The sequence below is a fragment of the Triturus cristatus genome, chromosome 5_1 (assembly GCF_964204655.1).
Source record: "Triturus cristatus chromosome 5_1, aTriCri1.1, whole genome shotgun sequence".
NCBI classification, from domain to species: domain Eukaryota; kingdom Metazoa; phylum Chordata; class Amphibia; order Caudata; family Salamandridae; genus Triturus; species Triturus cristatus.
Window position 1 is genome coordinate 185,790,227 of NC_140587.1, and position 72,089 is coordinate 185,862,315.

At 45.2% G+C, this 72,089-nt stretch overlaps 1 long non-coding RNA gene across 1 annotated transcript; it reads right to left on the reverse strand.

Annotated features, from left to right (window-relative positions):
• Window positions 1–20,938: 20,938 nt before the first annotated feature.
• On the reverse strand, window positions 20,939–50,674 carry LOC146830620 (uncharacterized). The gene is made up of 2 exons (XR_014961175.1): window positions 50,598–50,674; window positions 20,939–22,018 (listed from the first exon to the last, which is right to left on the reverse strand). It is a non-coding gene; the product is annotated as an uncharacterized LOC146830620 (long non-coding RNA).
• Between the last annotated feature and the right edge of the window lie 21,415 nt (window positions 50,675–72,089).

The following is a 72,089-nucleotide window of genomic DNA, read 5'->3' on the forward strand; positions in this document are numbered from 1 at the left end:
CCGTGCAGTTTGCAGTCACACGTCAGTCTAATTGGCTCAGAATGTATTATTAGGGAAAAGAGCCACCAGCTATGTGTTTTGTTTCATTCCCATGAGCATGAATTAGAATTGGGTGCATTTAATGTATCCATAGGGGGCATTTATTTTTGTAGCTTCCAGAAACTGGAAAGTCAAATGTAAGGACGGAGGGGAAAAAATAGCAATATTTTAAAATACTTTGTACTGCACAGGCAAAAATATGATAGCTGCTGTCGACAGGATTGATAGGCCTCAACACAGAAACATTATAAGCCATATAGAGCTGCAAACACAAAGAATAAATAATTGAGACATGTCATGCAAGACAAGTTTACATTTGGTTAATGCATCAGTAACTTTAACTGTGGAAGATGCATCTAACCTTTTTCTGAGCTCAGAATGCTTCATTTACCTGCTTTTTAATCTCATAAGGTCTGCCCTCGAAACAACTTTTTTGTTTCTTAACAGCCACATGTAGTCAAAAATATTCATAAATAAAAAATATATACATTTTTGTGCACAGAGGAGCCTTGAGTCTATTAGATTCGAACATTTTCTCTGGCACAGTGATAATGGCCATAAAACTGCATAAAATAATAAAAAATAAATAGTAAAGCTTATAAAATCAATAGACAGTTTACAAAGTTAAAAGAATACAATTAAAATCCCCGGTGGACCACTCATACTAACTGATAAAATATAATCGTGTTCCTCAGTCAAATCGCACCCCATATATAAAGTGCAGTGCCAGGGCATAAAGAGGGAGTCTCCGTTGCACATTGGCATTGCAAAGCAGCATTGGGGTCCCTAAGATTCTGTGCAAGGAATATGGGCTTTACATTATGTTTGCAGGGAGCATCCTAGGAGCTACAGATTAAGATAGCGTGCTGTGTGCTTTGTATCGAAGTGCCATCTCAAGGACAAAGCGTCACGTCCATCGGCTTCATGATGAGCAAGGCAACTAACAAGGGTGCTGTGCCCGGCTGCAACCTGGTTAAAAGAAAGCAATGCTGAATGTTGGCCACCCAAGACAAATAAGGGTATTTTCCTTCCTGAAAATAGTTTGATATGTAGGAAACAACCATAGATTTCTTTGATTCCACAATTGCTCTTAAGTTTAGTGCTTAGAACTAAAGCCTTCAATTCGCTCTTGTCAAGAGCTTGAGGGTCATGTGGTACAGGCAAATTAAACAGTAGTTCGAAAGTTTAGTTGATGTAGGAGAGCCTGGTGATTTTAAAAGCGTGGTCTAAGGCTAAACAGTCTAAAATAATTGATTTGGTAAAGCGTGTTTCATCTTTTGCCAGATGGAATACCAGAGTACAGGCTTCAGCAGGAGTGGTCTTCCAGGTAAGTTAGCCCGGCTTCCTTATAGACAGTAAAAGCCGGGCTACACAACAAACACCTGAAGGGGGCTTCTGGGTGTATAAACCTAGAGGCCTCCACCTAACATGGCAGATGACAGCGCTCTCGCCTTGTACATAGTGATCATTTCTTTAACTGTCCTGCTGCCGAGTTTGTGGGAGAACCTAAAAACTGCTTCACATAAATGGCTAATTTTTTAATGGGCATTTTGTATCTGGTAAGACCATGTGCCATTATTAAAGAATACAATTCCCAAATAAAAAAAGTTAGATTGGGGAGCCTCCAATATAAAAGGTCCTACACTTTTGCATTTTTTTCCCACAGACCTTCGTATATGTTTTTAATTTATTAATCTTCATTTTCCTAGCCTCAGTCTCATCAGGCCGACAGGAGTCCTTGACGTAGAGCAGCACAGGGACCGAATGGTCAGTGATGGGCGCGCCGGCATGCAGAGCCTGAAGGACATCATCGACCATATTATTCAAAATGGAAAACAGAAAAGGTGGCAAAACGCACCCTGTCTTATTCCACTCTTGTTTTTAAATAAACAGGAACATTCTCCATTGGAGCCGTAGAGAACCTTGGCAGACAAGTTGTCATAGAACCATGATAGCCCTGAGACTAAATGAACAGGGCCACCAAGAGAAATCAGAGTGGACCAAAGAATCGAATGCCAATCGAAATGACCAAAAGTCAACTAAATCGAAGGCACTGCTAAGGTCAGCAAAACATAGATAAAGAGACCCTGACTTGACTTTAGTGTATTTCCCGGTGAGCAGTTCAAGGTTCATACAATGCTCCACTGTTCCTAGCCCATTCCTCAATCCGATTTATCTGCTGCCCACTCCTCAAGTCTCTGCAGAAGACCTTAACCATCAATTTCCAGGAGGGAGATGGGGCAGTAACATTTTGGATCAGATGTGTCCCCCTTCTTGAAGATAGGCACTATGATTGAATCTGCCCAGCGAGAAGTGAACTTGCCCTCAGCAGCCTCATTAAACACTCGGGTCAGATTGGGACCCTATACTTCCCCTATTGTCCTGAACGCATCGACCAGGAATCCATCAGTACCTTACCCCCAGCACTATTTTCTAGGGCAGGGAGAACCTCATCCAATGAAATATCTAAGATACTACAACATAGGTGGTTTGCACTCTCGCCCACAACCGGGAAGAGTATTATCCTTAAGGGAATCAAAAGTACCCGAAAAGTGATCGATCCACGCTTGCTGGGAAACAAATTATGTAATTTCAGGTACTGTATTACTTTTTTGAAATTGGGCATTAACTGTTCTCCAAAACAGGATGACATCATTCGTCTTGGCTGCCTGGGCCAAATTTGACCAGGCCTCTTCTCTAAGCACCTTTTCCTAGAAGCCAGCACCAGATTGTACTTCTTTCTTAATTGCTTAATGACTAAGGGGTCCCTGGGGGAGTTATGTAGGGCAGTCAATAGAAGCTTTGATGCCTGGGGACAAGGGTGATCAAACCAACCATGCTTCTTCATAGTTCTAGGTCTGGAAGGTTATGTAAGTAGTGCAATAAGAGACCTGATGATGTGTCCAAAAGCTTGCAACAACCTGTTATGGTCCACCTCAGTGCCCATACAATAGTTGAACTCAGGTGAGCTCATAGAGAATAACTTCTGTAGAATGCATTGGGGGTCAATCTCTGCTCATTTAATATGAACACTGTTGGGCCTAACTGGTGTTACGTTGGCAATACAAGACATTTCTATGGAGCCTTTTGCCAAGAAAAGCATAGATACAACTAGTGGGGTATGATCGCTCACAGCAGACGGAATAACTCTAAAATGGAGGACCAGGTCGCTTGCAGTAGAAGATATCAGAACATGGTCAATGGTGGTATGGGCATCTCTACAAATAAAGGAGGAACCTGTACATTACTCATCATATTTCTACTCTCTAATAATAAAAAATCATATTTAAAAATTAAGGAATTCAGTTATTTCCCATTAATATTGTGTGGGAAGTGTAGGATTTCTGTACCTGCTACATCAGTTAGACCACACACACGTTTTGCTGAGAGAGGGCATTTTTGGATTTTGAAATCATCAGCCCTAAAAATAAAACATTTAGAATGAACTGGGTGCAAAAATGCTTCCATACCAGCATCAAGGGCTAGGACAACATCACTGTGTGAAGAATGAGGAGAAACAGAAACAGACTTCCTAATAGTGAGATTTGGCTCGGCCTGCTGGGGACGGAATTGCTGCTGTGAAGAGGGAAGAAAACCCTTCTACACGACTTGGGTCCCGACGCCAAGTTTCAAGGAGGCAGATTATGTCCGGAACTGTAATAATATAGTGCCAGTTCAGGGAACCTAGTTTGCTTTGAAGCACAGAAAACATTCCACGAAGTAAGATGGCAGATGCGTTCGTGCCCTAGGTGTTTTAATTTTGAAGATTGGGTTGGGACCTGGAGGCCGAATGGCCTAGTCAATCAACCAATCCACGCAGCACTTGACGAGGGAGATTCCTCAGTAGTGTAAAGTCAATCGATCTCTTGCAAAGTACTCACAGCCTGGAACCTATTGACCAGGTGGAAACTAGGTGGAAGTCAGCAGGGAATGACAGGTTGTTAGATGGATCATTGGACACTTTTGGGGTACGATGCAGATGCGATAGGAATAGCCCAAAGGGAGAAGCGTAATGTTCCCACCAGCTGGTAACGGGGATGAGGACTTAGATACTTGTTCTCCTGCAAACTAGGGTTGTTTAAAACTAATAATAATGCAGGCCCTCTTTAAGGATTTTTTTGATGGACCAATCCACCCAACCCTTCTTGTCTGGAGGATGTGATTGGCTTTAGAAATTGGAAATTGGAAACACAATCTTGGAGTGAAGCCATTGGAACACATCATTCCTGAACTAGATGAGTATTTCAGTTATACCAGGGAGCAAAGGAGGAAAGTTAGTCATAACTGCCACAAAAGGGCAGCACGATGGGGTAAATGGACAAATGGTCACTAAACACCAGGGTTCCTTGCCATGCTGTTGGAGTCAATTGGTTGGGGATGGTTAGGCTGAATTAGCTCCCACACTGAAGTAGAAGGCCCTTCCCCACCATGATTCCCAAAGGCTATTGGATTTTGATGAAATGGGAGGGGGCAATGTTGCAATGCAGAGGGGCAGCTACATGAGCGATTATCTTCAGACCAGGTAAGGGAAGGGGTTTGGTTTAGATTAATTCATGGCATATTGAAAGTCGGATGGTGAACCATTGAGTGTGTGAATTGAACTCTATCCCTAGCTGAGCTAGCAGTAGACATGATCGTAATGGTAAGTAAGAGGTCTTCAATCTGTCCCAACCAATTAGTAATAGGTAACATAAGCTTTCCATCAACCCCTTTACACTGTACAAAAGTCTTGCCTGAAACAAGTACAAGTCCCCAGCAGAAGACGCAGTTGGAAGTGCTGAACCGCAGGCAATGGTAGAGCTGGATTGAGAGTCTGAAGGAAAATATGGTTTCCTTTTCCCCTGGCATCTTTTGCTTTTAGCCGTAGGTGCACTATTATGAGATGAGGATGAAAACAAGCTCTTATCCTGGCCACGGTCGATAAACTCAATCGGAAGCACGGTATGTGGAGAATGTGGTACTGTCTCTAGAAATGTGTCCTGGGTAGATGTGGAAGTAAACCCCTTTCAATCTGGGGCACTGTTGAGGGAGTACTGTGAACCCGGGGGCTGTTGCTATGATGGTAGATAGGTGACGCCCTTCCAATATAACCATTGAAGGTAGTTGAATTGGAGTCAGGCTTTGCTACAGTGGGTTGCTTTGTGCTTTACCATCGTGAAGTGAATCAATTAAAATTGCTGGAGAAAAGTGAGAGCAACAGTACCTTAAAATCCTCAGAAAGATGAATCAAGGGGAGGGTGGCTCTGCCCTGCCTCTTCCTGGTGCTGACGGGGCACAGGACGGATCCGCCCTTGGCCCTTCACTTTTATAGCGCTTGCAGGTGCAGCAGGGTCCTCCCCTGCCAAGGGTTATGGAACTCGCAGTCCCTGATGATGATAACGGATCCCAATAGCAGCATTTAGCCTCCTTTAGCCTTGAGTCTGTCTTCTTTATTCATTGGCCTGTTCACCTGTCATTCATGATTTGCTCATACCCATCACAGCAACCAGCAAGTCGCTGTGGGTCAGCCCACTTAAGCCATTGCCTCCATAAGCCCCTTCTTACTCCTACCTAAACCTCTGCCATTCAGCAGTGTTTGCTTCTTTTTTTCCAACCACTGCCCCATTCCCTCTCACCTTCCCTACTAAGAAGTGAACATACATGTATGAGGATATCTCCATAGGAAAGTAAGGCGAGGTACAGATTTACACCCTTGGTTTTATGAATAGCATTTTTTAGTAGTTTTTTAGTACTGCTAAAATTACTACAAAATGCAATTTGTGATAGGTCCTTGCGTATCAAGAATAGAGATATTCAGTTTCTGGACTTTGTGTGATTTGTGGATTATTAGATGGCTTGAAGCTCTCTCAGTAAGAATCATGCACAGTTTATAGACTTATGCTCTTAATCAAGGAACATATTTATCTGAGTGCTTTCCTCAAGAAAGAGCCATTTCAGTGCCCCTTTCTGGACTCTGCTGTTTTCTTTTAGTGTCTCATGTGTTTTGTGCCATACATATGACATTACTTGTAGTATGGGATTTGTCTTCTCTGATCTGGAGGGCTTTTGTATACACAGATCTGGTTGCCTCTAATAATATTTTCTATTTTCACCCATTACAGTGTTTCAAGAAAAGAAGGCAAGTGGAACCTAATTTGGACCAGTTGGAAGGACAATTAGTGTGATGTGACTCTAAGTGTGGTACCCCATGTTCTGTGGATGCATGTAATGGTGCCAATTAGAGTCGGGATTCCTGTCTTGCCATAGTTATGTTTTCCACATTTTAATAATTGTCTGAAGCTGGTTCGCTGGGATCTGCAATGTTACCATAGCAAATACATAGCTAAGGTTAGGCGCAGCATTACTGTTTAGGTCTGGTTAGAGAGGGCTTTAGCTGTCTCTCACAACCTCTTGTAAATAATACACAATATATGCATTGAGATAGGCTTTGGCTGAGCCTACTTCTGCTATTGCTTGCTGGAACTGTCAGTCGCACAGCCCACTTCAGATAGGCAACTGATCAGCCCTCTTCATTCATTACTGTGCTGACAGCGTCACTCACATTTTGGTTCAGTCCCCAGGCAATGCAAATGAGCTGAGTTAGGGTCCCATTCTGCTAGTGGTGGGGTGTCACAAGGATGTACAAAAGAGCATTTTTCCCTGCATATATTCTGATTTTTACTTTTATGCCCAGGATTTTTCTTTCCTCGTGTGCAGATGCATAATATTTTATTATGTCCCTGATCCTGCTTTCTACCTGCATACTGAGAATAGTGTTTGCTGCTGTATAAATGCTTTCCGGAAAACGGACATATGTGATAAATAGGAGACATCTATCTGAAGGTGCTGCATTCCACTCGGTAGGGGGAGGTTTGGAAGAGGGTATTCACCTCAAGTTTTACAGCTAGGATTGCAGAGTGGAGAACAACCATTACAACGCAGTCATTGCAACGTACTACCTTTACAACACAGCTGTTACAACGCAACTACCTTTACATCGCATGCCATTACAACGCATGTCACTACAACTCATGCCAGTACAACACATACCATTCCAACGCATACCATTCCAACGCATTATAAAGTAAGTAATGGGGATTATTTTGTTTTAGCGTGGGTATGGGATTTGGGGAACATGGGGATAGTATTTTACCCCTACACTATCCAACACTTACCCTACTGTTGCACTCACTGGACTGGGAATAGTAATTTTTACCCCTACACTATCCAACACAACCTACTATTGCACTCACTGGAGTGAGAATAGTAATTTTTACCCCTACACTATCCAACACTTACCCCACTGTTGCCCCAAAAGTATTATGCGTGTAATGGTATGCGTTGTAATGGTATGCTTTGTACTGGTATGCACTGTAATGGCAGTTTTTAAAAATGCATTGTAGTGGCATGCATTGTAAAATCATGCGTTGCAGTGGTAGTTGCGATGTAAAAACCGCGTTGTAAAGGCGTGCATTGTAATTGTTTTCATTGAAATGTCATATATTCTTGCAGAGTATATGGTGTCTTGTAAAGTGCTCCATCATCAAACGTTTGCAAGATGTGCTCTCAACGGCTTGAGCAATATAAACTTTGGACCTCATTTACAACATTTCGGCGTGGGGCAGCGCCGCAAGGCTTCTTGCGCCGCTGTCCTGCATCAGAAGAAACAGGCAGGAATGCAACCATGGTGCAATAGTATCTGCGTTGTAAATGTAAATGTAAATGTCCAGTATCTGTAAAGCACGAACAATTACCCGAAGGTGTCAAGGCGCTGGGGGCCGTCAGGAAGATTAAGCAAGCTATTGCCCATAGTCACATGGTGCTGGGCTAATCTGCCGCCGGGGATTAAACCGTGAGCTCTCGTGTTCCGGAGTCAGTCACCCTGGCCACTGCGCCCCACCTCTTTCACAATGATAAAATGCAATGAAAATGCCCCTTGGTGGGGGGGGGGGGGGGAGTTAGGCGGTATACAATGGATTTGTTCTAGGAATGATTGTTTTTGTGCAGGGACACCGTCCTGCACACATCATACAATGGAGGTGTTTCCCTATTTCTATGTGTGCTGCAGGATGCTGCACACCTAGAAAGAGGAAAAAGTGAGGAGAAATAAAGTCATTTCTCCTTGTTACGCCACCCCTGGGAGGTGCACATTTTTGACGCATTCCCAGATTTACGTTATGTTATAAATCTGGGGATGTGTCAAAATCCATGGGCGTTGCGTTGGAACACCCACTGCAATGCCCATGGCAGGGCTCCCTAACGCAGTGTGAGGCAACAAAGCAACTTGCGCTGCGCTGCCTTACAGCATATCTATGGGGCCATGAAAAGCCACGCACGGAGGCCTTGCAGGGTCTAGTAGATATGGGACTGCACTCTATGTCGCCAGCGAGGCACGAACCTTGTATATAAGCGCCTTTGTTCTCAATGACTTGCAATATCATGAATCCTTGACACTGAAATAAAAGCACTGAATAAAATGTTATTTCTTATATTATACACTGATGTGCATTTCCAGGAATATCTTAACCACAGGCTCTGTAGGAGGATGGCTTCAGATCTGTAAAGGTGTGCCACCAACCAACTGAAAGTAGCACACTAGTAACAGTCATCTCCTAGGGGACCTGGAAAAGGGGATCAAGTCAACGAAGGTAACTCCCATCTCCCGGTTCTCTTTGAACTTTCTGTGGCCTTTAACACTGTTCACCAGGAAATCTTTTTTAAAATACCAAACGCAGGAATGGGTACTGAATGAAAAGTGCTCAACTGGTTCAGGTATTAACATTCAGAAAGATCATAGGGGCATATTTACAAGGGCTTTATCTCCGTTTTTTGGCTTACAAAAGCCAAAAAAGCGGAGATAAAACTATCACGTATTTACAAGAGGGTGCTAACATGCTAATTATGTTGAGAGAACACAAACTCTTAGAGCATGAGGCTGTTTTCTCAGAACAAAAAATAAATTTCCCAATGCACAATGAGTCTTCTACCTGCACTGAGGACCTTTCTGTATTTTTCCTTATCAATAACGTTCGTCCCTCCCTAAATTTAGCGGAACGACTGCCACTGTGACCTGGCTGTGCCCTGGCAGATTGCCTCCCAGGTCAGACGTTTACCTGAGTTGAGCTAACAGAGGCTCCACTGGTGAAATGCCGGCACTTCCCATGACTCTAAATAGAGTAGGCCAGTTAGTGACACCACTGGTTTCAGAGAGTCTTCTCACTTTGCTAAACACTAAGGAGTACATTTAACAATCTTCCAGGCAACGTAGGGCAGCTAGCAAAGTTGCTGCACAGCATTGTGTGAATGGCAGAGCGCAGACAGTTCCATAGTTACAAACGTGTGGCATTTCTGCTCTCTGCTTGCGCTGGCAGATTGGGTGCGGCCTAGCACCAACGCAAGCATGCCTGCACCATGGTGCAAGGGTGCCTGTGTTAGAGGATTGTTTTGCCTTGTGTGGCTTTATCATTTCCAAATAAGTTGTTGAGTTGCCCTGTCTCGCCTGGACCGATGCATGAGTGACCCAAAAGCGTAGCTAAGCCTAGGTCATTGGTGTCTTTCATAACACTGTCAACCTGATGCTGATGTCATTATTCCCGAATGATAACTACATGTATTAAGTAACTTACTAGAGAGCCAGAAGTTTCTGAAAAATACAGTAATCCAAGAAGATCAAAGTACGCCAGACCATCAGCAGCTTTCATGCATAATGACTCCCACATCACCCTGCGAGGCAGGGAAGCGTCGCCTTCACCCCCTCACAAGGATCCATGGCGATCACTCTGGAGTGGTGAGGCTCTCAAATTCAGACTGAAATTTTCACCTTTCATTGGAGGCATTTTAAATTATCTTTGCCTCCTGGATTTGGCCCTTTTTCCATATAGAAGCCCATGGGAGAGAATCTGCATCCAGTTAGCTATAGACAGAAACTGGGAACCATCTGAGGTTAGGAGTGAGGGCATGAGGACCCTGATATTGTGGGGCAGGGAGCCCAAATACATGTTGTAAGAGATCATTTTGTCAGTTCCGGTGCTGAGTAAACGTGGCAACAGATGTATTTAAACCGACAAAATAAGTAGTATGGAAAATGAGGATCTCCACAAATGGCAAGGCATCGAAATTACAAATAGTGTGGTAATTGTAGCACTCACACAATTTTCCCTGGGCTGCTTTTGCCAGGAAAACCCTGGCAAAATGTATAGAAGGACACAGATTTAAATAAGCATTGACAATGCCAATATGTCTGGCTTCAAATGAATGTTGTATGGTAATGTGAAGCATTAAAGGTAAATAGCATGGGAATGAATATGTATTTGTGTGGAAGTAAAGAACTGTAGAGTGGTATTGGTGTGGATTAGAAGGTCAGGTGTCAGTGGCAATCTCAAACTAGACCTAAAAATCCATGTAGATTAATGACTGCCCTCCTCCTATCTGTGCTGCTGCTAAAGAAAAGCAACATACATTATTCAGTTATCTGAGGCACGTTAATAGCATTACAATGTCATGTGTATGTCCCTGAAAGTTCAAGCTCAGGCAGCAGAATAAATAAACAAAATGATCACAGCTGTGTGGAGGGCGGGCTCTCTTTTGTGGAAGCACACAACTTCTACCCAATGAAAACATGTACTCCTGGCTCCCAGCATGTGGGCTCAGGCCAAAGTCCCTCACCAGGTGATGCTCACGTAATTGTCTGGTGGCAGCTGTGCTGTCATGCCAGAGCATAAAAATACAAAAATATAATAATACTTGTCATAAACTTTAAGTCCCACATGAAAAACTCAAGAATTTGCTGCCTGCTCTAAACTCCCGACCACAAAATATTAATATGTGCTGGGCAGTGTACATAGCACGTGCTATTTTGCAGCACTTATCATCGCGGCCTGCATCGAACATGAATTTAAAGCGTGTATAAGCTCATTTGTCAAATGCAACAGCATGTCTTGGAAAGACAAAGGCACAAACACGTTTTGATGCCCTAAAAATGGGACAGGAACTACTTGTGAATTAACAGGGAAAACAAAAACTCCGATTATAGACTGAAGAGGGCAAGTGGTCAGCAGCTTCCGCATGTTCCATAGGAAGGTTCCCACGATTCTCTTGCCAGAGAAATCCGGCTTTAATAAGCACCTTGTAAGACCCTTGTGTAGCAAAGGCCGAGTACAGGGCATACTCTGAGGGGGACACAGTGAAATGCAAGTATCAACAATTCCAAAGGGCATAGAACAAAAGACAGAATATTCAAACCAAATCACAGAAAGTGCACATTAATTAGATAACTCCCACGAAAGGTTTGTGGAACATGTATAGAAGAAAACAGGCGTGAATGTGAAAGTTATCCAAGAGGGTAAACTGTATAGGGGCAGTGGCAAGTTCAATAAAACTTTAAAGTGTCGAAATGTTTTTTTGCAAAGAGAGACTGTCGGGAGTTCTAGCTGGATTGGTAGTTCTCCCCCACACAGCTGATTAAGGTCACCCACTCGTGGAGAAGTTTAGCTCACTGGTTAGAGGAGGCATACCCTGAAGCAGAGGTCAGACCCGGGACCAGGGTTTGATTCCTGACGCAGCAGGGTCTGGAGCCCAATTGTCCACGGACTCGATAATTCTCGCTTCGGTGCCTCCTCTAAGCACGAGTTCACACTATGCAGCTCTGGGCAACAAGCTTGCTTAATCTCCACAATGGCCCACCGTGGCGGGATGCCTGGCTTTCACCTTGGGGATGCCCAGTACAGGTTATCTCACAGGGAAAAACCAGGACGGGTTCCCAATGCAAGCGCCGAGATGCCCAAGGGTAATTTGAGTGCTATATAAGACTGCACATACATACATACATACATACACTCTTCAAACCCTTCCTCACCCTCCAAAAATTCGTTCGAACCCACTGACTCCAATCAGGCCATTCGCCATAAAACTCTGACTCCAAACTCCTTCCACAGTCAATACGTTTACAAGTCTTAAAGCACCCGCGCACCAAAGGAAAGGCAGCACAAATGTGGGCACTTTCAACACAAAGTTACCAAAATGTGCATGCTTTACCAGAAGGTAAACATATTTTGGAAAATTCCTGTTCTCTACCCTTTTTGACATAAATGCCCTTGCTTTGCAGCCTCTCCTGATCACCCACCCCTCCCCCTCAGGGAACTCCCTTTATGTCTGACTGCATTTGCTTTACAGTTGCATTAATGTGGAGAAGAGAGATGACAGCAAACCTGCAGGATGCTACCTGGGAGCAGAACAACAACAATGATAAAGAGTGACTATTCCCCCCCACCACCCCTCCCCACCATCGCTTACCTTTTGATTTACAGCTATATTATTAAAAACAAATAAGAGCCCACAATTACTATTTCAATGGCATATTGATCTCTTCAGTGTTGCTGGCGCAACATTGTTTATGGCTTGTTTGATGTATATATCCTTAAAGGCATGCTCTGGTCTTGTGTGAATCACTGGCTTGACAACAGTATTATTAAACTATAAAGCATGGGCGGATGTGGAGAGGGACGGATGGGCTGCTGGTGCAATCAATTACACTTCCGGTGCCCCTGTCAGAGAGTGATGGATGGATTCCTTTCAGGGATGGTTGTGCTGCACCATGCGTGGAGAGCTCGCGCAGAGGTCAAGCCGGAAGATGCACATTTTGCAGAGAATTCTGAGATGTCTTCTGCAGTTGTTGAGCTGATGACTTTTTTCATTATTGGCGTTGATAAGAATGCTATGCTGGTGTAAAGTGGTTTCCCCACCCTACCTTATGCCACATTGATTGTGCTGCAGTGATTACTCACATCGGTTTTCATTGTCATTTAACAACAAACATTGGGAAAGCCAATAGGGTTGACGTGTACATTAAAATGATTCTTCTTCAGTTGACGAGTGTGTGTGGGTGTGTGGTTGTAAGAATGAGTAGGTGGGTGAATGTAGGAATGGGCCAAATGGTTTGATGGCTGGATGGATGATGAGTGCATTGACGGGGGAGTGATTAAGTGTATGGCTGCATGGATCAGAGCATGGATAAACGAATGGGAGAGTGTTTGCACTGATTGATGAATGAGTAAATAGATGTATGAATGGTTAAGTTAATCACTGATTGTATGGATGTATGGATGCATAGGACTTCCTGAAACAAGTAATATAGCCTGTGGTTGTAGTCTGCCATCAGCAGAGTATAATGCAAGGGTGGTCTGGTCCCCAACCATTCAATGTTTTTCAAGCTTCCATCCACATCTTCTCTTGAATGCAACTGTATTTAATGTAAGCCCACAATATACGTTGAACTGGGTTGACACGATGATGGCAGGAGCATCATTCAGCCCTCAGATGGATATAGACTTTTCTGGAGGGCCGCTCGCAATCAGTCCGTCTATTTGACTTCACTGTGCCGAAAAAGAGTGTAACCTGCGGAGTACCCCAGGGTTCGTCACTATCCCCCCCACCTATTCAATCTTTACCTCCTTCCAACTGATTCAGTCCTTAAAAAACAGGATGGTGTGCACTTTTAACTATGCGAATGACTTACTGCTTATAGTTACCATCAATAATACCCTTTACTTGGCATCAGAATTTCAAGCCACCATGCTGCATATCCGGGATTGCATGAATAGCAATCAGCTGAAACTCAACCCGGATGAAACAGAACTGGTCCTGCTAGGTGGCACCAAGAACCTTTGGAGTCCTCGGTTCTGGGCACCCCACCTTCCCCATTCCATATTCCTCAGCAAAAAGTCTTGGGGTGATAATAAACAACGACCTATCAATGAAAACCCAAATCACATCAGTAATTTTGACCTGCCATCACCAATTTAGGAAAATTGGGAAAATCTGCAGACTGCTCACAAGAGAAGCCCTAATACAGGCTGTTCTAGCCATGGTGATCTCCCACTTAGACTATGCCAATTCACTATACTTTAGCATACCACTGTATCTCATTAAGAGACTGCAGTTGGTTCAAAATCTGGCAGCTAGGCTGGTCTTTCAGCAACCCAGGTGGGAACACGTCTCCCCCTTATGAGGAAGTTGCATTGGCTACCCATTCTACAACGCTCTGCTTTCAAAGTGGGCTGCTTGATTTTTAAGTCCCTACATGGCCCAAGTTCCAAATTCATCTCCAACCTCATTCAAAGGCACGTACCCACGCGCAACTTGCGCTCATCTTACATGAACCTTGTTAGACTTGGGGGTCTTTAGTTGGCACAGGTATGCACTTGTGACAAATAGGGACCCTCTCCTCTAGTCAGGGCAAGGGGGTACACTCCTAAAATAACCCCTGCTCACCCCCTTAGTAGCTTGGCACGAGCAGACAGGCTTATCTCAGAGGCAGTGTGTAAAGCATTTGTGAACACATACAGTAATCAAATGACAACACTACAAATGGACACCACACAGGTTTTATATCAAAAATAAGTATTCTTTATATAGATTTACCACAAGACCATTAAACGACAAAAATACACAATACTGTTACTTTAGATGGTAGAATTTTGCTTAGTTCTCTTAAGTTCTTAGATGCGACACTTTAAGTCAATGTACCTTTTAGATGCGACACGCAGGGCAACAAAAGTGTTGCAACGATGTTGATGCGATGAAGTTTTTGGTGCAAAGAAATAAAGACGTGAAGATCTTCCAGATGCGGTACGCTTCTCCGATGTTGCAAGAAGACTCGAGTCGATGCTTCAGCTGCTGCGGCGACACCCTTTACGCGATGCGACGACAGCGGCCTTGGCAGCGGCACTCTTCTCCGAAGTTGCGAGACGCTTCCGCTCGATGCGATGCTGCAGCGGCGATACACGAGATGCAACAACAACAGCTCCGACGGCGGCACGCTTCTCCTTCTTGAGTCGCCCTTCCAGCTCCTTGTGACACACAGTCCCTCAGAAGGCCCAACAACAGCAGCAGGCACTTCCAAAGAACTCTGGGGAGCTGGGGGGTGAAGTCTGTTGTTCCTGAGACTTCAGCAGGAGGCAAGCTCTTTTCCAAGCCCTTGGAGATCCTTCACAAGTTGAGCAAAAGTACACACAAAGTTCCTTTCTCCTCTCTTTGGCAGTAGGCAACCACTGCAGGCCACTCCCACAGGGATAGTCTCTCCTCAGTTTCTTCTTGGTTCTTCTCCTCAGCAGAGTTTCTTCTTGTTTCCCAAAGTGATCTCAATTCTTAGGATCAGGGTCCCAATACTTATACCCCAAAATCCTTTGTCCTCTGAGGGCAGAGGGGCCTTTGCCCAGTCCAAACCAGTTCCTGAGCACTCTGTTTACCCGACTTCTCCTTTCCTTTCACAGTGTAGGGCAGAAACATTAGACGCCCCACAGGGGGTGGAGCTAGCATTGTGGAAGGCAAGGACAGCCCTGGAGCACTTTGTTGACAGGATTCCTTCTCTTCATTCACTGTGCAGGGCAGAGACATCAGCCGCTCCACAGGAGGTGGACCCAGCATTGTGGAAGGCAGGCAAAGCCCTATTCAGGTCCCAGGTGCAACTCCTCCCACCCATCTGGATGTAGATCTCTCTATTCACCACTGGGACACCTCACCCTGTCTCCTGGAATTCCCCAGCCCTGTCACTCAAACTCCAGACAGGGAATACACAGCCTAGCAGAGGCAGGTTTGAATGGTTAGACAAGAAAATGCCTACTTTCTAAAAGTGGTATTTTCAAACACAGAATGTTAAAACCAACTTCACTAAAAGATGTATTTTATCATTCTGAGTTCAGGCATACTAAATTCGAATTTCTACCATGTTCCCTGAGTCAATTAGGATTCTAAGATGTAATACCCAAACTGCCCATTCTGGCCTATGGAGAACAGGTAGCCTTGCAATAGTGAAAAACGAAAATGGCTGTAATTCACCATTAGAACATGCCACACACACCAGGGCATGTCCTACCTTATACTTACAATGCACCCTGCCCTTGGGCCTACCACAGGGCTGTCTGATATGAAGAAAAGGGAAGGTTTAGAGACTGGCAAGTGGGTGCACTTGCCCAGTCAGCATGACAGTACCAGACTATACGCAGGCTCTGCAATGGCAGACCTTAGACACATTTTTACAGGTTGCTTCTGTGGGTGGCACAACCAGTGCTGCAAGGCCACCAGCAGTATTTGGATTTACAAGCCCTGGGCATTCAGGGTGCACTGTACTAGGGTCTGGCAGGTAAACCAAACCAACCAATCATGGAATCAAAAATCATACATCAATTTATAATAGGAAGCACTTGCACGGTGGCACTGGACAGCAGTGGCACAGTGCCCTGAGCAACTAACACCAGCAAAAACACATGAGGCAACAGCGAAAAAATGGAAGGGAGACCCACGCCAAGGTGCCAGGTCTAACAAACCTGCTAACGATACCCACCTACAAACTTAAGCGACAAGGTGGTTGGAGATTTGCAGTGTTGGCACCTGGCTTCTGGAATTCCCTGCCATTTAACATTAGAGCATGCACGGAACTCATGAAATTCAGGAAGCTTCTTAAGACCTGGCTATTTGCTCAATCCTACGATTAATTCAAGTGCAGGACAGATTAACACGGCCTCAGCTTATCCTAGACCAAGCACCAACAAACCAATCGGTGAACGCGCGCTCTATAAATAATTGTTACCATAACATAACATTCTGTCATAACCCGGGACCCTCATTATTGCTTAGGTCAGCATTTTCTGAAGCCTATTTACCTCCATGCCAAGGATGGTCAGAACATGCCAAGACTTACCACCATTATACAATAGCATTATTATACAGAAATAGTTTCATCATGCATCAGATAACCACATTATATAGATGTTTACACCCATTAAGCATATGCCTGTCCCATTAAGCATATGACCCATCATGATGTGCTTGACCACAGTATGGGAAGAATTGCCATCATTTTGCCAGGCCCAGCATAAATCAAAAGGTTTGTGTTAGGCATAATTGAAAAAAAAGGAAAATTCTCCAAAACAGCAGTGAAGCAGAGTGTACAAAGAAAGTGTCAACAATCGTACAGAGAGGTAAGGAAGGGGGGACACAGCCAGAACTAGGAGACAGTTGGGAAAAACCTTAATCTGTTCATTTGAAACATAAAAAACTCTGAAGCAAAACCCATTCTTGGAAGATTTATTTACTAGGTGTTAGTTGCTAGGCCATGACAGTGGTAAGGTGTTAATGGCTCTATCATAGGCTCTGGGGAATCTTGCACCAGTGCTGACACAAAGTCCTATGAGGTCCCAGCATCCGTTAAACAGTCCTTGTAGGGAAGTCAAGCGCTGCCCGATATAAGAGAACTTGTGCCATGAACCACTGAGGTTCAGAACCTGTTCCACAGTCACCTGTAATATGGGCACTGTAAGATAGGTAGGTACACGTGTGATATACGCCAAGGTGTGAACCATGGCTCTGTGAGGTGTTTCCTGCAGTAGGGCCTCTATCAGAAAAGCTAGTATTCCAGAGAGTGTCTGCCTCTAAATCATACCCCAGCTGTAAGATATTCATCTAAGTAACATTGACCTAGATAGGCATCAATGCCTACAACGTAGCTCATGAGATACGTCAGAACCTGTAGTATTGCTTTATTTAGGGGTCCATACCTTTTTCATGGGCCTTGTTTGTCGTGACAGTTTAGTGAATGACTTCATTCTATAACTCATGACTCTTATCTGTCGTCACTTTTTATAGAATGACTTCCATCAAATGTTAGACCCAGCGCTATGGACCCTGTAAGACATCATTGCCTTTACCATGTCCCTCCAGACCAGTTTAAAGCTCTCAGCCTACAAATATGAGTAGATAAACTAGGACAGGCTTTTCTTTGTATTCTGAATTTTGCACTCCTATAGAGCTCCTTGTAAAATCTGGAGTACACTTACAGAATGCGAAGAAATAATATGGACTGAATGAGATATTTATTAATTGACCTGGGGAAATGGAGAGCTCTGCCCATGTGGCCACGGTCATTGATGCTTGTGCCATGGCCCCGTGTCCAACACCAGAGCCTCTTTAAGGCTTCAGTACCTGAAGGCCAGCATTGAGCACTCCATACGTATGCTGAAGGAAACTTTGATGGACAAGCGTCAGGAGCCGGCCATGCTGAAGGTGTAAAAGATAGGCCTACTTGTTAGCAATGTGAAACCGTAGCTATTAATGAGCGGGAGCTTATTCTGCTTCAAGGATACTAGAAAGTATCTTCTGCATACATGCCAACATTTTACAACTCAAAAGTGGAGTCATTCTTTGCTTAATAAATCAGGAGTCTCCCGTCTGAATTGGTTCTGTTGGAGTGAATGCTTCTGTAGATAATGCGCACCTTGAAGTCATCGCTGAGCCCCTGCTTGACATAACTAGAACATGGTAGTGCTGGTTGCAATGAACTGGCAGTAGCAAGCACCTCTTGCCAGCATTCCTCTGCATTTATCCCCTTAAAGGAACATTTATTCTCCTAGTGAAAGGGAGAGGCAGTGTCAGCCCTTTGGATGTCGTGTGCAAACTCCATTTTACTGTGTAAGCAGTCAACAGACACATGCATGGCTTGACATTTCACTGCCATTTAAGCTTGCAGCTATCTCAAAATCTTAAAGAAACAGCTGATTTCAAAGTCCTGTGACTGGACACATCTGAGAGGTCTGCAACACCTCAATTACCGCAACTGATCCAGAATAAGGTGACCATCATGGAACAGTAATGCTCCTAATGCATCTATATATCTATAGGGATATTACCATTTCAAAATGGTTGTCTCATTCAGGGCTCATGGACGTCTTTCACCAGAATGGTAAGGGTAGCGAAATTGACTTCACAAGCCCCTTGACCTTCACTTTCACTCACACATACATATGCTTACATATACACATGCATTCACACATACATACACTCACACATACACACTCTGCCCACACATGCCCACACATTCACACATACACACACTCTCTCTTACATAAACACACTCAAAACTGCAAGCATGAACACAGCATACATACATTTAAAAGCATTTTTTAATTTACCTCAGCTGCCAGGGAAAGTCATATTCCAGCTATTTGTACTCCATTGTTTGTTAAACAAATAGCGAATAATATAATATTATTCACTGTTAGTATAATAAAAAGTTGTTAAAAAGCAAGGAGAGTGAAGCCTCCACCAACACCCATAAGGAAGAGTTGCTTCAGTTCTTGCTACTTCTTTTGCCACTGCTGACCCTAGGGGTCACAAAGAACGTGCCACAGGTCATAAGGGGCATGCCAGGGGTCGCAGCAGCGACCCCTGGCGATCTCTAACTAATGTCCATGTCAGGACCAGTAGGTAAGTGTGATGTATTTAAGCTCTGTTTTGGGGAAAGTGAGATTATTACGTGTCCTAACATGCAGCCATTCTATCTATCTCCCATCTAGAAGACTCGGGGTATCCCGATTCCCAACCGCCCACGGTTGTTGGTCCAACTGAGGAATCCTACAACAGCAGGTGAAGTCTGCTTCAATAAGGAAGAACACAGCGACCAGTGCAGCAGACTTTTGGGCTCCTGAATACCAGATTAATTTGCCTGGAAACAACTGGAGGAGCCCTCCTCTACTCTCCTGGTAAGTCTGTAAGATCACTGTTGCCTGCTGCATCCTCTACAACATTGCCCTGCCACGAAACATCCCTTACATCGCAGAGGATGTAGGCCATGAAGTCCCACTGAGTGGGGACCCTGGAATGCCAAATGAAGATGATGATAGTGGTGAAGTGGATTGAGCAGATTTGCTTCACGATCTCATCCAGACCTACTTCCCCTGAGTATAAGTATGGTGTGAGATGTGATGTATGAACAATCTAGGCAATCTTGTAGTGGTGTTCTGAGGCTGATTCTGAAGCTAGTAACTGGGACTATGTAGGTATGGAAACGTCTCGGAAAAGGTGTATGTTTTGGTAGAGTTGCTTTGTTCAAATGTAAATGTTGTTTAGGACTGTGTTCTATTGACTTGACAATGTGATGTGTGCCATATGTATTTTTGCAAATCTAATCTCTCTGTGTTGGTCTGTTTTAGGCACCTTGACCATGTCATCTTTATTTGGAGATTTCAGAGTTGGGACATCAGCAGGTATATGTTGCTGTTTTGCTGTTCTAAGTGGACATGGATTGTTCCTGGGAATGTGTGTCACAGAGTTTTGATGTACAAAGCCAGTACCAAGACAGTTTGCACAGGAATAGGATGGAGGTTACCTGGCTTCCATTGGACTTATTTCTAGTTGTGCATTGGTCTTAATGGAAAATGTGTGATATCATGTGATCCTACATATTGTAGTTTTGTGGCCAAATCATGCTATCTTACCATCCCATTCTCTGATTCCTCATTGTCTACGATCTGGATGTAGGTGTTGCTGTGTTCCTCATTGTTGGCTTTAAATGCCTGCAGCACATCACTGACATTTGTTTGTGACATTCCACGAGATGCACTGGATTAAAAAGACCCTGTGGTTGGAAACTGTGGTACTGACCTGTGTCTTTGTACTAATTTATTTTATGTAGGATTCCTTTTGTGAGATCGTCAACATGCCTGAAGCTGATGATGTAGACCTCATTTGTTGTTGGCTATTGTGAAGGATGTTGTCAGATGTGTGCCTCCTACCATGTTGCGCATTTCTGCAGGAGATTATGTGATCATTTACCCAGGATCCCTGAGTAATGTAATTTCATTATATGTGGCTGACATCATGTCAGCCTATGAATTGACCAATGTAATAAAGATGATGTAAGCCTTGGCACTCGTATGTATACCTTGTTGTGACATAGTCTTGTTCCAGATGTGTTCCTTTCTAACATACAACATATCCATGCTTCTATTAGTCCCCAAGTTTGACATAGAAAAGTTCACATGGTCGTACTTTCACATTGTCATATTTGAGAATGACAACAGGAGACAATGCTTAGGTGATGTGAGTTTTGTACTGAGTAAACAGACCAAATTAATCAACTGAAACCTAATGAGTGTAAAACAAATTTATAACAAAGTGGAAGATTCAGTCATGATGGCTGAAAACAGAGTAGAGTCCATTAGTCCTAGAGTTCAAACTCCAACATACTCCTCCCGTCAGAAATGGAAATGTAGGTCAGAAAGTTAGTAAGGTGAACGTGTTACACACACACTGGGGAATATTAGGACTGACCTTTCTTGCTGCCAGTGGTGTTTTCCTTGCCATTCTTCACTCCTGAATCTTTACATGGATGTCCCCTCTTTCTGACTGAGGGGGAATATTGAGTTGCTGGGCCAGGGGCACTTGCAGGAGTGAACTCCTCTATCAGGACCTTCCTTCCTATGGCTGCAACATATGTTGATGCTCTGGATGTAGTAGGCACACACGGAGAGGTAGATGACAGAGGAAAAGCACTGCAGAGGGTGGTGTTAATGTCCCGCAGCACCCCAGAGAGGCCACCTCGGAACGGAGGCTGGCCACCTCAGTGTGAACATCAGCTACTTCAGTGCATAGGCCCGCAACCACGGTGTAGTTGCTGCCAACCTCCACTCATATCCCGGCAGCCTCCTGCAGTTCTTTCACTTCCCCCCACTTCAGTTACAACCTGGCACAACACACTGTGAGAGTCCTGGTATAGTCATGGACTTGTGTGATGGCAGCCTTAGTGTCCGTACCCTCAGTGGGCTTTCTCTGAGGGCCAACATTTACCCTCCCGTGACACATAACCCCACTGCCCTGTGCCCTAGGCATATACTGCACCCTCCTACTGGATCCTGGCTCCTCATGACTGGGATGGAGGCGGTGGCCTTCTGAGAGGCCAAGACTGATGGGCAATAGATCGTACAGGCAGTGCTAGGTGCACTGGTCGTGGGGCCAGTGATTAGCTGTGTTGTTGTCGCTGTGGTGAGATGTGTTGGAACAGTAAGAACGACTGTAGGCATCTGGCCAGACTGACCAGATGGGCCAGGACAGTCTTGGACGTCCACCGCTTCAGGTGCATTGGTATCACAGCGGGCTTCATCTTGTTCCTGGGGTGGAGAGGGACTCTGGAGGCTTTCCTGCATCTGCTCAGATCCAGTGCAGGATTCACCTGTTGAGAAAAAAAAAATACATGACCAATGGTCGAATTGAGGTATGCACATTGAAGTTGTTTTTGTCTAGGTAATTGGGGAGCTAGAAAGGCAAAAGAGTAATAAGTAATTACTTCAGTCAGCAATTTCTACAGAGTTGCATTTGGTTACTAGACATCAGTCGGAATTCAATCTATATATATGATTTGATCAGCTCATTGGTTGTGACGCTAAATTATCTTTGGGGCTTGGGATTAAACACAACATCTCCAACACTCAGCTGCACACACAATGTAGTCATATCATGTGTATTAGTCGATTCCAAGGCATCTTTAGGTAGAATTCAGACAAACAGGTAGGTTGTTTGTACAAGTGGCATTGTTCATCTTATTAGGAATCAATAGTCAAGTGGTCACCTGGCATTGGAAATGAACTGTGTGTCTTTCATGGCTGTCATAAATTAGGGGTGCTAGGCCGTAACTCAGGCAAACAACAATTTGAGATGATGTGTCCAGGACACCATCAAGCAAAGTTTCAGATGTGTATTTGGGATGAACATTGTCTGTACTTTACACATTTCATGACTAATGTAGCTCAGTAGTAAGATAAAGGACAGGTGAGAAGGTGGGTAAGGCGTGACTTTAGCCAGGCTCGAAATTTGCTAACCTGCATGAGTAGTATAACTCTGTAGTGAGATGGCCGACAGGTGAGAAGTGGTGTTAGGAGCGTTGCCTCCTTGTTTTGAGTGACAATGCCTCAATGTAGATGTAGTAGCTATTGAATCTCACTTTAGCAACAGTTGATAAAAAGTAAGCTGCATGACTAGCGTAGATCAGTGGTAAGATGGCCAACAAGTGAGTGGGGACACAAGCAGCCTAGCATCTTGATTGGAGATGGAGTGACAAGGTCTCATGGTAGTTGGGGTACATTGTCTATCTCTACTTAGCAACCCTTGAGAAATGGCACCCAGCATGACTAGTACAGATCAGGAGTAAGATGGCCGACGAGTGAGTGGGAACACAAGCAGCCTAGCATCTTGTCTGGAGTTGGAGTGGCAAGACCTCATGGTAGTTGGGGTACCTTTTCTTTCTCTCCTTATAAACACTTGAGAAATGGTAACCAGCATGACTAGTGTAGATCAGGAGTAAGATGGCCGGCAAGTGAGTGGGGACACAAGCAGCCTAGCATCTTGTTAGGGTTTGGAGTGACAAGGCCTCATGGTAGTTGAGGTGCCTTTTCTATCTCTACTTAGCAAAGCTTGAAAAATGGTAACCAGCATGACAAGTGTAGATCAGGAGTTAGATGTCTGACAAGTGAGTGGGGAGAGCAGTCTAGCTTCTTGTTTGGAATTCGAGTGACAAGGCCTTATGGTAGCTGTAGTCAGTTATATGTCACTTTTGCAACACTTTCCGAACATTAAGTGCACCATAGCTGTTGACGACATGCATTTGTAACGGATCATACAATTCCATATTGCCAAATGTCATGTATCCTGGGTTAATATTTCCATTATGCTGCACTTACCGACAGCATAGCAACATGTGTAAGTTGAAAGTTTTTTGGCATGTGGTGTCATATGCACCAATACTCATTGCCACAGACGAGCAAACATCTCAGATACTTTTGTATGTTTCATGTTATGAGAGTAGATGTAGGAGACAATAGCAAAGGCAGAGTTGTTTGCAAGTAGGACATTGTGATATATTGTCAGTTCTTGAAGTGTAACTTACCAGAGTTAAGTCCCCCAGGTATTCCTGACAATCCCTCAGTATGCAGGATTCCTAGACCTTCTCCTCCCAGGGCATGAGTTGTAATGGTGCGCTGGGAGGATCACTGCCAGTCCTCTGGGCCTACTATTTGGGGATGGTGTAGTTACCACACACCATGTGCCTGGGGTCATTCCACCTCTTCCTGACGTCTCCCTGTGTGCACTAGGTGGTACTAACAGCATTCACTCTGTTGACTATCCTGTCCCACATTTCTGCTTTCCTAGTGTGAGGAGTATGCTAGGTTTGGGCTCCAAAAATGTGGGGCTCTACTCTAAGGATTTCATCCATTATGACTGTCAACTCTTTTTCAGTAATGGCAGGTTTTTGGGGGGCATGATGATAAAAAACAAAATTAAGTGTGAGTGATTTTAAGATAGAAATACAGACGGGGATGTGGCAAAACAGTGCACAAAATCAAAAATAATTACAGGTGGTGGATGGTGCTGAATGCTAAGTTTGAGTAAGGGGTGCCTGATCAAAATCTAAGTGCAGTATGTGGTGGTGCCTGTTGTGAGGTTTTTTTTGCAGAGGATGCAGGTCAGGGCTGGGTTGTGATTATCAGGTGTGTCTACTTGCCAAAGCACATCAGGTGTGTAGTTTTTAAATCCATCTAATGGTCAGTGTTGTGTTTTTGTTTTCTTTTTACGTAAACCACTGCAATCGTGCACCGATGTTAGATCGCCAGTATGACTGTGTAGTCGTAATATGGTCAGCGGTAGGACAGCGGGCCTGGTGGCAACTGCTGATGAACCGCCATCATTTTGGACCACCGCAGGATTTCTGGGTGAACCGTTGTACCAGCGTTCTGGGTTTCAGACTAAACAACTCATATTACGGCAGTCTATCGGGTGCTGGCGCAGCAGGAGCATTGACGTGGCGGCCACGGTCTACTGGCTGTCAGACAACGAAACTCGTAATCAAGCCCTAAGTCAAGTGGAGGATCTCCTCAACAGAAGAGGCCCGATTCACAGAACTAACTTAAGACAAAATCCTAAACTTTGTAATCACATTTTGGTAATCACAGAAGGCACTTACTCATTTTGGTATTCACAGAAGGCACTTACTCATTTCGGTATTCACAGAACTTAGGAGTCCTAACTTTAGGACTCCTAAATGCCTTTTGTGAATACCCAAAGTCTTAAAGTTAGGATTTTTCTCAGTTTAGGAGTAGTAAAATTAGGACTCCTAACTTTAGGACTCCTAAATGCCTTCTTTGAATACCGAAAGTCTTAAAGTTAGGATTTTTCTCAGTTTAGGAGTTGTAAAGTTAGGACTCCTAACTTTAGGACTTCTAAATGCCTTCTGTGATACCAAAAGTCTTAAAGTAAGGAATTTTCTCAGTTTAGGAGTAGTAAAGTAAGGACTCCTAACTTAGGGACTCCTAAATGCCTTCTGTGAATACAGAAAGTCATAAAGTTAGGATTTTTCTCAGTTTAGGAGTAGTAAAGTTAGGACTTCTAACTTTAGGACTCCTAAATGCCTTCTGTGAATACCGAAAGTCTTAACGTTAGGATTTCTCTCAACTTTAAGACTTTCGGTATTCACAGAAGGCATTTAGGAGTCCTAAAGTTAGGATTCCTAACTTCTGTGAATACCATAATGAGTAAGTGCCTTCTGTGAATACCAAAATTAGTAAGTGCCTTCTGTGAATACCAAAATGGTAGTAAGTTTAGGATTTTGTCTTAAGTTAATTCTGTGAATTAGGCCCTCTGTCACTGAAAAGCGTTATAACTTGATAACCGCAATAATATTAGAACTCCTGATAGGTATCAGAATACTGATACACGTTCATCTTGTTCCTTTCAAGATACAGCCAAGAAACAATTGGAGAGAGTTGGACGGTGAGAATGCAAATCAGAAGGGTACATGAAACTGAAGAAGGAATCACAATGCTCATCTGACTACATAAGAAAAATGGAAGACAAACCTAAACAGTCAAAACCTCAATTCAAAAAAGGAGGTAGCTGGACTGAAAGTAAAGCATGCCACAGATATTGAGGACTCTGCTTCTGAGTGGGAAGTGGGCTCTGACCATACTGGACAACGTGGTAGAAGTCACAATAGCTTTCTGGAACCTGATGGATTGTCTGGTGGGTGTAGTGTTGAGTGACTATATCCAGGTGGAAACACCGGATACTACGGTGAGCATCCTGCATCGTTTATACGAGATACAACTTCAGTTGGAAGGGGATGTATATAGGAACATTTCTTTTGGGAGAACTTACCATTCAGCTACGATATTCATGTGGCTGAAAAGGATTGGCCACCTGAATTTATGATGGATTGCCCTGAGGGAGAAACAGTAATTTTGCCTGCTTCTTCTAACCTCGTCCCAGAATCAGTTAAACATTCATGCGCCAAGGACTGGGCATTAGCCCTGGCTCCTGCATTCTACCGCAGCCATGTAAGGTAGGATGACGGTTCCCCTCATCATGTATTGCCAGTGAGGTCAACCCCAAAACTTCAAAAACAATACCCCATTAAAAACGAGGCTACTAAAACAAGTTAGAGAGATTCTCACACAACTTGAATACCAAGGTGTAATGGAAAGTTGCACCTCCCCTCTAAATAATCCCTTATTTCCAGCAATGCAACCAGATCATTCATATCATCCAGTAATAGACTACAGTCATTTAAACACAGCTAAACAAACTTTTTTCAGTACAAAATCAAATTAAATCAAATCAGGTGTTTGTTAAGCGTGACTACTCACCCGTAAGGGTCTCAAGGCGCTGGCGGGTGTGGGTGGGGGTCGCAGGTTCCCGTCCATCAAGGAGGGGGGTCTGTTGAAGAGCCAGGTTTTGAGGTTTCTTGCGAAGATGGGGAGCCATGTTATCTGTCTGAGGTGGAGTGGAAGGTCGTTCCAGGCTCTGTCCGGGCGGAAGGAAAAGGAGCGGCCTCCCATTCTGGTCCTTCTGGTGCGGGGGACCACGGCGTAGGAGAGCTGGGCTGATCGTAGGGTCCTTTGGGGTGTGTGGAATTTGAGTCGGCAATTCAGGTATGCTGGTCCGGTGTCGTGGAGGGCCTTGTGAGCGTGGGTTAGCATCTTGAAGGTGACTCTAGCTTCGATGGGAACACAGTGGAGTGTGCGCAGGTGCTGGGAGATGTGGCAGTGTCTTGGCAGGTTGAGGACAAGTCTTGCGGCGGCGTTTTGGATGTTTTGCAGCTTGCGAGTGAGGTTTTTGTTTATTCCGGCATAGAGTGCGTTGCCATAGTCAAGCCTGCTGGTGACCAGGGCGTGAGTGGTGGTCTTTCTGTGTTCGAGGGGTATCCGTTTGAAGGTCTTACGTAGCAGGCGGAGGGTGTGGAAGCAGGAGGACGAGACTGAGCTGATCTGGCGGTCCATTTTGAGCTCTGAGTCCAGGATGATTCCCAGGTTGCGTGCGTGGTTCGTGGGGGTGGGTGGGCTTCTGAGGGCGGGGGGCCACCAGGTGTCGTTCCAGGCATCTGGGTTTGGGCCCATGATGAGTACTTCTGTTTTGTTGGTGTTTAGTTGTATGCAGCTGTTTTTCATCCATTTGGCGACGGCTTCCATATCTTCTCGAAAGTTGTGTCTGGCGGTGTTGGGTTCGTTGGATAGAGAGAGGATGAGTTGGGTGTCGTCTGCGTATGACGTAATGTTGAGTCCATAGGTTCTGATGATGGGGGTGAGCGGAGCCATGTAGACGTTGAAGAGCACAGCGCAGCACTAATGAATAACATAATGCGTAAAAAATACAAAACATCACTAGATATCTCGAATAGATTTTTATGCCAAAATATATTTCACCTGAGAGCAGGTACTTGACAAGCCTTAGTGCTCTGTGTTCTCAAAAACAGTTCTGTCACTTGCCCTAAGGGTATAAGAACAGACCTGAGTTGTTTTCAGCCCGGGTTACAGAAGTCTAACACAATGTTGATGACCAGGCATTGTCCTATGTTAATTACATATATTTGATGGATAATGACCTTTCTACACACTTGACAAGAGTGGATCACATAGATCTGGGATTTGCTCACATGGGCTACAAATAAAGTTGCCCTTATCAATGTCCTGTTTCTGGGATATGAGTTGTAAAGTGAAGGCAATAGCCTTGCGGCACACTCCTCAAAGAAGTGTGCGCTTCTACAACAGCCAAACACATTGAAGAAACTTCTGGCCATACTGAGATTCCACATTTTTGGCTGATCAAACATTCCAGATTATGCAGAATGGGTTAAACCAATCTACTACTTAATTCATCCCGAGTTTCCAAGCACACACTGGACCACTGAATACACATGAATCTTGTGTTCAGTACAAGCAGACATGCTAGCTTCAAAACACTTATACACACACGCATTAACACCACAAACCTGGTGATCTGGATCATTGCGGTACATCAGGGTACACCTGGTACACCTATGTTACGTTCAATTAAGGTGACACTGTAACAATTGCATATAAATCGCATTTATACACCAATGCTGAGATGCGTTTTGCACCAACAGAAAAGATTCTGACAGCAGTTTAACTGCTGTGGTGAGAGAGAGCGCATTGGCTCAGGGGAAATGAATAATAATACTTGTGGCTCCAGTGCCGGCCATAGAGTCTGTCACAAAAGTCAGCGTTCAAAAAGCAAAAGCATTACATTCACAATGGATACAGTGGGGCAACTCTCTCACCGCAACAGATGTAGACTACAGATTTGACTCTGTCTTACAGACACAAGCATACCTGCAAGGCAAAAATGAATACTTTCTGCCTAATGAAGTCATTACTCTTGATCAGTATGATTACATCATCTATACCGATGATTCCACCCAGCCTGCCATAGGGACAAAGCACAAATACTCGACAGTGTGCACCGCCATAAATGGTTGCTTGCAGGATGGAGAAATCCACCCTGATAAAACCTACACACAGTCACTCGGTGACTGTACAGCACAGCTGGCAGAACTCAGGGATCTAATTCTGGCACTGGAGAATTCAAATCCAGAATCCCCCACACATATAGTGTGTGATTCGTATTATTGTGTCCAATCTTACAGTGAGTGCCTACACTTCTGGAGCCGGAATGGATTCAGAGATTCCAAGGGTTGCACCATAAAGCAAAAAGTGCTTTGGGGACAGGTGGCTAAGCCTAAAGAATGCTTGCCAAGGACTCATGTGATGCACACTTTGAGTCATCAGCTTGTAGGAATACACATTGCAGGGAATTCAATGGCTGACAAAGCCGCAAAAGCAGTGCAAACTGCTGCTGCTGTGCTTACTCATTCAAGTAAGAGGGTAGATAGAGACATCCTGGTGGCTGTCAATGCTGCATGTGATGACACCCACTTGCTGAAAGGCTTTTCAGCAAAGTACTCCTACCAGTTAAGTGTGCAAAATATATCATTTGTGCGTATTCCCAGAGTGGGGGATGGAGTAAGACAAAAAATACAGAGTGCAGGTTAAGATTAATCCTTGCAGCACATGAGGGCTTAGCTTCTGCACACACAAGCGTGGCAGCTACAATGTAATCATTGCAGCAACACTATTGGTGGCCAGGTCTTTAAAAACAGACTAGGGGCTTTGCCCTAAAATGTGACTTCTTCCAGCAGAGGAAGGGTGCCACTGTAGCACGCCCTCCACAGACACCGCTCTTAATATCAAACAAGCCTCTCACTTGTATTTATGTTTTTATGTATATTCGTTGTCATCTGCCACGCCACTCTGCCCTGACACCAACCGCTACTGGGCTTACACCCTTACTAGCTAATAATAGTATGTTCACTATTACACAACTGATATATTCTGAATCTTTTCTTTTCCAATTGTCCACACAAAGTTTTAACTTTTGGAGGGACACAGTTGAGTTGAACTCATTTTGGGGGACTAAGGATTGGCAGGTTCAGGGGAAAGACAGGAGTTGTTTAAAATTGAAAAAAGAAGTCTCCAGCATTAAGTTGGTCAATGTGCAGGGCGGTGCACACAGTTTAAACAAACATAACGAGGGTTTGTGCAAAAGGTTAAGGAAAGGTGGGATACAGTCAGGGGGTAGAGTTGGACAGGTTTATATGTGAGAGGAAAGACTGGAGGGTATTTCTACGCGTAAAAGGAGGGTTTAGTACACAAAGGAAAGGATGATGGTACAATTTGGGAGGAGGAGCGTGTGTTCAGGGCAATGTTCAATTAAAGCGGGTGTGATTGGGAGAGTAAGGTGAAGGTGCAATAGATTTTAAAAAGTGGGATTGTACTTCGATAGAGGTTCTTGCTACTGCACAATGGGGTGTAATTACAATGCCAATGGTATCATTAAGATTGTGACGATTATGTTTAACTTTCACATGAATGTTTCAAATGTTGTTGCATAATATATTTAGATTAATGGATCTGTAATGTATGTTTTACTATTATTTGTAGTTACCCCTGACGTAGGGCCCCAGTAGCCTGAAATGCATTGGGTTTTTAATAAAAACTGCTTTGGATGAACAACGCGCTTGTACGTATTCTTGAAGAGAGGTCCGGATGGGCACATCATGAATATGAGAAACAGCAGATCAAATTGAGTAAAATGGATTAAAAAGATGGTACAGAATTTGAAGAAGTTTCACAAAGCTGTGCTATTGGTTTTGGGGTGGAATGTCACCCCCATAAGAATGATGTATCCTAGGATCCTAGTGCCGTTTGGGCAAGGCACCTCACCAGTAAGCACGCATCGGTGTATGACCAAATAAACAGGAGAAACCATGTTTGAAGAAGGTGTGCATCCCCCACCTCTATAATGTACTATTGAGGGCATGTCAGATACCACCTCAAAGGATTTTCCTGAACAAAACTGAGCAGCAGACGTCATGTGTTGGCCTGGCTAAAATGGGTGTCATGCACGTTTCCCTGGGTGACACAAAAAGGTTTAAGATCAGCGGGCTCGATCCACATTACATTCAAACACAACACTCAGGGGTGGTAACAACTTACAGTGTTGGGAAGTAGTGCCTTGAGTGTCTAAAAACCTCAACATTTTACCAGGTAAAACAACACTTTCTACTAGGTGCTAAAAAAACACCTCAAAAGCGCTTCTTGTATGCAATATACAACGAAGTGTGAATAGTTTCCCAGCAGGAGGCTTCTGAGTGACTACGCAAGATTGACAGAGCAAATTTAGAAAGGGCTCTTGCAGTAGAAGATAAGGGTATGACTGCATTGTCCACTAGGATATACTCTCTGGGTAACATTGTGTAATCTGCATTGCATTCGCAACCGGACAAATTTTGTAAATCGCACAGTTTGCGAATCGAAAATAGTTTCGTATATCTGGCCCATAATTTTAGTAGTCGGCGATAAAAAACGACTTACAGGGGGCAGCAGAACCATTGTCCGTGGTACTGGTGGTAGGGGTGTGGTGGGGGTCACACCAGCCGCGTCACTGGTGGTACTGGTACCCAGAACAGAAGAAGATGCTCTCTTGCCTATAAATATAAATATAAGACGCAAGCCGAATCGCGTCATCCGTATATTTTTATAATATTTTGCACCTATTTAAACTTGTGCCTGGACATTTCACAAAATAAAATAACAAAATTATGTACAGGACTCCTGTGTGAAGAGGTATCTGTGGTGTGCCGCCGTGGCGGAGGTCTGGGAGGTTGACTGGGCGTAAAGGAAAAAATGCATATATGCACACACTGCCGCAATCGCCCTTAGAGCAGTTGAGACTTCCGTAGGGCATAGCCCTTGCTAGGCCTGCTGCTGACATGCAGAGGAGATGGTGTTGAACCAAAGAAATGAGTGCTGTCACCTCTGCCTCACTAAATATAGGGCAAACCTCACCCCTGCCTCTCTGTGCTACCCGCATGGTGTGCCGGTGGTGCCCTTTTTGGCTGCTCCTGCCATAGAGAGACACAAGGAAGAAGGAACTGGAAGGAACTAATGAAGGAGTGGGACAGGAGGAAAAAAACAGGAGGCGGGCAGATAGGATAGGCCAGGGACGAATTAAAGTACAGAAAAGTTGTCAAAACATAAATAAAAACACAAAAATAAATGCAGGGACAATGAGACAATAACAAACAAACAAAGTATACAAATGTTGGGATGGAGGAATAGGAAAGGGCAGATGGGGTTGGATTGATTAGGATAAAGAAAAATAAATGCAGCCAGCAAGAAAAGACAGAAGCAAGCAAAACAATATGGTCACGCCCATGTTGACCGTCTGGTGCTGTTCGCGCTGAATTTTCAGTGCAGGATGCACTACTGACCTGAAAAAGCAGCACAAACGGGTGGACAAGCATTCTTTCACCTGTTCAAAGAGTTCAGCAGAGTTTTACTGAGTTTTTTGGAACTCCGTGCAATTCCGCAGGGCAAAACTAAGGGTGGAAGGTAAATTCTGCTCCACTCCGCTCGCAGAATTTGCAAAATTTTGGCAATTCCGCGTTCCCCGCGGAACGTAGATTTGCCAAAAATTCCACGATCCGCGGTGTAGCGGAATTCGTGAGCATGGTGAGTAGAGGTATTGCACAAAATGGTGGCATCTTCTTGGATAAATATGCAAGGCACGATTCATTCTGGCACGATGCTCCTGTCAAAAAAATTCAACCTCAACAGGAAGAGCGTACAGATATAAATAAAGCAGGTGCCCGGGCCGAGTTGAAGCTCAAATTCAGTAATACATTAATCAGCACAAAAAATTGGTGAGCAGAGTCGAGGCTAGGCAGGTGTGCTTTCTCCCCATATCTACCGTCAACAATTTGCTGTAATCCTCAATGGAGGTCTGTGCATCCATGAGTTTCTCGAGCGCAATCCCCGTGTAGTTCCTGTGACCAGGAGGCTCTTTCTCCTGATATGCTGCTCTGATCGGTTTCTGACCCTTTATAAACAAGAGGCATGTGAACTTGCATATAAGCCCTGCCCCACACACACTAGCGCTGGTATGCAACGTCTTCCCGCCCTTTTCCCACTATGATGGACAGCTCACTCAAGGGACCCCGGCGCCTTTTGGCACGGTGGCAAAGTTAAAGACACACATGGTCACTGGAGACAACTCTTCTGGCCCGCAGCTGTAGTGTAGGAAAGGCACTATACATTTACCCAACGAGGTAACACTTACTGATTAGCAGGTAGTACTCTAGCTGAGTAGCGGCATTTCACAAAACGGGGGCATCATCTTGGATAAATATATGCTGGGCAGGATTCATACTGGCACGATGCTCCTGTCACAAAAATGTAATCCGCGAGCTCGCGGAAGTCCGCGTGCTCACTGAGTGTTTTTGCCGTTTCGCAGAACTTTGTGTAGCGTGACTACGCAAATTCCACCCACCCCTAGCTCTGCGAGTAACAACCAGGCCTAATTTGTTTCCTAGATGGAACATAATGCATGATCATTTGGTTTAGCAAGTCATCTCCTTGTGATATGTAACCAAATTCTACGTACCACCTCTGTCTGGGTTCTGTCAGATACCCATAACTATGTGCCCTGAGAAAAAGAAGCATGTATCACTTGTGGGTACTGTAAGCCTGAAAGTAAGGCCGGGAATGGTTGGGTATTGCAGGATGTTCCATAACGTTGCAGCAAAGCACTGCTTGTAGGTGTCTTTAATAAGCAGCATCAGAGAGTAACATATTAATGAAGCAACCTGTGACAGCAGGCAGGTCAGATTTATCAGAAACAGATGAAATACCTAAGGAACCCAGCAATGGGATCAAGTAATCTAGCCCCATAATTTTGACTGGCGCCATAGGGACAGGTATCTGAAACTGGACTGTTTAAAATTATAAGGGATGGGCATTCCAGATATCTAATCTCTTCATTCAGGGCCTTATGATTTCAGACACTGCTTTTTAGGTCTGGCGTTAGCAAAGACCTTTACATTTTACTAAAATAATATGTTTCATACACTTACTTACACCTCTTCATCCATTGGTCTGTTATTGTATCATTCACATTTTCCCTCCACCGAACACAGCATACATCATGGGCAATGGGTCACCTGCTTCAGCCACTGACTAATTTCGCTGTGTCTGGCAGCATTCTACATGTTCACAATGACCACATTCACACATAAAGAATTTCCTTCATTGCCAGGTAACACTACGGCAATATGAGCTTTTTGTGACTAAAATATATATCAGATTTTAGACAGTTTTTTTTAGATTGATAAGGCCCGTAAGCTCCTCAACAATAAAGTTTTGCAAATGCAACGACAAAAAAGCAAGTACTGACAAAGTGAAGAGGCTGCCAGGCAATGCTAGAAGTTTTTGCTTTGCCAATGCTTGTTAATTTTTACTTTTTTTGCTTCATACAGGGAATCACAGCCTCGGATGTTATCTTTTCTAAAGAGCAGTTCTCATCCTGTCCCTCTGTGAGCACAATCTCTGGCATTCCTAGTGTGAACCCTCCTAGAGCTTCTTCCAGAGCTGCACAGTCTTGTCACCTAACTGATTATTGTGTTGCTTACCAAGTGTATTTCTGCTTTGCCACTGACCTTCCCACTCCTGTTTACTTTCAAACCAAGACATCTTTTTCTTCAAGCTTTGTTTTTACAAGTAAGCACACGGATTGCATTGAGAAATTACATATTATTTGCTTAGCACTGCTCATAGTTATTTATTTATGGCTCAATGCTTACCTTGGTTTAATTCAAAGAATGACATTTACAGCAAATGCAATTTTCATATGTTTTTTTAACAGCATAAATACTTTGAGTCCATTGCATGGCCTAGGGCCGTGTTACATAACCTGAGCACTGCAAGTGCTAATTTAAAACATGGTTCGTGTTGCAGTTTTTGGCTGGCTGGTGTCCTAAATAGTTCAAGAGCTCAAGCAGCAGCGTTTAAGCACCATAAACAGTGGTAAATGGACTGGCTGTTTGTCACAGGAGCTTTCAAGGGCTGTGCTGCTTTTGGCTGGAAACATAGTAACATTTGTTGACATATCTAAAGTAAACATCTGAACGTAAAACAATAATATACGCAAAGCAACATAACAACACAATTTACATTACATGCAGTGTACATGACAACAAAACAGTCAAAACAGAACGCAACACAGTTGCAGTACAACACACCAAAATCACATTGCAATAATGCAGCACAAAAATCACAGTAGCATGATAAACATCAGAACACATCACCACTGCAACAAAAATTCATATAAAAATAATTTTTGTTACACATTACAGTAAAAGATGTTTGCAGCAAGCAGTTCCTTAACTTCCAACCAGGGACATGAAGACATGAAATAGCCTCGTTTTGGATTGTCTCGTGTCTTAAATAGTTGAAGAACTGAAACAGCTGTATGCTACCACCTTACACAGCATTAATTGATTATTGTCAATGGAAGTATTGAAGCATTTGTTGATGTCACAAAATTAACAACAGAGAACAATACAAAACATAATATAAAACTAAAGCAAAATAATACGAAATATACAGGACACAACACAACCAAACAATAGAAACAGATTACGACACAACAACCAGAGTAAAACACCAGCATAACACAATAATGCAGCACAAAAACACAAATGTACACAAATACAACACATCACATCAGCACCACACCAAATTGTATCTCAATAACACAACACAGCAAAGCAACCTAACAACACTGCACAGAAACATAAAACAACAATGCAGCACAGAACAAGACAGTAACACAACTCAAAATAACACATTAACACACACAACTACATTACAACAGAACCGAATATAGCAGCACAACAGAACACACTGAAACAACAGATACACAAATACCATACATCAGAGTAACACACTGGGAGAATTTTACAACAGCACAACAATTTTCCACAAAGCAGCAAAGCACATCAAAACACAACAAAAGCAAAACCACTTCACACCTATGGCGCAATACAAGTATATTTTAAATATTCCACTGTGAGTGAGGGAGTAAATCCGTTTTAAAAGTACAAATACGTTTATTAGGTAAATTAATACCATCAAATTATTTACATATTAATACCAATTGAATTAATTTATTTTATTTGATGGAATTTTATTTTAATGTGCAAATGCTTTGTGGGTATTCTGTTCTCTCACAAACGTTTAAGGTGCCACATACATTAACAGTGCTTTCAGTGCTAAACATGCTGTTGTGCACCATGACTGAGCTTTACATGGTAGGCAAATTTGGAAACTGGTATAGGGATAAGCAGGCAGTATGGAAGTCTACTGGTATTGTAAAGGCACATATACTAGGGTCAGGGCAGTGCAAGGACGCTTTACATTTTAGTAGTGTTGGAAAACAGGTGACAATGTTGATTTAGGTGTGGTGGTGGTGTGCAAAAGTGGACATTGTAATGGGTTCTTGCCAACCTGGGAAATTTGGATTGGAAACTGACAACACAATGTGATGCTTGATTGACAACGTAGAGGGGCTGCAATTTATATTCTGGGGTTTATTATATGCTCAGCATTCTTAGGCTTCTATATTGTGTTTTTCTTTTAGTGCATGGTTCACCAGAATGTTGTACAGACACGTCCTAATTATACGTGTAGTGTATGAGACCAGAGTATCAGACATTTACAAGAAAAAGGGTCATGGCATCCTGCTCACTGAGAACCCTAAACAAGCACTGGTTCAATGTGTGGACATGGCCCAGCTGAGCATCAATGATCAGTCATTACCAGCTCCCACTATGAGTAAACGTCTGCCATATTTCAACAGAAGTCCTGCCAAGCTGGCACATTCAGCATCATATTGTTAGTTGCACCACGAAACATTTTATTAGAACCCCATGGTCTCGCTGAGCAACAATCGGATACATGTTGGGCATGTGATGGCATATAACTGAAGCACAATGGAATCACTCTACTCAGACTTTATTTTTGCAAGCACATTTTGATGATAAATTGCATGTCACAGGAATAGTGATGGGCATTATCTCCAGCACGATAATAAAAACGGATTTTTATTTCTTCCCACTGGGACTGCCCTTCAGCATTAATGTGTTAGAGACGGTTCTCAAATTTATCATTTTGGCAGCCGAGTTGAAACTTTTTGGTGGGGTGAGTTTAGTTTGATTCTAAAGGATGAGAGAGGCAGTAATATAGTCAACCTGTCTTGTATGCTTTGGACACAGAAACCTCAAGAAAAAGTTTGTTTGGATGGTACTGGGGAACCCTGCAAAACAGGAAGTCCAGTAAGCCCTAAATCTGCAGTTTGAAGGTCCTCCAGCATTCTATTTACGCAAATTATGTAGATGCGTATGTGGGACTTTATAGCATAAACCAAGCTAAAAAGGAATATCAAGTTGTCCTAGTTCATGGTTTCAAATGAGATAGCAAGGACAGGCACATTGATAGCGCTGGTTTGCCTAATGGGGTCCCCAGCAGTGCTTAGTTTGAGCCGGTGGTTTCCGGTGCTCGGCACCAGCACTAAATTGCCAACACCTGCATTTATGGCAGTCTACCACATGGTGGTGCTGTTTTTCTAATTTGGAGACCAGCACAACAACAGTTGTTTATTATCTCAGTATACATTAAAAATGACTAATATCTGCTGCCAAAGCCTTTCTTATAGGTTTGGGGGTCTGGAACAGTCAGAATTGTCACACGTGTGATGGTTAGTGTTTGCTTGTTACTGTAACAGTGCAAGCAGAAGAGGCCTCCTGATGAGGACCCTGGCACTTATTTTTTTTTTACAAATTGAGCACTGGGTGCCCTGCACCATATGAGCAGGATGTAAGAGGTAATCATTCTAAAGAAGGTGGATTTGCCACTCTCTCCAAATATAAGAGGAACTCATGCTACCACCCCACTCTGAATCAGTCCCAATATTCGCTCTCTTTTGAGATTGCTTGGAAAAACTTTTGAGGTTTCTTACAAACATCATGACCTACTGTGGCACTGATGCCTTGAGCTCTGTCAGTGTAGCAAGCTGTGAGTAGAGTTACTTTAGGGAGGCTTTATCCAAATCTGTTTGTGAATATTGGTTTCCATGCTCAATCGAAGTTTGGGTATAGTGCATGAAACCGGTTATCTTATCCCCATCATAACCAGGTCATTGAGATTACCACACATTTTCCTAGTGCAATGAACTGTTTAGTGGATTTGTCTGAAAAACGTCTTTATTTGAACTTAGTAATTGGCACTGAACAGGTGTGAAGAATGACAAGTGTACTTTTGGTCAAAAGTAACTACAGTATCTTGGCCACATCATTAGTGCTGATGGTACCAGTCTGGGACCTGGTTTGGAGAGATATTGAAGATGTGACTGCTCCTGAAGAGAGAGAACATCTTTTGTCACTCATTGGACTGTGTGTTTTTAGTAGTAGAAATATTCGACTTTATAAAAATCATACAAGTAGATCAAATCATACAAGTACAGTTCAGAGGATTCCAAATTCCAGTTCTAAAAATAGAATTAATGAGGTTCTAAAACACAAATACGTCCGCATACAGTTCAATTAAAAATTCAACTGTTCCCTAAAACTCTGCTCGGTATAGGGCTATGTTCAGGATTTATTCACAGCTGTTATAAGAGTCAAAGGTATATTTTATACACTGAAATGTTGAATAAAAGTGCTGTGTGCAGTATTTCATCATTGTGATTACTGTATAACAATTTAAATACAAAAAAAGATAAAATTCGACCGATGATCTCGCCCATTCTGCAGGTGGTATTAATAACATTTAAAAATATAAATACTACCACATACAGTTCATTTAAAAATAATACACATGTCCCCTAAAGCGATACTCGTTTAGAGCTATGTTCAAAATTCATGTCACAGCTATATTAACATAAACAATTTACTTAATAGGGTGTCGAGCGCAATGATTCATCGTTCAAATTACTGCATAGGAATTTCCTTACAGAGATAGATTTAGTTCATTCAGTAATTCAAATCTAACCCTGGGCGTAGTTCGCAAAGTAGCACTACGCGAAGCTACGCAAAGTGAACTTCGCACTACGCGAGCTACGCGTAGCACTTCGCGAACTGCGTAATACCCTGTTCGCACTGTGCAAGATGTCGTTTTCAATGATTGCACAGTGCGGACAAGCAACCGGCACTGTACAATCATTGAAAACGGCATCTTGCACAGTGCGAGCTGTAGTTTTCTGCTGCTCGAGTAGATTTTTACTCGAGCGGCAGCTTTCTCAACGCGAACTGGTAGTTTCTCATCGCGAGCGGTCGCTAGCATACGCGACCACTCGCAATGAAAAACCTTACCTCCTCGCGTTGAGAATCTCGCCGGGAGGTTTATTTTCCACGCTCGTGATCGCCAACTTGATGTTGCTGATCGCGAACGAGGAAAAAGTCTCGCCGGGATGTCATTTTGCTTGCTCGCGGTCGCCAACTTGACGTTGAGGACCGCGAGTAAGCAAAAAAAGACCGCTGCACTACGCAACACTACGCATGTTCGCACTGTGCTACATGCAATTCGCGTAGTGCGAAGTAGCGCAAACTTCGCAAACTACGCGAGCGTAGCGTAGTGTTTGGCCCAGGCTTATTCAAATCTCCTAAAAGTCCTGAATGAGTTTTCAGTTTTTTCTATGGCACTTCGATTGTTGTGGCCCCAAAGCTCTGCCTCATAGAGTGGAGCTCTGATGCCCTGAGCTTGGTACACTTGGGTTACTGGTGCCAATGGCCTGCAAATTGATTTTCTCAACTTTTAACATGTTGAAGTGTGAGCTGGCTTTTTACAATCTGGGGGGCCCAGGATTGTGTACTGGTCAGACTTACTCCCAGGTAGTCAATTTGATTCACCTCCTCTAATAAGGTGAAGCCCACCGTTATACTCACCTAAAAGACTTGTGTCGATTGAATGCCATAAAATTTGTTTTCCAAGTATTAATCTATACAACAAATTCCTCGCAGGCTGTACTAAGCCGATACATTATATTTTGGAGCCCCATTGGTGTTCTGGAAATGAGCAAGGTGTTGTCTGCGAATACTAGTGCAGGCACTGCTGGTCCTGCAAGCTTGGGGGAATCACCTCTGCAGTCTTTTAGTGCTTTAATCAGGCCATTGATGTAGAGGGTGAACAGAGTCGCGCAAGGACACAACCTTGGTGCACTCCTCTGTTGATCCTGAACCGGTCGGTCAAACCCCCTCACTCCCCCACCAGATTTGTGCGAGTCTCATGATGATCCCCAATAGATTGATCGGGGTCCCCGTTTTGATTAGGGCTACCCAAAGTTTTTTTGCAGGGGACTAGATCAAATGCAGCATGGAGGTCCACAAATACCACATATAAGTGATCCATTTTGATTGTTACATATTTCCATGAGATCAATAAAAAACTAAACAGTGGGTCTACGGTGCTTGTGTTACCTCTGAATCCTGCCTGCAGAGGTGACAGTATATTCCCATCCCTCATCCAATCTTGGAGTCTCTACAGCAGATGCCGGCAGAATATTTTCTGTGCGATGTCGATGAGGCTGATGGGCCTATAGTTTGCTGGATTACTTTTAGCCCCTTTTTAAAATATGGCCACTATCTCTGCACCTAAAAAGGAATCTTGAATTTCTGCTCCCTTTAAAATAGCATTGAAGGTGTGATTTAAGATCATACCTCAAAGTTTTAGTTCATAGAGATAGAGGTCACCCAGGATTTTGTCAAGACCTGATGCCTTACCCCGTTGCAGAGTAACAATTACTCCCTGAGTTTCGACTCTTTGGATATCAAGTGCCAGAATTGATTGCTATTTGTGGCTTGCGCCACAGCTAGTAAATCTCTTCAGAAGCCTTCATGTCAGTTCTTTTTTTCCTCATTTTGGGCAGTTTTGCATTCTTTCCTTTATGTGGATACCATGGTTCTTAGGCCAGTTTTGATGCCCCCCATCAAAGATTGTCACGCTCGTTTACAGGACTTGTCAAACCACTCATTCTTTTTTAGGCCATTTTCTTGCCCCTGCCTTCCTTATAAAAAGACTTTTTGAGATCACTCAGTCGGTTCATAAATATATCCACCAGAGGTTGTAGCTCTGAGTTGTAGATTTGTACCAAAGTGTCAGCGCTACTCTCAATTGCTGGCCATTTAAACCTCCTTCTGTTATTCCTAAGGACTGTTGGAGTAGGTAAAATACCTTCTGGGCATGGCCGATAGGAACAGAACACATCAAATAATTCTAATGTTAGGGAGTTGTGATCACTTTCCAATCTTTGTGCTACCCACATGTCCACCAGCTTCCACCAGAGGAGTACATCTAGCAGGATATAGTCGCTCCTTGTTTGGCAATTGACTCATTTGTATGTGGGGCCGGGCTTTTGGTCAGAGTTAGAACACCCATTGCTGGCCCTCAGCCTGTATTTGAGGGTTAGAGAAACAACTTGAAATGCTACCTTCACGTTCTTAGCTGTCTTTACCTGACTCAGGCACAGGAAGCCCAATTCAATATCCTCTTTGTCTGTAACATTCATAGTTACCTCAAGCGGCTCAAACGTTGTGTTATGTGATGACCTTTTCATTTCCAGGAACAAGAATTATGGAGGAGTCATGATGTTTGGAGGGAAATTTGTAATAGATGTTAACCAGGTCCTCATCTGTTGGTAGTGATTCCTTGGGTGCCCAAGGCCAATATATTAGTGGATTATATATCATACTTTTTAATGCCCTCCCCCACGTTAATTTTGGTCCAGATGATAAGACCACCTGATGGATGACCCATCTTTGACTGTACAGTTTCAACTCTATAATTAGTAAAAACCCCCTCTAAAAACGTTATCAGTGGCCCACATCTCCTGAAAAACTAATTTGTCATAACTATCCACAAACTTACCCCACTCTTCACAGACAATCTTAGATCTAAGACCTGGTAGATTCCAGGACAATAGTCTGAGTTTCTTGGTAGGCTTAGGGTTTGGGGAAGTTTGCCTTTGCTCTTGGCTAGTCAAACAAGTCGTGGTGGTTGGTGGTATGATCATTAAGGTATGGAACTGCCCCTCCGCGTCGCTATTCATATTGACCCCAGCTGGCTGTACTAATTCAGTTGGTTTAAGAAAATAATAAAGCGGTACAAAAGGGGGTGGTGATGGACGGAGCATCAGAACCAATCAAACACTCACACCCAGTCAACAGATCTGGGTTTGATCCATCACCATTCTTTAGCCCACTCTGCCACCCCAGTTCAGACATGGCCATATGCAAATCAGTCTGACCCTGTGCCTCATGGGAACAGTCCAGCCCGAACTGCCAAGCCATGCCTTCCCTGGACCGGAAACAAGCTTCCTAGGACCGGTTTCTGGCATTTCAGCCGTCTTCAGCCAGGCTTGCTTGAATCCAGTGGCAAAGTGAGCAAGGGACTCACGTCTGAGCATACCCTGCCAACTTATGGCGAACAAAGCGGTACAAAAGGGGGTGGTGATGGACGGAGCATCAGAACCAATCAAACACTCACACCCAGTCAACAGATCTGGGTTTGATCCATCACCATTCTTTAGCCCACTCTGCCACCCCAGTTCAGACATGGCCATATGCAAATCAGTCTGACCCTGTGCCTCATGGGAACAGTCCAGCCCGAACTGCCAAGCCATGCCTTCCCTGGACCGGAAACAAGCTTCCTAGGACCGGTTTCTGGCATTTCAGCCGTCTTCAGCCAGGCTTGCTTGAATCCAGTGGCAAAGTGAGCAAGGGACTCACGTCTGAGCATACCCTGCCAACTTATGGCGAACAAAGCGGTACAAAATAATAGCCTTCCTTTGGTGAATTCACTGTAACACAGTTGGGAAACAGTCCCGGCGCATGTAAAGTGTGCTTGTTCACAGGATCTGCCTGACCCGTGGGGCTTTTATTGTGGGTGTTATCTGTTTGTCTCCCATGTTTTAGATCGGTTTCCAAGGCCTTGTTTGGTTGGGAAGATTTTAACTTTTAAACTGGATCAGCGAATCCTTAGGTGTTGAGGTACGCAGGTCCAGGTTGACTAGACCATCGGCTATATCCTGGCCAGCCAGATTCAGTAAGATGCAATCTGATCTCTTATCTATTGAGCAGCGTTTTGCAGGTATTATGTCTGATCATATGACTGAGCGACATTACCTCACCTGTCTTATCCAGTGGATGACTTTATTGATTAAAGCTTTGTTTGTTTTTCCTGAAGCACATGTCAGCGTAGGTACATTTATCATGAACACTCTATTTCCAGCTCCTCTAGGCAATTCCAGGGGGCTGCAATGACTGGCCCCCCTCCAGGATCTGGGGATATTGCCGGGTGCGCGATCCTTCGTGAAATTGATTCGAACCTGGCACCCCTATCGGAGCCTTTGCACCCCACCTTGATCGCAAAGTCTACCCTGATCCCACTGACCTTCGTATGGGTTACAGAATGTAGTACTCTTCCCTGCAACATCCCACCACAGCATGGGGACACTTGTTTTTTTAAATGCTGCTGGTAGATGTGGTTAATTTCTAGTGTTTTCAGCTGAGCTAAGATAATGGATTGTATAACAATCCATATGCTACTATTCCCATTACCCTTTTCTACCAAATATTTACTCTGCTGGTGAGTAATATTGCCCATTCCCATCCCTCTATTTGTGCTTGAGGTTATCCTGCTAAGTTGATCTATAAGAGACCCCACAGTCGTTCTCAGCAAATGCACCTCTAGAGTTCATTCCTTAACAGTTGTTTTAAGCTCACTCAGTTCACTATGAAGAGTACTGGTGTCCGCTTTTATTAAATTGTTCCCCTTCCTCCTCTTGGCCTCTGCTTCATGGGCTGTGGGGGAAACTGTGATCGCACTGGGGTTCCAGTTAACAGTGGCTTCAGTGCTAGCAATGAGAGGGTCCAATCGATTCGTGAATACAATATCCTGGGGCTACTGTTCCCTCACCATTAGGGTTGCTGAGACCAGCTTCAGAGGGTACAAGTGAGAGAATGGGCTCCAGCTGCTTCCCATTTATTGTGTCGCAGGAATGCGCTAAGCACATAGCAGAATCGCTACGGGCTGTGAGCTTAAGCAAGATCTTCTTTGGGGGGGGATCCTTTGCAGAAAAATATCTGCCACTTTCTGGCACGCTTTGGATGGCTTGTTCTGGCCAATTAATAGGCTTTCAACTTCTTCAATAAGAGTGTCTATATCGTCCACCACACAGTTCGCTGCAGCACCCGCTGCGGATCTTTTAACTTGATTGGAAGCCCCATTTGGACTGGCCTTGGCCTTCCATTTACCCATTCTACAATGGTAACCCAAAACTGCCATAGGCAATAATCAGGCCTATCAAAAGCAATCCCTGCAAAGGGACTGTGTCAGACCAACTGCTTTTTGGCTATATCACCTGCTATGATATTAAAAGGAAGGTCAAGGGCATTAGTACCCGGTTGGTACTTGGTAGTGGCATTCACTTTATGATCCCATCATCTTGAGCCCTAAAACCAACGATTCAGTCCACCAATAATTAGCACAGCTGAACCAGCCAACACTTCTAGGAGATAGTTGTGGGGGGCCATAGCGTCTCACAGTCCAGTCACATTGCATTGCATGGTGCAGTGGGTAATGCCGTGGGATGACATGCTATTTCTTCAACTCCTGAACTTAGTCCCCTTTGTGTGTGCCCCTCGAAGCTTAGCCTAGGGGAGATCCTGGGTCTCTCATACACATGAAAAAGGGTGGAAATTCTGACTTAGACGCTCTTCAAGTTTTAGTGTTTTGGTCAATGAGAGGAGTACCAACTAACTTGCTGCAGACCACTTTAAACCTTGCACCTCAGTTTGTGTGATCTGTGTAACTCTTTTCCTCCTTCAGATGCCCCCAGGCTCCTTTCCCTGGTGCTGCAGCTCTCCCAGATATCAGGTCATGGGTTGAGGGTGGAGAGTTGGCTAGCTCCACTGTGTGGCAAAGCACAGAGTGATATCCAGAGGAGCTTTCTGCTCGTCTCCAGGTCTCCCCTGAGTGTAGAGTAATCTTCTCATCTGTTAGCCTCTGGAAGGCCTCAGTATTCTGCTCTATTTTGTGTCTGTTCCCATGATCTATTTACACCCATATTGTATGTGTAGGTGGGGTAATGGTCTTTAGTCGGTTCTCCATACCCCCAGTGCTTTAAATGGCCCGGTACTCACCGGTACTGAGTACCGGCACTTCCGATTTTTTCTGCACTCAGTACCGGCACTTCTCTGTAGCCAGGGAGAGTACCGGTACCCTGATCCACAGCACGGCAGGCGCAGGTTAGGTTTCTCCTCCAGGGCAGATTCCGCTCTGCTTTGGAGGAGCATGTAATTATGTGTAGATGGTTAATCTGTTTTAGTGCCATAAACGCATTTCTCGTGTGTTTTGACATGTGCTGCATCTGCTACAGAAGTCATTAGGTACGGTCATATATTCCTCTTCACCCCGCCCACTTGCCACGCCTCTATTCTAATGAGTACCTGCACTTATTTTTTCCCATTTAAAGCACTGATTGCCCCTAAATAGAGTGTAATTTTCGGGAAGGACTGAATATGAGCATTAGTTGATGAACTGACTTACAAAGCATCCATGAATTGCTGCTCCACTCCGTGGGCACAGTTCAATAAAGTTATTTTGCAGTTCACTCGCATGTGCTCAACTTAATATCCACGTCGAATGACTTTGTGCTAAAAACGAAATTACCTCTGCCATTCTATCATGTGGTAGAGATAATGCTGCTAGAGGATTCTCCATCCTCAAGTGGAGGAGATAACTCTTTATCTTCATAGCGTTGTTACTATGCTCGATGTTATGGAGAACCAAGTAAAACGGACCAGTGGTGGTGGAATATTTAGATGCTGCCTGGGTAGGATCATGTTCTCACACTACCTTTCTTCAGATGGGCATACATGTGTGGTTTCTTGAGTGTTTCTTTCCCTGAAGATCATGTGAGGCACAAGACAAGTGAGACATGTACCAGACAGCTAGTAGTTCAGAGTGAAGTGGAGGTTCAATCAGTTGCTGGAAGGCAAGTTTGTTTTCCAAATACCAAATTTCTGAAGGGAACAAAAGGAACATGGTAAAATGTATGAGTCTTGTAAAGCGCACTGCTGCCCTGAGGCGTCGTGGTGCTGTAGACCACTGGGGAACCCGTCCTGGCTATCCCTGTGAGATGGTCCCTCCTGGGTATCTCCAAGGTGAAACCAGGCATCCCTGGCGAATGTGGGGGCCGTTGTGGAGATGAGGCAAGCTAATGCCCAGAGTTGCCGAGTGTGATCCCTGGTTAGAATAGGCACCGAGGCGAGAATTATCGAGCCCGCTGGCCCTGGTCCACGACCCTGCCGCGTCAGGAATTGAACCCTGGTCCCAGGCCGTCCCCTGCTTCCGGGTCTGCTGCCTCTAACCAGTGAGCCACACCACTCCACACAGGGGTAATGACACGTTGTCTAATCCTTTCTAGGCATTGTTATTGAAACTGGCATTTTCCCGGAACAAGGAAAGTCATTGCGAAAAAAAGGAAGATAAAATAGTTTTTCTCACCTTCGCTTTCCCTCTTTTGTCCTTGAAGGTCAAGATGGAATGATAGATCTAGAGGGTGTCTGAGTCCACATGGGATACTGGGTAACACTGAAACAATTCCTTTAAGATTTATTTCCTATTTGATCTGTGTTCAAATGGTGAGCAGGGTGGGAGTATGGGGAGAAAGGTTGAGGAGTATGAAGGTCGAGGGGAGGACTTTGCCTTCTTGACTAACAACCCTTGGAAAACAGGCCCTCCTCACACACACACACACACACACACGCGCACACATATGCACACACACGCACACACACGCACACACACGCACACACACACTTTCCAAAAAGTTTTAGCCCTAAATGAGATGAAAAGAACTTCAGCTGTCCTCAGCATCCCTAAAGATATTGATACAAATTCTATTCATAAGGTTTTAGCTGCCACATTTCAAACGCAACTTCTTTGTGATGAGAAGGAGTGACACCATAAAAAAACTGCAACTTGTTTAAGATGTGCCATTTTACAACAAGTACAAAACGAACGTGCAGAAATATAATGTGATATTCCACTTGCCCCTTGTTTGCTCTCGGTTTCTGTTAGACCTGTCAGCCTTGGGGTAGTCTTCCTCAAACTTTCTGCCTTACTACTCCTATTTTTGCTATATTAGTTTTTGTTGGCTTTAGGATTCTGTGTACATGACCTCTGCTAACCAGTGCTAAAGTGCATGTTCTCTCCCCTTAAACATGGTGACATTGGCTAACACCCATCTGGCACATTTAATCTACTTGTAAGTCCCTTGTAAAGTAGTACTACATAAACCCAGGGTCTGTAAATTAAATGATACTAGTGGGACTGCGGCACCAATTGTACCACCCACTTAAGCAGCCCTTTAAAACTTTCCCAGGCCTGCTAGTGCAGCCTGTGTGACCAGTTTTAAACTGCCATTTCGACTTGGATAAAATTAACCTTTTCCACAGCTTACACCTTTCTTTTTAATGCATATGCCACCACTTGGATAGGTTCTAATGAGCCCATAGGGCAGGGTGGAGTGCATTTAAAAAGTTGGACATGTACCTTTAACTTTTACAGGTCTTAGTAGTGAAATGTTCTTACATTTGTTTTCCACTACTGCAAGGCCTGCCTCTCCCATATGACAACACTGGGTTACCTTTTTACATTTATTAAGTGGTAACTTTCAATTGGGATCAAGTGGTGATATCGAATTTGGTGTCTAAAGAATTGGATTTTAAAACCCTTTCAATGGTAAAGTCAGATTTTAAGTCACAATTTTAAAAATGACACTTCAGAAAGTTTGTATTTTCTTGTCCCAGCCATTTGGTGTCCCAACCAGCATGTATCCTAGTTCACAGGAATAGGTATATCTGTCAGTTGTTCTTTGTGTATTGCACCCAGACAGTGAGCAAAGGGAGAATAGGAGTTGGCAAGCTGGGCCATTTCTGACTAGATAGGGGGGAGGAACTGTCACCTACCACACTTGCACAACACATAGGGTCTGTCTCAGAACACCCACAAAGGGTTTCACACTAGTCTTTCATGCCCCAAACAAGCTCGGGCTAGGGCAGCGGGGTAGAAAAAACCAACCACCTCTGGAGGTGTAACCCTGAAAAAACGTCGCCTACTTCAAAGCTGGTACCAAGCATAATTAGTGGACCCTTAAACCCAACTCTTCATATCACTTCTGGACCTGTAGAGTCAGCCAGGAAGAAGGACTGCCCAGCGGTGAAGTTTGCCCAGCCCTGCTGACTTGCTTGCTGAGCAAGAACGGCCTTGCTGCCAAGGCCTGCTGTTGCTGCACCAAGACTCTTCTGCTGCTGTGGGCTGTGCTGCTCAATCTAGTCTACCTCTGTGGAACCAGAATTCCAGTAAATCTCCAAGGGTCAGTTGGCTGGCCCGTTGTTGCAAGCCATTGGGAGATAACAGGCTTCTTCGAGGCATCTCCATACAGCGTGATGCAGCCCACCATCGACTCCCTCCCAGTGTGATGCAGCTAGTCCTCAACGTAGATGCATCACATTGCAAGTCCTCGCAAGCACCAGTGACTTCTTTGATGCCTTTGCAGCCCAATGCCAACACCGAGCCAGCGCGATGCACATTGTCTCCTGTGCCGACACAATGCAGCACAGGTCTCCACAATCCCCACCGGCTTCCTCTATGCTGACGCAGGATTTCGCATCGCAGCGTCTCATCAATGGTCACCGACTCACTCCTTCACAATGCATCTCAACGCCAGACCTCACATTACAGCTCCTCCTCGAGTGCTCCTCAACCTTGGTGGTGCCACTTGATTCAAGGACTTTTCATCTTGATGCTCAGGCCCACAAGGTACTTTGTCAGTGGACTGTTCCCAGTCCTGTGTCTGGCCTTGGCTCCATCATTATTAGCTTGAACTTGTGAGTTGCACCCAGAGTGCCGTAAGCAGATAACTGCAGTTGGCACTTTTTGCTTCTTAGTGCTTGATTTTCACAAAACCTTTAAAATAGCATTACTCCGGTTGTACTAATTGGATTGTTGCTATTTTGATGTCAAATAAATTATTAGAATTCACTCCATTGTTCTAGATTGGTGTGGGATTTTCCTTGTGTTTTGTTTTCACTTTATCAGTATTTGAAGTGCTGCATACATACTTTACACATTGCCTCTAAGTTAAGCCTGACTGCTATGGGCCAAGCTACCAGAGGGTTAAGCACAGGTTAATTTAGGGTTTGCTTGTTTTTCACCGTCAAGAGTTGTGGTTGCTGTTTGAGTGGGGATTCACCCCTCTTTGGCCAGTAATACAATTTCTTTTAGTTTCTTCTGCATTTCACACAACGCTCCTCCAACTTGCATAAATATTAAAGGTCCCATGCTCCACTGCACAAAGAGGTTTTTGCATTACGCTGAAGTTAAATTTTTGGCATGAATTATGCAAGAAAAATTATATGTGCTGCTGTTTACACCTTGAAGTTCCTTGGAGGGTACATGAATGCTGTCCTTAGTAGATTGTACCTCTAGAGCAGAGTCGGACTGGCCTATCAGGCAATAAGTCAGTTCCCGATGGGCTGGTCTGACAGATCAGTGTGTGGGTCGATTTTTTTAACCATTTATTGGTCCTGATTTATGTGGGTCTCTTTCGCAGTATTTTCCTTATTACCACAAACAGCAAACACAAATACATGTAATCTCCCATACTTTGCAAAACACCCATACAGCATGTCTTTACAAGTTTAAACTTGAGTGATTTGCAAATGTGGGGCACTTTTTTAGCTATCTGGTTCGCTAATTGGGGTCATCTTTTATTTTGGTGCCCGGGCTTAATTTTTGTTCTAATCCGATCCTGCTCTAGAGTTTAGGCCCAGGTTACAAATGTAGAGTTCTGATCCCGAGCAAACACAAGTGTGCATAAGGATCGGAAATAACAATGTGGGCTAAAACTGGCCTGGAAAAAAGCAAAACATTCAGAATTGGATGCGTGAAATACAATTTCTACTCATTTCCATGTTCAAAATACAGAATAGAAGGTAATTACCGCACCACTAAACATCTCACCGTGGGTTCCTTGTATTTACCTAGTTTAGTAAATACCATATTATATTCAGCCCCGCTCGAAATCATGACCTAATCGTGAGTTTGTACATTAAATGTGGGTTTGTGGGTAAATATAAGTTTGCACTTCTATGTACTTCCGAGGGCCTCGCGCATGTAAAATGGCGCTGGCTGTGTTCAGCACGGGCCGCAGCGCCCCCACTGGCGTCCGGTCTAGCCTCCTCTGCAGCCTGCACACTGCCTGAGCTGCCAGAACATATTGCTTTAATCTTGCATTCTCTATTAATGTCGCTCAGGCGCAATTTTACAGTAGTTTGCACCTCGCGAGAACATCCAATTTCACTGAACTCCAATGATCTTTTTCGCTAGCGAGCAATTAAACTCTAATTTACATCTGCACATGAGATTAAAAACGGGACGGATTGGTTTTTGAGAGCCGCCACGTCTCAGTGGTGGAGATAATGGCGTTCGTGGAAAGCATTACCAGGTTTATTTTCTGGAAACAACATGAACAAATGTACACAGGCGTGCAGACCGTGCGCGAGGTAAACTTCCGCTGCATTGCGTGTTTATATAGAAGCTCTGGCTGGCAAATTAGGCAAACGCGTGAATAATCTAGTGGGCTGGCGATATCATGGGCTGTAGAAACGCTTGTTTGATGTGTCGCATTCTTACAAAATGTGGTCTTAAAGCGACCAGACGGTGCATAAAATAAGGTACATTTCTTTACCTTAGTCTGCATCGCAGACAATCAAAAAGAATGGGCGTTCTCGAATGTTCGTCGTTGAGTGACAACAAGACTCCCCTCTCCCACACATGCACTCACACCACCCTGCACCTCAAAGACCTCCTCTGGCTCCCCAAGCACAAATGACCGTTCTTCAGACTCCTCAAGCACCTATAAACATGCACAACATCGACCCCACCTACCTCAACCATGCATTAACTTCCACATACCAACCCGACACCTTCCTTCAGCGCAATACTTACTCACACACATCCCACACGGATCCGGCCGCCTTGACTTCTCCTACCTCCCTCCCAAAGCCTGGAATGACCTACCCCTGCACATCAGAGCCGCACTGCATCTCGCAAGAAACTAAAGACATGGCTGGTCATATAGTTTCAGCAGCCAGGGCCGGACTGGGAACACAAATCAGCCCTGACAACTCAGCTGGACCTGCCTGGGGGGTGGTGAGGGGGGAAGAGGAGCTGCTAGTGAGAAGTGGGAGGAGTTTGCTAGTGTGAAGCACTGCTACCGATTGTGCTACAGGGGGCCAATATTGCAGCACTGCTGCAAAACTGGCCCCCTGTGACAAAAGTGCCTCACCGCTCCAAAACAGGCCCCCATCCTTACAGCCCACCGGGAAAACACCCTGTGGCCGCTATGGCCAGTCCGGGCCTGCTGGGCTTGCACCACGCTGCTCCTATTATGTTAGTTCCATGATATCCTCCTGGGTGAGTCACTTTCCCTACAAATGCTCATGACCATTTGACCCAGTTCCTGAGGCGGAAGCCGGGAACTGGAGGTACTCTGTAATTTTAACATTTAACTGTGTGGTGTCACAAATTCGATCTTTTGTATTTTTAAAGGACCTAAGCCTCATACCTTTCTTAGCGCTCGCGCACAGCTGATGGATTAGCTGCTTCGCGCCCTTCCTGGTTCTTCCAGCCTGCCGCCGCCATCACCACCGGCGTGCACGCTGACTCCGCCCCTTTCTGAGGCCACGCCCCCCGCCCAGTGTACATAAACAGCCGATTCTCGAGCTGCAACGGAAACCATTTGACCCAGTTCCTGAGGCGGAAGCCGGGAACTGGAGGTACTCTGTAATTTTAACATTTAACTGTGTGGTGTCACAAATTCGATCTTTTGTATTTTTAAAGGACCTAAGCCTCATACCTTTCTTAGCGCTCGCGCACAGCTGATGGATTAGCTGCTTCGCGCCCTTCCTGGTTCTTCCAGCCTGCCGCCGCCATCACCACCGGCGTGCACGCTGACTCCGCCCCTTTCTGAGGCCACGCCCCCCGCCCAGTGTACATAAACAGCCGATTCTCGAGCTGCAACGGAAACCATTTGACCCAGTTCCTGAGGCGGAAGCCGGGAACTGGAGGTACTCTGTAATTTTAACATTTAACTGTGTGGTGTCACAAATTCGATCTTTTGTATTTTTAAAGGACCTAAGCCTCATACCTTTCTTAGCGCTCGCGCACAGCTGATGGATTAGCTGCTTCGCGCCCTTCCTGGTTCTTCCAGCCTGCCGCCGCCATCACCACCGGCGTGCACGCTGACTCCGCCCCTTTCTGAGGCCACGCCCCCCGCCCAGTGTACATAAACAGCCGATTCTCGAGCTGCAACGGAAACCATTTGACCCAGTTCCTGAGGCGGAAGCCGGGAACTGGAGGTACTCTGTAATTTTAACATTTAACTGTGTGGTGTCACAAATTCGATCTTTTGTATTTTTAAAGGACCTAAGCCTCATACCTTTCTTAGCGCTCGCGCACAGCTGATGGATTAGCTGCTTCGCGCCCTTCCTGGTTCTTCCAGCCTGCCGCCGCCATCACCACCGGCGTGCACGCTGACTCCGCCCCTTTCTGAGGCCACGCCCCCCGCCCAGTGTACATAAACAGCCGATTCTCGAGCTGCAACGGAAACCATTTGACCCAGTTCCTGAGGCGGAAGCCGGGAACTGGAGGTACTCTGTAATTTTAACATTTAACTGTGTGGTGTCACAAATTCGATCTTTTGTATTTTTAAAGGACCTAAGCCTCATACCTTTCTTAGCGCTCGCGCACAGCTGATGGATTAGCTGCTTCGCGCCCTTCCTGGTTCTTCCAGCCTGCCGCCGCCATCACCACCGGCGTGCACGCTGACTCCGCCCCTTTCTGAGGCCACACCCCCCTTGATCTCCCATAAATGTGCCTATACAAGACGCGCAGCGGACGAGCGCAGCGGGAGCGCCGTTTGCGCGCCGAAGGCGCGCCTAAGGCAAGCCCGTCTGCGCCCGTCCGCGATAAGACCGCGACAGGCGCAGGAAACTCTGCCCATTTTACCTCCCGCATTTCCTACCATTCTAACGACCTCCTGCAACTACAGGTCACTAAGCAGTGTCCATGTATACTCGACCCAGCCACACTTTCTGGCCCAGTCAGTTGCAAACAATGCCACTGGACCACCGGGCTCATCTTAGCGGTCCCACCGGCCAACATGCCTCTGGCCCCTCGGCCCCCCTTCAAAGGCGGCCTGATCAACGCGCGCTCCATGTGCAAACACAACCAAGATATACACGACCTTATCTTGGAGTCTGACCTCGACTGCCTCATGATAACTGAGACATGGCTAACAGCAGACAGTAACCCTGATATTGCTGTCGCTCTTCCCCTGGGCTACTCACTCTTCAGGGAAGACAGAGCCAAGGGCCGTGGCGGAGGTGTTGCAATCATTCTCAAAGACACCTTCTCTTGCCACACCTTTAGTCTTGAGTCCCTAAAAAAGACTGAAGGATTAGGTTTCTCCATTAAACTTAACGACCACACTTCATTCTCAGGCGGACTCATTTATCGCCCACCCGGCAACACTTCTGAATTCCTCGACTCACTGCATGACTCGCTAGGACAACTTTTACTCAAATACCCTTTCTTCACCCTCCTTGGAGATTTTAACCTCCATTTAGAATCAACTACAGACATTCATACCATCAATTTCGTACACACCCTCGATATATTCGATCTTAAACAACTTGTTACCTCACCCACCCACTCCATAGGTCATACCCTCGATGGAGTCTGCACAAACTTCTCTCTCTTGACCACACTATCGCCCTTGCCCCTGATCTGGTCTGATCACCTCTTGATCCCATTCCACATCCTTAACGAAAACCTTTCCAACCGCAACAAATCTGCTTCCCTGCCCGCCAATCACATCAATTGGAAAAAGGTCCAGGATAACATTACTCTCAATCCGTTAATACAAATTCAAGCACCTACCCTCTCAGGTAATATTGATACCGATGCCGATCTTTTTCACAACTGGATCACCCAAGAAATAAATTCCAGAATCCCGCCCCCACGTCCCCGCACCTCCCGGGGCAAAACTAAACCCAACGCCCCCTGGTTTACACCAGAACTCGCTAATGCTCATCTGCTTTGTAAAAAAGCAGAAAGAAAATGGCGGAAGGCCTACGAGGTTACTTATCGTTCCTCCTATATCGCAACTAGGAAAAAATACCTTTCGGAAATTAAACTGGCAAAGAAAAACTACTACACCAACGCCATAAAAAACGCAGGCCAAAAACAAAAGACGCTGTTTGCGATAGTCAAATCATTTACTCAACCCAAGGCTCTGTTGCCTGAAATCCCACCCTCTCAGAAACTCTGCGATCAAATTTCTGACTTCTTCGAGGAAAAAATTGCCTCGATCCAAATCAACTTTCCCCCCCCTGCCACTCTCCCAATCCCCCCCCCACTGGTCTCCCAAAACTGTACGCTAAGCCGCTTCTCCCTTGTCACGCTTGAGCAGTCGAAAAAAGCCATCCTGGCCTGTAAATCGGGCTCCCCGTCCGATCCTTGTCCTCCCAAGATACTTCACCAACTAATCAACGAGGTTAACCCGACCATCAACAACCTAATCAACTCCTCGCTTAGCTCAGGCACCGTTCCTAGCCGCTGGAAAAAAGGAATCGTCAAACCCCTTATGAAGAAGGCGAATAAACCCCCGACGGATCTCACCAACCTCCGCCCAATCTCGTTACTCCCGGCCTTGGGAAAAATCACGGAACATCTAGTCCACAATGAACTGAAACACTATCTAGATGAAAACAACCTTCTCCATCCTCAACAATCTGGATTCCGCCCCAAGCACTCGACAGAAACCGCCCTCATTGAACTGTCTGACACTATAAAAACCCTGCATGATCAGAGAAAAAACTCCATCCTCATCCTTCTCGATCTAACGGCGGCGTTTGACACTGTCTCCCACACTATCCTTATCAGCAGACTCAGGGACATCGGCATCTCTGACTCTGCCCTTTCCTGGATCTCCTCTTTCCTCTCCGACCGTTCCCAAGCCGTTTCTTTGGGCCCATTTCACTCCAAAGACAAACCTGTCTCCTCAGGTGTCCCGCAGGGCTCCATCCTGAGCCCTCTCCTTTTCAACGTTTACCTCATTCCCCTCCTTAATCTAATAGAATCTTTCGGCATACCTGTTACCTCCTATGCCGATGACACACAGCTCATTGTGCCATTAGACAAACTATCCACCAAAGCTGAACTCAACCTAAAACACTGCCTGACTGAAGTATTTCGTTGGATGGACAATAACCACCTGAAATGCAATTCGAGCAAAACGGAAATCCTTCCGATCGGTACTAACATCTCCTTTTGTCCATCACTTTGGTGGCCTGACAATTCTGTTGCCCCCCCCCAGACAGTTTCGTCAGCCAGGAACCTCGGCGTTACCTTTGACTCCGACCTCTCCTTCGATCAGCATGCCAGAACCGTCGCAGGCAAATGCTTTGGAATGATCAGATCCATGAGAAAGTTTTTTGACTTTCTTCCCATCGATGCCAGAAAGACGGTGACAGTAGCACTCATTATCTCGCGACTGGACTACTGCAACGGCTTGCTCGCAGGAGCTAAAAAGAAAACCATCCAAAAACTGCAGAGCGTACTACACACAGCCGCCCGTCTTGTCCTGGGCCTTCCCCGCAGATCCTCTATTTCTGCAGCACTTCGCTCACTTCACTGGCTCCCCCTTCACAAAAGGATTCTCTTCAAGATCCTGATTATAGCCTTCCGTGCCTACAACAAAACTGGCCCTAAATACCTCACCAAACGCTTCCCCCACTACCTGCCCAGCCGTCACCTTCGCTCAACCAACGACAACCTCATTCTTCTCCCCAAATACAATCTGAAAACGAAGGGCGAGAAGACCCTCAGCTTCCTTGCAACCAAAGCCTGGAACAAACTACCCAAATCCCTCAGACAACAAACCCAGGAAAAACCGTTTCGAAAACTGCTAAAGACCTGGATCTTTAATCTCCCGGACGATCACTCCAAAGCTTCCATCTAATCCTCTTGCACTGGCTCACTTAGGTTCCCTAGCGCCAAGATGCTCCCTCCGGAGCGAACGTCGCGCTCTATAAATACCCCACAAATATACAAATATATATATACATAACATAAACTTTCTTTGATGATGTCAGCTTGGATTTTAAAGACCAATTATGACACCATTCACCCAATCCTGTGAGTGATATCAGGATACATTCAAAATTATAGGTAGACACCATCAAATAAAGCAACATTCTACAATTTTGATTGTAGTTGATTGTTAGAGATGCGGGATTGATTAAAGAGAACAGATTTCTTTCTCTTCACTGGATAGCCCCTTTAAAGATAGTTTGAAAAATCTAATGAAAATAGTTAACGTAGAATCCAAATATTACAGTTTATAGGTGATTTTTTAGTCTCTGGATATTCTTCAGCATTTTTTCTAATCCTTTATATCATTTTTATGCAAATTAAACACAGTTGATATTAGTAAACATGGAAAAAGTACAAATGAATTTCAGTTTTTTAAGGGCTGATTCTGATTTTCCTTTTATTATTAGAAGTTGTTCAGGGGTGGCTCCTCCATTAGAGCGTCACCCAGCCAACCAAAATGCCCAGAAAAGACTAGCGATAAAATAAAATATCATAATTTATAACCATTTTATTTTTCATCATCCTGTTCTGAACCAAGTATCCAGACGGGGTGGTGCCTGCTGAATGACAGCTGCAAGGAGGAGTGGTGGGCTGCTTGTGCACTAGTTTGAAGTGACCATGGGGCATATCAACAAGGGCTTTATCTGTGCTTTTTTAGGTCTCGCATGAGCCAGCGCTTTAGCGCTGCTCTCGCGAGAGCTTTTGTAAAAGGGGGATTTGGAAGTGCAAACCAGTGCTTTCAGGCCGCCAACTACGGTGCATGTGCGCCCACCAACTACAGTGCATGTGTGCCGGGCGCGCGCACCATTTGGCAGCCTGCGTGATCATTTCGCGGCCGCTTTGATGTTCTCAGTGAGCTGCGCGGCCACTGAGAACATCAAAGCGGCCGCGAAAGTGCACACCATTTGCCACCCCCTCCCTTATCCCACTTCCTGCTTGTTTTTAATGCAGGTTTATACAGCGCAAACTCGTGCCGTAGGTACTGGAGCTCTTTAAATGAGCACAGATTACGTTACACAGACACATTCAGGCACGGGGAGATTAAGTCATTATTATGGTGGCCAAATGCTTAACTTCTTTTTGCAGGCAGCACAAATGCTTACGTTTATTTTGCAGGCGGCAAAGAACAAAACAGCGGGACGGTAAAGCACAGTGCTTGCTTCCTTTTATTTTCCTTAATTTCACGGACTCTCCTGGGACCACACCTCAAACTGTAATCGGTACATAGCGGGAGGGTAAAGCATAGTGCTTGCTTCCTTTTATTTTCTATTATTTCACGGACTCTCCTGGTCCGTAATTTTTGTTGAATTTGGGGCCAGCCAGCAGCTTTCATGTAACACAGCTGGTTTTTGATGCGTGTGCAGTTTTGTTTTGTTTGAGTGCTTTTTTTTTTATGCAGATTTATACAGCTCAAACTCGTGCGGTAGGTATTGGAGTGCTTTAAATGAGCACGGATTACGTTACACAAGAACACATTCAGGCACAGGGAGACTAAGTCATTATTATGGTGGCCAAATGCTTACTTCATTTTGCAGGCGGCACAAATACTTAACTTTATTCTGCAGGCGGCACAGAACAAAACAGCGTGACGGTAAAGCACAGTGCTTGCTTCCTTTTAGTTTCTGTTATTTCATGGACTTTCCTGGGTTCCTACTTTTTGTTGGATTTGGGAAACTACACCATCACAGCTGATGTCAGCAGTGAGCGTCACGGACTCTCTTGGGTCCGTGCTTTTCGTTGGATTTGGGAAAACATGAAGTATTCTTTTTTCTCAACTTTAAAAAGGTAATTACATTTAGCGTGCATTTAAAAATATGCGAATGCGATGGGGATGTTGTCTTTTTACCCCTTACTTTAGCAGTAACCTATATTTTTTTTAGGAGCTTATCATCCTGCTGGTTGTTCAGTTGCATCTCACAGATGCTGCGAGCCAAGAGATTACAATCTTTACTGCAAGGCTCAAAGCACTTAATTAGCTTGTCCTGGTTTCCTTTCCCAACTTGCAAACACATGCTAACACTTCACACTAAACCAGACTTTCGGTCTGAGTTTTTTCCCTAAACAAATGTCAATAGATTATAATCTATCAGCACAGTTACAAAATGAAGGTGAACTCGAAGTTATTTTAACCAAAATTGAAAACGTATTGACCAAAACCACATTATTTTTTAAAAAACGATAGTACTTTTTTTGTGTGAGTGCGTTTGGGAATTTTATAAATTGGATATAACATGCTTCAGGGTCTATTTACACTTCACGCGCACTGGCTGCCGGCATGCGCGCACCTTCTACGGACGCAAGTACAGCACAATGGAGTCCAGGTACACTGGCGAAATGGTTTTTGAAGTGAACGTTGTTTCTAATTTAATTAGTGCTACAGGCATTGAATAAAATGATGGAACACATTTTGGAGTCGGTCCCTGAGGAGTAGATTGTGTGTAATCGGTACATAGCGGGACGGTAAAACACAGTGCTTGCTTCCTTTCATTTTCCGTAATTTCACTGACTCTTCTGGGTCCGTACTTTTCCTTGGATTTGGGAAACTATACCATCACAGCTGATGTCAGCAGGGAGCGTGAAACTTGTTGATGTATTTTGGCAGTGAGATATCCAATGGAACACATTTTGGAGTCGGTCCCTGAGGAGTAGGTTGTGTGTAATGCAATAGGTCTCGCATTTATTTGAGTTTGAGCTATTGGCATTGTAAATGACAATGCCTTATATTTATGTTTTGGTTTTAAAATAAATAAATAAAAGGGACTAACTAATAACAGAAGGAGGGTGAAATGGCCCCATCTTGCAGAGTCACCTTTACAGCTTGCAAACATTTACCAAATTGCAATACCCCTTATAGCCCAGATGGGTGATGGGTGATCCAACTGGACAACTGCAGGCATTGGAAATACATAAACAACTAGTTATGGCTCTAGGGGATGTTTTTAATCCTGCAGGCAGAACCAAGAGGTGTGTGCTGAAAACCCACCCCTGGTTTAATGATGCATGCAGGAAATCAAAAATGGAGCTTCTTGTAGCAATTAAATCGAAAAACAAAGTGAATATCAGGGCTACTAGGCAGATGTATAAGAAGGAACTGTCTAGGGGCAAGATAGAATGGGAAGAAGATAGGTGGAAAAAATTGAGGGATGCCCTAGTGTCAAAGGATGCTAAATTATTCTGGGCATTGGTAAACTCTGCCACGAGAGATAGTGGGGAATCGTTTTTACCAAATATTGCTTCCTCAGTGTGGGAAGCTCATTTCGCCGCACTTTACACTTCTTCTTTGGTTATTATACCTGAACATTTGAATAGGGCTACGACATTACAACCAGACGATCCTCTCTATACTCCCCCGGCCCTAGACCTCCCGCATGAGTATCGACTGCGGGGGGCCTCAGACTGGGGAGACCAGATAGGCCATTTGGACGCTGGGTTGAGGCTGGCCTCTGGAAGTGTCGAGAGTATCTCAGTCAAGGAAGTTGAATCTGCAATTGCTAGGCAGCTTCCTAATAAAGCACCAGGCCTTGACAAGGTACCAGGCGATCTCTTCCGTTCCCAACCAAAAATTTGGGCACCGTACCTAGCCGTATTGTTCAATGCGGTTTTGTTGGGAGCTAAACTGCCGGACACCTGGCAGGGGCCGAGATTGTTCCCATTTTCAAAAAGGGTTGCCCCTTAGTCCCCTCAAACTATAGGCCGATAAGTCTTTTGGATACTACCCAGAAACTTATGGGCCGGATCCTTCTGGAGAGAATACTTAGGTGGGCGGATGAGAATGAAGTAATAACTACCCTCCAGGCTGGCTTTAGATCTGGGATTTCGACCCTGGACCAGCTCTTTAGGCTACAGGTCCTTTATTGGAAGACTGTAAGTATCGAGGGTGGTAGCCTCTACTTGGTCTTCGTAGATTTACGGGCCGCCTTTGACCTTGTGCCCAGGGAAAATCTATGGAGGGTCTTGAAAGAACTAGACCTTCCGCCCTACCTATTAGACGTTTTGAAGCGTTTCCACGAAGGGAATTATGCCCAGGTTAGATGTGGGAAGAATGGGGAACTATCGGCCCGCTTCCCTGTAACTAGAGGAGTGCGCCATGGCTGTGCCCTGGCCCCTACGCTCTTTAGCCTCTACTTAAATGGCCTGGTGGGTGAGCTAGATATTGTTAGGGATAGCGATGCCCCTCGGCTGGCGTTCGCACGGGTGCCTGCTTTGATGTTCGCAGACGACACCTTACTGTTGTCTCGAACTTCTACAGGCATCCAGAGGGTACTGGACGGTTTTGTATCATTCTGCGCCTCGCGGGGACTTGAGATCAACCTAGAAAAGACGAAGTTCATGATCTTCGGTCCCCCGAAACGCACCCGCCCCAGCCCAGTTTTAAATGGTACCCCACTTGAAAGGGTTAGAACTTTTGTATATCTGGGTGTTACCCTGACTGAAGATTTCGGCTGGGGTACCCAGGTGACCAAATCTGCCCTGAAGCTTACACAGATAGTGGGAGGTATTAGTAAGTTTCAGAGGAAAACTCAATTTAAGCCAGTCTCCCCAGCCCTTGAAATTTAGGGTGCCCAAGCTAGACCTGCCGCAATGTATGGCGCAGAACTGTGGGGCCATACGTGTATATTGAGCCTCTCTAAGGTTGAGCACACATTTATCAGGAACTTGCTAGGGCTCCCCCAGAGTACTCCACTTATACCTCTGAGATTAGACCTAGGTCTAGAGCCTATCTCTGAACTCCTAGCGACTCGACCCCTTTTGTATTAGAGAAGGCTGTGGATAGTACCTGAACTTGGTGCCTATAGAGCTGAGTTCTCTGCAATTTGGGATCAGCTGAAGAGCAGAAACATACCCTGGCTATCCCATATCAAAGCTGTTGTACATCAAATAGGCTTGCCTCAATTATGGGAGACCCCAGAGGAAAGTTGCCCAGCGGTGCGGAGAACTGAGCTGCTAGCCCTACTTAGACAACACAATTTAAGTTTGCTGCACCGCTCGTCAGTAATGGGTAGGTTGACCATTGAATTTCTGCAAATAAAATTTGTGCCCAGGAGAGAGGAATTCTTAGATCTGATTCAACCCCCCATGGCAAAAAAGTTATATACACAATTAAGGCATGGCTGCCTCCCGATTGGGGCATTGATTTGCAAATGGGCTGGACGAGGAGAGGGAATCTGCCCAGTTTGCAATGAAAGTAAAGAAGATATGATCCACGTTTTATTCTTCTGCCCTGCTTATAGTGCAATACGTAGATCCTGGTTGGCACCATTGTGTAGAAATCTGGGCCTAAAACAATGTGCCCAAGCCTGTAGGATTTTAAGATATGACACCTCACCCCCCATTGTGTTTTCTGTCTCTCGTTTTTTATATGGTATGTGGCGGAGGAGGTCTGCCGTGATTAACTGTTCTTAATATTGATGAACTGAATTGTTTTTTATGTCTTCCTTGATAACTTCTTGTTTAATAACTTCTTAACCTAGGTGCTTAAATATTTATGTATTTTATCTTGTATGTATATATTTTACCTGTGCTTTTATGGTCTCCGACCGAAATAAAGTTACCAAGAAGAAGATTTTTATTTACAATGCCAATAGCTTAAACTCGCGTAAATGCGAGACCTATTGCATTGCAAATGCTTGTTTGCTTTAAAAGCCAAAAAAGCAGAGATAAAACTAGCACCCATCAACAACAGGGTGCTAACATGCATATTGGCATGTTAGCACCCTTTTACTCTACGCTTCCCCTTGCATCTCTAATGAGATGCAAAGGAGGCGTTCCAGAGTAAAATAATAGGAGAAATGTCGCTAAGCGACATTTCTCCTATTATCAAGAATATCTCTAACCCTGTTAGAGACAAAAAAAGCAGCGCTAACCTCAGTTAACGCTGCTTTTTTACGTCTGGTATTTTTCTGACTTAGCCATGATTTCCTATGGAAGGAGGATATCATGGCTAAGTTTGTCTGTCCCTATCAACAATCTAACGTGAGATTATCGCTGGGTTTCCAGCGATAATCTCACGTTAGCCACGTAGCGTGAGGATTTTTATCGCTATTGAGATAAGCGTTGCTAATAGCACGCTATCTCAGCGATAAAAATCCACGCTAGCCGGCGATAATTATCCTAGCGCTAAGTGCGCTTAGCGATAATTATCGCCGGTTGTTGTTGAAATGCCGCCATATTTCTTTGGCCAAAAGTCTTGCGAGGGTCAGCCAGACATGTGCACTTTCAGCCTCTCAACCCGACTGTCTTAAGACGTCTGTGTTGAGAGCAAGCATAGGCCTCCATTACCCCCAGAGCTGGGAGAGGCTGCTCCCTCCAATCCTTGCACTTCTCTCATGCTGATTAACAGCATGAGAGAACCGCCAGGATTGGCTATGGGAGTTGGCTGAGACCCGCACTGAATACTGGAGTGCAGAGGGTGTGTTCTGGAGCAAGGAGGAGGACGCTTCATTCCAGCATGTAAGGTAAGTGTTTTTTTAAATATTTTATTTGCGCCTTACATGTGGCGTGCATCACCTCTTTCCCCACCCCCTCACAGTAGATGCCGGCTGCCACTGAAGCTGTTACTGAATTTCTCATCAATTGTATATCCGATGATATCTTGATGTAATAGACCTTTTTATCAAGCAACTCCATTACTATATTGGGTGCTGCAAATTAATTATTTTACCTTCAGAAAAATATTTATTTATATATGAAGAAACATTTTCACAAAGGTGCTCAGAGACATGCTCCTAACACGGGAGAAGGATGAGTGTTTCATCTTTCTACTTGTAAATTAAAAACGCAGGCCTTGATTTGTAAGATTAAATAGTGTTGATTATTTTGATCACGTAACCTGGAGTCAATTCTTTTTATATTAAATATTCTCTATTTAGATTGGTCAGAAATGTGACGCGTCTAGGTTAAAGAATTTTACAGAGTTAAAAATAATGCCACTGAATGTAAATATTTAGGGGCATATTTACTAAAAGTTCACGCAATGCAGGGCAAGTTGCTGCGCTACGTGAATAGGACAGAGCTGAACTGTGCCATATCCACAAAGATATGCTGCTCTTCAGCTCCCTTCCTGCACTGGCACACTTGAGGGTGCTTAATGCCATCGCTGGCACCATTGGACCAAGCTGCAACAGGGCCTGTGTAACCTGCAGGATAGGTTCTGTTCAGGAAGACATGCCTTCCTGGACAAACACAATTTCCAGAGGAAGTAAGAAGAAGAAGAAAACAATATTTTTCAACGTTACTCCTCTCTGTGGTAGGTGCAACATCTGGCACAATCCGAGGTTTACTACCTTTAGTAAATCAGAGATTGTGTCTAATTTCACGGGTGGCTGCAAGCAAATGCCTATGCTCCACCCATGGAATGCATACCACAACAAAATGTACCACAAAGACCCACTGCACTGTGTTTCATTTCTTTGGAAAGTGACACAAAGGGGCACAAATAGCTCCCTTGTGTGGCTTTGAAAATGCCATTTCAAAACTTGTATTGCCGTGCTATGACTTACGTCAAGCAAGGACAATGCAAGTCCTTAATAAATCTGGGCCTAAGTTTAAAGGTAAGATTTGAGCCATTGTTGCATTACTATAGTATTACAATTCGCACAGTCAGACTGCCAGACCAATGGAGATGGTAGGTGTACTACTCAAATGAGCATATACTATTTACTTAGCAGTGTAGTCATGCTGATATCAGCAGAGAGCTGAAGGGACCAGCAAGAACACAGAGAAGGTGCCAATAGGAAAAGGTTTGTAATAAGAACATCATCATGCTGGGTATTCACTAAAATTCTTCCAGTAGTGTCATGAAAGGAAGGATTTAAGCATTGATGAAAACAAAATAACCAATCTATGTATAGGTGACCTAAAGCTGCCGAAATAGATGTTCAACAATGGCGAGCCCTGGCTATGACAGATAATGTTGGTTTATATATTATCCATCACAGTTTCCATTCTACCAATATAGTTGCGGTTGTTTGGTTTCTGAACTCTGCCTTCTGTCAAGGGTTGGAGACTGAAATGGTCTGCTAGGTCCCCTTCAGCACTGCTCAAAGAAAAGATGATTTCTCCCAACAGCCATGGTTCCATCCTGCACAGAATAGCATGTGTGAAATGAGTCAAGGGAAAAGACACAAAGGGGAAAAAAAACCTCCTTGGAAATTTAAGAAACTTGATTTAAGATTAATTGCCTTATTTAGATCTCGGTGGATGGAATACTCCGTCACAACCATGCAGATATTCCGTCTGCCATATTATGATCTCCATAGGATATAATGGGATCGTAATACAGCGGATGGGATATCCGTCACGTTTGTAACAGTCTTTTCACCTCCGCCAAGATCTCAATCAGGCCCCAAGATTAAAAAAATGATGAGAATAGCAAACACTAAACTTCTCCTTTAGGAACAGGAAGATTGAATGAGCCAGATCATAATCCAAGAGTAGAATTAATTGAAGTTCCAGCTGCAAGAACAAAATTCAGAATCAAACTTTGAAGGCAAAACATAATAGCACAAGTGAATTGTAATACATCCTTCACTTAGAATTTATTATGTGCAGCCTAACAGAAATTGACATCGCAGGAAAACGTCCTATGTCATCATCTTGGATTGGAACACTCAGACAACAACCTATGGACTACCCAACATGGTGGAAAGGGTATTCTATAAAGTTTGACAATGCTCTTATTATGGAAATCATGTTGTTCACTTGGAAAGCACAGAAGACCAAGTTTGACATATTTTATTCAGTACTACATTTTGTGATCCATCCGTCGCCATTCAAGTCCTGTAATTCACACAGCTTGCCGAACATTCCTGCAGGCAGGCGAAGCGTGGAGACACCAGAGTATTTGTGCAGTGCAGCTACTCAGACACATAATGAGTTACCGGAAATTAGATCAATGCTTGTTTTTGGCCCGCTTAGGCCCTTTAGCAAGCTCTCTTCTCCATTCTCGGCACGGTCATCCGCTAGCTTTGTATGTATGTTTGTTTGTATTTGCACAAACCTAGGAAAAGGCAGCAGAGCTCTGCACAGGGTCAAGGACAAGGATACAGTCGACAAATTGTTTGAGATGTAGCTGGTTTGTGAACATTTACTGCATAAAATTTTAGTTTTCTTCAAAGTGTAGCATATGTTTTTTAATTTAATTTACATTTTTTAAGTATAAAACAAATTACAGTGGTGATACCAGATCAATATTCCGAAGTGTGTACAGTTGGATAACAAGTACAAGGACTCGGTCCGAACCACGTAGGTGAGACATCTACACCATAGCGTTGCACGATCCACGTCTGAAGTGATTTAAGGTTTATCAAGGCCTCAGAGGTCCACCACTAATGACATGGTTCTGACCGAGTCCTGTAAATCTTTGTGCAATTCACCTTCCACTTATTTGTGCTTGTCATCTCCTACATCGGAGTGGAATCATACAATTTTCATTTACATTTGGCCGGTGTTACAGAACACATCTCATCATGTTTGTAAGAACATTTAGGTGGGGTCAGACTTTGCTGGGCTCAGCTACTTCTGACCTACTGTTAATTGGTAGCGGCAGTTTCAGTCGATAACCTTTCAAGTATTTGCCCGCCGGTAATCGCCTCTCATACCACTCGATAATTTACCAATGAAAGAGGCAGGCGCCGGAGACTGGAAGGCAGGAAACAAAGTTTTATTCCGTCGGAGCAGAACACATCAGATCAGACAGCAAGGTATCGTCACGAGGTGCTCTAACTGCATCTCTGAGACCTGGTCTCTTATACACCGGTTTATTGCTTTATTACACATAGTACATTCTTGTGATTCCCTTGATGCATGAGAGAACATCCCCTGAAGCCCCGGCTCAGATCCGATCCCACACATAGTTACAGTAGAAGTTCCCACCTTACCCGCAGTAGGAGATGGCTATCGCGCAGCAGGGAATTCCGCCAATTCCCGGGGGTGTGTGCGACCGGCCGGGTCTCAGGGGGTAGGGGCTTTGATCCACTGTAATCCCTTTGATGTGGGGTGTTTCCCTTACAGTAGGGGCAATAAACTGCATCCGCAGGGCTAGGTGATGGCCTGGGACCAGTTTGGACAATGGGGCGCAGAGGAAGGGGGTTATCAAAGGAGCGGCATGACCATGTATGGGATGTCGGTCGGATGTGGTTCCGTAGCAGGGTCGCGCAGAAGGAGAGGGTTTATGGCCCGTGTATGAGAGAGCGGGGGCGGCCGGCGCGCGGGGGGATGCTTGCAGCGCCAGGGGAAAGCGCTGGCGATCGAGAATGAGCGGGGAGAGAGAGTGGGGTGCCTAAAATGGCGGCCGTGCATTCGCTGTGCGTGGCACTGGGGAGAGGCAAGATGGCGCAGATAATGTTCAGTTTGCAAGCTAAATTTCCACAGTCCTCCCTTTTAACATATCTCACCAGCTTGCCTAGTTCGGATCTATCCCCATAATACTCTGAACATCCACCTCATACAGAGCTTTCATTCGCTCTGTTTCAAAGTCCAAAGTCTTAGGGCAGATGCAGTTCATAAAAAGCGAACATAAAGGTGGCAGACACTGAATCCCCAAGCAACATCCACATAGTATCACAATTGGTATGAGGATAAATGAAAACAGCCTCCATCCCCAACTTTTAATAGTGTCCCAAAACCAACTCCCCAGTGACCATTCTTCTTGCTCTTGATGGACCTCTGTGGACAGTCTGTGGAGGTGTTCAATTGCTTTGTAGACTGAGGGTGAGTTATCCGGTACGTAGGTACAACAGCTGGACCCAATGATGCGGCATGCTCCTCCACGATCAGCCAGAACCACATCTAGAACGAGGCGGTTCTGAAGAGCCACCAGGCGGACGGCCTAAAGCTCAGCGGTGTTGTTGGCGAGGGCGCCAGCTGTAATGTTCATCGCCGTCTCGACTGCCTGGGTTAAGTGGCGGATGGCACGGCTGTTTGCCATTGGACCCCAGAGTGGAACAAGGCCTTTCACTGCGTCCATGAACTGTGCTCCGGCGGAGTCGGCTTGCACAATGTCTTTGGCCCGCTTCTGTCGGTGATGGTTTGCTGGAGCCACATATGTCGGAGGAAGGACAAAGGCGATGTAGCAGGTGCCTCCCCAACCTTTCGGAAGCCAGGTGTAGGCCTTAGTACCACAGACGAAGTACATATTCGGGGAGGCAACAAAGGAGGGTGGGTCAACTGAGTCCAATGTTCGGGTGATGAGGCAGGAGCTGTGGCCCACCAGCTGCGCCCCCAGGCCTTCGAGGCACACAAATCCAGTGATGTTGATGACGGACAGGGCCACTGTTAGGGTGGCGGCCGTCCGTTTCCGAAGGTAAGAGAAGGTGGGTCTGGCTGGGTTGTTGAACACTTGCATTTCAACTCGTTCTTTGGCAGGGATGTCCATGTGAAAGGAAGTGTTCGATCTCAGAGGGCAGAAGAGGGCAGAAGTTCTTCCAGTTTTGTTCAGCCAGAACCCATGGTAGAAGTGTGACATGGTTCTGCCGGAAGTGGCATTGTCCTTGTAGCTTTCTTGCAGGAGGATTAGCCAGGCGAGGCAGGAACCATGGACAGAAAAAGGTGAAGGGATGAAAGGGATAGAGTGTCCAGTGGCATGTGGTAGCAATCCACAGATCCAGCAATTAGTGGCGTTGGCAGCAAGATTGTGTTGGTGGAGCAACTGCACAAAAGAGTTATTCCAGAACTCCTTACGCCTTTCTCGGAGTTGGGGTGAAAGTGAGATCAGATGGTGTTCTTTCGTGGTGGTAGGTTGAACGGTGGTCAGCAATATCTTATGAGCGGGTGTGCCCTCCTCCATGATCCAGAAGGTGACCACGAGGAGAAGGCAAAAGAGAAGGGTAATGAAAAGTGCGATAGTCTTTAAGCTGTGCATTCGGTCAGTCTTTGGGTTTTTGTAGTGGATCTTCGGACGTCCGGTTGCTTCCATCATCTTCATGTCGGGCGCTTCCATCACCTTCAAGAGACTCGGTAGCGGGCAGAACCACAGACTTCGCTTAGTTTCTCTCCTGGTGGCCTTTGAGGTGACTAGGCTACCGCTCTGAGATTTCCACTTAGCCTGTGGTCTGCTTAGCCGAAGTTCTCTCCTTTCGTCGCAAGTTATACCCTTCCTTGGATGGCACGGTGGCATCAGGATATCTTACTAACTCGAGTGTCTCTGTATCTGGGCAGCGGCTCAGGGATGGTCGGTCTTTGTCCAGAAGTTCTTCTTGGGCGGTGATGTTGTCCGTGGTTGTCAGGGTCGGTGATACCTTCTTGCAGTGGTGTGCATGCAGCCAATTGCGTTTCCCCTCCACTTGAAGAGCTGTTCGGGTGGTGATCAGGACTTGCAGGGGGCCCGTCCACCGGGGCTCCAGACTCTTGGTGCGCTGGAAGTTACGCACTAAGACGAAGTCACCGGGTTGGATGTCGTGTCCGGGGCCCCTGGAAACATCGGGAATGGCGTGCAGCACCTGCTGATGGATAACAGACAACGTTTTAGTTAGGTTATACAAATAGTCAGACATGAGGACGTCCGGGACGTCGTGGATGGATGTTGGTTTTGGTGCAGTCCAAAGGTTCATGGGCCGCCCAAAGACGACCTCGTAGGGGGTTAAGTGGTGTTTGGTGGGGGTGGAACGCATTGATAGCAATGCTAGTGGGAGAGCGTCTGGCCATCTTAGCCCCGTGGTGGCGACTATTTTTGCTATCTTAAGCTTCAATGTGGCATTGTGTCGCTCAACCAGGCCTGCAGATTGGGGATGGAAGACCGCATGGAATTTCTGTTTTACACCCAACCCTTTTAAGATGAGTTGGATAACTTCGGCTACGAAGTGGGGGCCGTTGTCGCTCCACAAAATTCGACAAAGGCCGTATCGGGGGAAGAATTCCTTCAGTAGTACTTTTGCAGTAGTCATAGCGGTGTTGTCGTGGGTTGGATAGGCTTCCACCCACTTGCTGAAGGCACACACAACGACAAGTACGTACTTCAAACCTTGGCACCTTTCTAACTGGACATAGTCCATTTGTAGGACTTCAAAAGGGTGATTGGGGACCCCGAACCCTCCCCGGGGTACAGCAGTTCCTTTCCCAGGGTTGTGTTGGAGGCATACTAGGCATTGTTGGACCAGACGTTTGGCTGAGTCTGGGATCTTGTCGTTGTGCCAGACTTTGGAGACGAGTTCGATCATGGGGGCAGACCCTATGTGTGTGGGGGAGTGTGCCATGGTCAGCATGGGGATCAAGTATGAGTCTGGTAGCAACCATTTGTTCGAGTCTTTAGTCCGCCAGCAACCATCATCGTCCTTCAATCCCACCCGTGCCCATTCAGTTAACTCGTGTGGTGTACTGGCTAATTGGATGTCCCTAATCGTTTCCCCAGCATCCTTCCATTTCTCAGCTTGTGACCTGGTCACGTACATACGGGTCGTGGACCTATTCTCGGCTGTGGTTCGGGCAGTAATGTCAGCTAGTGCATTTCCCTGTCCTATAATGTCTGTCACTTTCTTGTGTGCTTGGCATTTGATCACAGCCAGCCGTGTGGGGAGGAGGACCGCTTCGGTCAGGGCAGAGACTAGATCTCCATGCAGGATGGGGGTGCCATGAGAAGTCAAGAATCCCCTCTCTTTCCATAAGAGCCCAAAGTGGTGAACTACCCCGAAGGCGTACTGACTGTCTGTGTAGATGTTTGCGGTTGTCCCTGCTGCCAGGATGCAGGCTCGTGTGAGAGCAATTAGTTCCGCCGCCTGTGCGGATCGCTGTGTGATGCGGGCTGTCTCAACAACTGTTCGGGCTGTGGTGACTGCATAGGCAGCTGAGGTGGTGCCATCGGGGAGCTTGATGCATGAGCCATCCACCCACAGTTCTCCGTCAGGGTCCGGGAAGGCAGTATCTCGGAGGTCGACCCTACTCTTGGTCTGTTCGTCGGTGAGGGTCACACAGTCGTGTATAGGGGACGCATTGGGATCAGTGTCAGGGAGAGGTAGTAGGGTAGCTGGATTCAGAGTGGTGCATCGTTTCAATGTGATGTGGGGTGCAAGCAGAGTCAGTTCGTAACCGGTCAGTCGTGCGCTAGTCAGGTGTTGAGTCTTGGTCTGGTTCAGGAGGGTGTCAACCGCATGGGGTACCAATACTGTGAGGGGGTTTGAGAGTACGATCCCCTCGCTTTGCCGGATAGAGATAGCCGCGGCGGCTACTGCTCGAAGGCATGCGGGCAAAGCTCTGGCTACAGGGTCAAGAGTGGTTGAGAAGTAGGCACAAGGGCGTTGTTTAGGGCCTATGGACTGGGTTAGGACAGACAACGCACATCCCTCCCTTTCGTGGGTGTAGAGGGAGAAAGGTTTAGTGTAGTCTGGGGTTCCTAGGACTGGGGCCGAACAGAGGGCGTCTCGTAATTCTTTGAAGGAGGATTGACATTCGGGTGTCCAGGGGAGGGGGAAGGGGACATCTTTAGCCAGCAGGGAAAGCCGAGGTTTTACGATAAGACTGAAGTTTGGCAACCATTGTCGACAAAAGGAGGTGAGGCCTACTAGGGACCGCACTTGCTTCTGAGTTTTGGGAACAGGGGTTTCTAGGATGGTCTGAATTCGGTCAGTGGTAAGTTTCCTCCCGTCTTTGGATAGTAGGTGGCCTAGATATGTTACTTGGGGCTGGCAGAATTGCAATTTCTTTCTGGAGACCTTGTGACCGTTCTCCGCAAGGAAGCGGAGGAGGTGAATGGTGGCTGTGACGGCAAGTGGAGTGGTGTCGGCCGCCAAAAGAATGTCATCGACGTACTGTATCAACACCACTCCATCGGGTAGTTGGACTGCATCTAGCTGTCTCTTGAGGGCTTGGCTATAAATGCTGGGACTCTCAGTGTAGCCTTGGGGTGCCCTACAGAATCTGTATGAACGGGCTTTTAGGGTGAAGCCGAAGAGGTAACGGCTGTCTGGGTGGATGGGGATGGAGAAGAATGCGTTTTTGAGATCAATAACAGTAAAGGTGGTGGCAGTGGATGGAATCAGGGTGAGGATGGTGGTGATGTCTGAGACCATGGGGTACTGGGGTATGACTACTTTGTTAACCTCTCGCAAATCAACAATGAAACGGTAGGCTTTCTCATCTCCCTCGCCTTGCTTCTTTACAATGGGTAGGATAGGGCTGTTGCAAACATTACTGACTACTTCTTCTACCACTCCTGCCTCGACTAGGGACTCGATGATTTCCACCAATGCCTTCTCGCCTTCGGGTGATATCCGATACTGTGGAAGCTTTGGGAGCACTGCGTCCGGTCGGACGGTTATGTGTACTGGGTCAATCACCATGCGCCCAACATCTGAGTCGGTTTTAGCCCATAGATGTGAAGGTAATGTGTCGAGTAGGGACATGTCAGCATCGGTTATAGAGAGCATACGCCGTGTGTGACAGGGTCTGGACAGATCTGGGTTATTGTGTAGGATGACTCGAACTCCGTCTGGGGAGCATCTGATGGTAGCTCGAAAATGTTTTAGCAAATCAAGTCCCATAATAGCATTGGGGGTGTTGGAGGAGAGCAGAAAGGTCGTGTCAGTGGTGTTATCTTCTAAGTCAAAGGAGATTGGTGCTGATAAGGGGTTAGTGGAGGGCGTTCCATCGAAGCCTATTGAGGTTACATGTGAGCCAGACAAGGGTGCCCTAGGGATCAGTCGTTTGGATAACGCACTACGTGTCGCCCCAGTGTCTACCAGGAATGGAGATTTTGTGCCCAAGACCTTAGCAGTGACGTAAGGACCTTGCTGGTCAACACGGAGTTCGACTGGATCCCTCCCTTGCCCCTGGCAGTCCTATGTGAAGTCATGGGTGCTTTCGTAGTCGGACTGCTGACACTGGTTTTGTCGAGGGCGATCAAAGGTGTTTGGTCTGCCTGGCCTGACGTTGATTGCGTCGTTCGTGTGCCCTCGTCATTGTCCTCTATTTCTGGGGTCATATGCTGTGTCTCTGGGATCCCTATTTTTGTTCAGTTCCAGAAGGACCGGGCACTGGGATTTCCAGTGTCCGAACCCTCTACAGAACGCACATTGGTTCCCATCTAAGTCTCTCCGTCCGTTGTAGGGTGCAGGTGTATGGTCTCTAGGGGGTAGCTTTCTAGGGGCGGTTGGTTGGTAATTCTCTTTCGGGGGTTCCCTTCCTATGGTCACCCCTTGCAACTGTGCTATCATTACCCTCTCCTTTAGTTCCTTTTTCTTCTTCTCTGACGCCCTATCGTTCTCGTTTTTCTGGTTTTCGTAGTATTGGGCCATCTGGAGAATTGCTGCGGGTTTGGAGGCTGCCCAACTACTCTCGCTGGTCTGTAGTTTC